Source organism: Anolis sagrei, chromosome 1, assembly GCF_037176765.1.
Source record: "Anolis sagrei isolate rAnoSag1 chromosome 1, rAnoSag1.mat, whole genome shotgun sequence".
Lineage (NCBI taxonomy): Eukaryota > Metazoa > Chordata > Lepidosauria > Squamata > Dactyloidae > Anolis > Anolis sagrei.
Window position 1 is genome coordinate 235,426,259 of NC_090021.1, and position 72,089 is coordinate 235,498,347.

A 72,089-nucleotide genomic window follows, 5' to 3' on the forward strand; every position below is an offset into this window, starting at 1 on the left:
CCTATTTTTCTGTGAAATACCCATCTGTGCAACCTGCGGATGTGACATATGCTGTCATGGTGATTTCACCAGCCTCCATCTACAGGGAAGAATATATTTCCCCCTATTATTCCATGGTGATGTGTGTTCCAGATTCTGCCTCTCTGCCAGCTGAGAAAGCCATTCTGTCAAGAGCAGAATTGGACTATTAGCAGGGTAGGTATGAACCCCCCTTCTGCATACCCAACTGACTCCCCAACATGCCTTCCCCATTTCTGCATCTTCTGCACCAACTCTGGCTGTGTTTGACGTCAGCAGTGGCAGAAGCCAATAAGAAGAGACCCCCCTTTTCTCTCCTTTTCCCTCAGAAGAGCGTGCCGCTGGAGCTGAGCAGTCAGGCCAGGCGAGCTGTCATCTATGCTCAGCCTGTGTGGCTGATGCAGTCGAGTGCGCTCAGTTGCTAGGGGACCCTGTAGGCTTGGGAGCAGCCGACACACCAGCTAGTTCCCATGCAGGGAATGGGGACCTTCCGGCTGGGGAGAAGGACTGTGATGTATACTGTGGAAACCATTCCTAAAGGGAAGAATCGAGTCCTGGGGGTGAGTGACACAACTGTGGGGGAGTGCGTGCAGTGGAGTGGAGAGGAATGAAGGAGGAAGAGAACTGTGGATGTGGGAGGATGGAAGACACCAAGAGCCCCCCCCCTCCTAAAAGCACTGGATCTCCTAATTTTGGGGATTATGCCATTCCAGATTTCTCCTGTGTGTCTTTTGTGTTGTGCGTGTGTGAGAAACAGAAAGAGATGGCAGGAGCAGGTAGCAATAGAAAGAGTGAGGGGAATTGATGTCAAGATGGATATTTGTAACAGCCCCCTGAAGTAACCATTTTCATGGCCCATTTTGAAGAACATTTTCCTGAGAGAGTAACTCATTCTAAGGATGCTTTTTTTCTGGTTTCGTGTGCATGTGTTCATTTTTGTGCTAAACATTTCCACTGATCAGTAATTAGTTTTGTAGCGAGCAAGAAACTAGCCCAAGGAAAGGTGCTCCTGACCCTCTGCTCTCTCTGGAGTGCCCAGTGCTCTGCGCTGTGAAGCGGAGGCACAGCAGACTTTAGTACTAATTTTAGGACAGTGGAGGGAAGGCTGAACATTGTCATCTCTATGCATAAGAGGAAAGGAGCAGCATCGCTCCAGGAATAGAGTGTTAAAATAGAAAGTCAGGCAGAACCGTAACAACACCTTTGAGCAATCTTTACAAGAATGACTTGTATCTAGTCGTGAGCTTCAGCAACTAAATGGAACCTCCATATGCCAGATACCGAGGACAGCCAACGACAGAGCAACAGCACATTTTTGCTTCATTGTAGAGGCATGGAAAAAAGAATACTATATTAACTGGGTCTTTGGCATGATCCTGCCATGTGTCCCGCCCTTAGGCTGATGATGCCACTGCACTGTTCAGAAACCTGATCACAAGCCACAGGCTTTTGTGCTGGCATCTGTGGCCTCTGTGCACAGGTCTGGGGGTGTTTTCTTCATTACTAATACACAATCCCCAATCAGAGTTCAGCCCAGCTATTAAAATGGTTTCCTGGGCTGTGCTGTGAGTGAAAAATAAGCCTTGTTACTGGTCCTGGAAGCAGTATGAGTTATATCTGACATAACATCTTCCACACATTAAAAAGCACAATGACAACAACTTTTTTACATTTTTTGCAAAGAATAATGAGTAGCATCAACCTCCCCCCCCCCCATACACTTTCCCAACACTCATATCCTTGTGGCTCTTCACAGACCCATGGGTGAATAGAAGAGGGGGTGTTAGATCTGCTCTTGAAGACTACATCACTGGGTGGATGTCCAATGGCATAAATGGATTCTGGTCCATGTCGTTTCTTATGTTATGGTGGTAAGCAGGCAAAATGTTCGTGACTACTTTTAAATTTAAAGCACAAGGGTTAGTCTATGCTCATTTGAGCATGTAAAGAAAATACGCATATGTGTGTATCAGTTTGGCTTAGGTTCAAAATAAAGCAGAGTCCTATAGAGGACATACCTACAAAGGTGGATTCCCATGGTTGAGTTCATGCTTTAGTACTAAAGAGAGAGCTTAGGAAAGGAATTCCCCTCCTTTGTGCTATAGAGAGGTGTGCTAGTATTCTGGGATTCACTAGCCCTTCAACATGTATGCTATTCAGAAAGACAGCATAGACCCCCAACTGGAATAAGGAGGCTATAGACTTCGTGAGGAATAGAGACTGCCAGGCATCAGATATCCTGTACAAGTGCTTTGAAAGAGCCTTGCTGTCAGAAGAAACAGCATCAATATGCATTGCCTTCTAGGTTTCTTTGGCTGAAAAGAACTATATTTACTTCCCAGTTCTACAACCAACACTACTACTAAAGTTGGCACATATGAAATTAATGCAGTATGTCTGATCTGATCTTTAAATACACAAATGCATTAAAGTCCATATTATATTTAGAAAAAAACCTTTTGCGGATAGATGCGATAGTCTATTACAGAATCCAAAATTGTCCACATGGCTGGCTGAGATAGTGATTGCTTTCTGAAGTTTCAGCATACACAAACTTTGAGTTATGCAAACTGATACTTTACTGAGTAGGAGCAAAATCATTAGACTGGCCAAATGGCTATTGCCTATGCCATGGATATTGATTTGTACTTATTAATTCATGTGTATAATTTTATCTTTTTATCTCTCTAAATATATATAGATAAATAATCACTGTGATTTAAATTTTAAAAATTTAAATCACATGTCATCATGATGGAATGAAGTGTACCTGGTGACAACGTGCCTGTCTAGTTTGCAGTTCAGTGGCTTTAGGACTGATGGAGAACTTCAGGGTCCCAGCAGTTAAAACGGGTTGCTTAACATTAAACCAATCTTGGACTGGACAGTACTTAAGATGGAGGAAATCTTCAAAAAAGGATTTTCCATAGACAGCCCTTCCAACTGGGGACTGTCCATTCTAAAGTTGGACTCACAGCTACCCCAGTACCATGTGGCCTGGCTTATTTATTCTTCATGTCTTGAGCTGACAGAGACATCAGAAAATACAACTGTGGTTCCTTCAGTCAAAAAACTAAGTAGGAAACACAAACTACAAGGAAAGAGATTCCATCTGAACATTAGTAAGAACATCCTGACTGTGAGAGCTATTCAGCAGTGGAACTCTCTGCCCCGGAGTGTGGTGGAGGCTCCTTCTTTGGAGGCTTTTGAACAGAGGCTAGATGGCCATCTGTCGGGGGTGCTTTGAATGCAATTTTTCAGCATTTTGGCAGGGGGTTGGACTGGATGGCCATGAGGTTTCTTCCAACTCTACAGTTCTATGATTCTATGATTCTATGTGTTTCCTACCTAGTGATTGCTTTATGTTGAGCTTTCCATGTGTTGCTATGTGGATAATTGGGATAAATCTCATTGCACCAATATTCTAATGTGCCCCTACCCTATAATGAAATGCTGAGTAGGTTAGTGCTTTTCTAAGACCGGCTATCCATTCATATACCTTTCCTTCTTTGGGTTTTGTAGAATTTTTTGGACTGAACCTTCAGCAGTTTGTCAGCTAGTACCAGGACTGGGGAAGAAACAGTCCAAACACAGCCCAACCCCAGGCATAAGCTTGCTTCTCAGAAATCCTTTCTAAATAGCAGCATCTCTCACATGTTGCCCTACCTGGTGTTTATATATGAAAAGTCAAACAACTTATGTTACTACACAGCTACAGTATTCACAGCTATAAAATGGTGGCAGAGTTACCCATTGCCTTCTCTCTGAAGTTGAGAAGATCAATATTGGTGTTGCAAAGGCAAATCTGAGTTGAGCATTGGATTCAAACAAACATCCTTTGAACCTCAAAATATCTAGAGAAAGAGTAAACCAGATGAAACAGGCCAAGCTTCAGCTAGTGTGGGAAGAAAGAGGAGGGGAAATAGAATGGATGATTTGATATCCTCCAGTGTAAAAACCATGGCGTTCTAGAGCTGGAAGGTGCCATGGGTCCAATGGCTATCTAGTAACTTGTTTCAGAATAGTCTTGCTCAACTTAAAGCCCATCTCAACATGATTTATAATATATACTGTATATATTCACCAGCCAGGTGCGTGACATCCCGCTTTTTGCTGTATCAGGCAAGTTTAACAAGCTGAAAGATTAGAGAGAGACCTTTGATAGACGACCATCAACAGTTGAACCACCTGAGTCCAGCTTAATGGATCACACTATATTCTACAGACTAGTTTTGTAACTTCCCATAAATTTTGGCTGGCCTGAGTTAACCTAAAAAGGAAATCTTAAATCAAAGAGACTTCATTGTGTGGTGTATGTCAAAGAAACAATCAGATCATCCAACAAAATTATCTGGGGTAATGTATCTACCAAACCCCTATCCCCTATTCCTAGGTCCAACTTGATCAACCTTACCCAGTTGTGGATTTTAATTTAGTGTCTTTCTGTCCTGCTAGTATCTGAACCACACAGAAGTGCTAATTGGAGCAGATGTACAAATGCCAGATTTAATTCAATTTGCAGATGATATTAACTATTCCTGTGAACATTTGGGAACATGATGTTCTTCTGTAATAAAAAAAATCAGAAAATGTGACATGCATTCTCCATGGAAAGATGCTTCGGAATGAACTGTGTACTAATTGCAACATTAAAAATTGCTTCATGATTTCAGCCTGTTCTCTGATCTTAACCTTCTGAAGTCAGTGTAGTTTTATTTATTGAATTTATATCTCACCTTTCTCTCAAAGTGAGACCCAAGGCTGAAGGAATGTGTGAGGGTGTGTGGCTTGAAGGAATGTGAGCAGCTAGCATGTGTCTGTGTGAACCTAATCTATCACGAGCCAAGTATTGTTCCTTTAATTGTTCCCACAGACCATCCAGATCATGACTGGCTTCATACATATCAGCTTTGGAATCATTCTCAGCACCTTGACCAGTGTATATACCTCATTCTTTGTGTCGGGAGAGATCCCCTTCTTGGGAGGAGCATCCGTGAGTATTACAAATTGGGCCGGACAAATCCCTGGGATGGATGGGAACCGAGATGGAAGAGCAGGCAGGCAAGATTGGAGAGGAAGATTAAAAGAGAGATGATAGATGAAGAAGGAGTGAGAAGGAGACAGAATGCTGCATGCAAGAAAGAGATAGGGATGGTATGGAAGAGGCATCAACAGTTTCAAGGAAATCAGAAAGCTTCTGGACAACTGTGATTTGCAGCACCATTCTGGAAATGCCTACATAGGATTGAACTCTATTGTATTTAGTAGAACCTAATTCCAGCTAAATGAGTACAAGCAATCCCCAAGTGTATGGAGATTTCAAGTCAGTGCTGTGAGTGAAACTTTCAGATGCCTCCTGGCTTCTAACAATAAGACAGATGATCTTTTTCATTTTTCAAAATCCATTTTGAATCTCATTTAGTCTGTTGTCTAAAAAATGGCCTGCATGTTCTAAAGTATGTTATGGTATTAGGATTCATTCCTTTCCCTTCTTTCCTTCTTTTTTTCTTTTCTTCCTTTGTGTCTAAAATTCAGTGTGTTTTAAAAAATGTATTCACATCTGTTTTTACTAAAAGTGAAAGCATGTTAAAAATCCCTATTTCCAATAAATTGCACTATATAGAGAGGTTATTTTTTAAAAGAAGAAAAATATGAATACACATGCAAAGTAGTGATATATTTTGAGTGACTTCCTTAGAACAAAAAGACAATTCATTTCTGAATTAGGGTTTTGGATCAGTTCCATACAAGATAAAGCAGGTACTGTCTAAATCAGTGATTCTCAACCTGTGGGTCCCCAGGTGTTTAGGCTTACGGTTCCCAGAAATTTATTTATTTATTTACTGTCCTTGTATACCGCCGTTTCTCAGCCTAACTGGCGACTCAACGTGGTTTACAACAAAATATACAGTGCACAGTATACAATTAAAACCATAAAAACATAATACACAATATTACACGTAAATCACAATCCAATACATCTCCTAACTAAAATCCTGGTCCAATTTCATCATCCATATTACCAATCCGTAATCAACACATTCATTGCACCGAATTAACCAAATGCCTGCTTGAACATCCAAGTTTTTAGTCTTCTTCGGAATACCATCAGCGAGGAGGCTGATCTTACCTCCATGGGAAGGGCGTTCCAGAGCCGAGGGGCCACCACAGAAAAGGCCCTGTCTCTCGTCCCCGCCAGCCGCACCTGTGAAGCAGGCGGGATAGAGAGCAAGGCCTCCCCAGAAGATCTTAGGGTCCTGGTGGGCTGATAGGCTGAGATACGTTCGGATAGGTAGGTTGGGCCAGAACCATTTAGGGCTTTAAAGGCCAACGCCAGCACTTTGAATTGAGCCCGGTAGCAAATCGGCAGCCAGTGGAGCTGGTGCAGCAGAGGAGTTGTGTGCTCCCTGCGCTCCGCTCTAGTTAGTATCATGGCTGCCGACCGTTGGACTAATTGGAGCTTCCGAGCCGTCTTCAAAGGCAACCCCATGTAGAGAGCGTTGCAGTAGTCTAAACGGGATGTAACCAGAGCGTGGACTACCGTGGCCAAGTCAGACTTCCCAAGGTACGGGCGCAGTTGGCGCACGAGTTTTAACTGTGCGAATGCTCCCCTGGTCACCGCCGAAACCTGGGGTTCCAGGCTCAGCGATGAGTCCAGGATCACACCCAAACTGCGAACCTGCGTCTTCAGGGGGAGTGCGACCCCATCCAACACAAATCCCAGCCAGTTTACCAGCTGTTAGGATTTCTCAGAGTTGAAAGCCAAAACATCTAGGGACCCACAGGTTGAGAACCACTGGTCTAAAATGTATACATTCTTCACTCTAGATGCACCTTCCGGAAAATCTTTATGCTAGGCAGTTTTTAAGCAGGAATATTACAAACTTCTCAAATTCTACCCTACAGAAAACAGTGTTTTGCAATATGTCACTTAAACAGGTCTTCCTTTGGTACAATTGTCATGTCTTTCTATGTAGAATTGTACAGACATGCATAAAAGAACAGGGCTAGCTTTATGAACACATGAAGTGCAGTTCAAAAGAAGAATTAATTGTCATGGTCCCATCCTATGCAATCTTGGGATTTTTAGTCTGTTGACCTGTCTGCTCCTCCCGAGATGCCATAAATTGGAATCCAAATAGCCTCAACCTACCTGAAATGTGAAATTATACAAAACAACTGTTCGTAATCCCATTCTTTTCCACATTAACAACTAGGCTTAAATATAGGAATTTGAAGACAGGTTAAATATGGGGCACATAAAACACTATATACAAGTTTACTCAGTACAGCAGTCATGTGGGTGCATCTATACTAGTGGTCCCCAGATGTTTTGGCCTTCAACTCCCAGAAATCCTACCATCTGATAAATTGGATGGGATTCTGGGAGTTGTAGGGCAAAGCATCTGGGAACCCATAGGTTGAGAACCACTGATCTATACTGTAGAACAGTGGTCTGCAAGAATGAAAATATGGTCCAAAGTCTCACCATGACTACACCATTGCTACAAAACCACTTGGCAACGAGAGCAACTGGTCTCGCGAAACCCTCTTATAGTGCTGAGGCAACAGGGATGTCAGAAGAGGAGTGGCTGACTACCCACAAAAGATTAATACTACGACATCAGCTCTAAATTATTAAATATGGTTTTCTGTGAGTGAGCAAATGGCAACTACTGGATGGCACATGTTCTGTATCAGAAACAAGAGCTGATGCAGTCTATCCAATGCAATTTTTCTGAATCAGTACCCCAAATAACCAAATTGAATCTGAAGTTGACCAAAAACCGATTCGTAACCCTTTTGGTACTAATGTTGTAGGGTGATCCCTAGTCAAAGTGGTCCCTCGTCAGGTGGTTCCTGGTCAAAAGAAAAGGTTGGAAACCACTAGTCTAGAGCCTAATCCAAGTCCAAATGATCTGTAAGGAATACAAAGGTGATTTACTCATTGGCAACAAAGACTGAAAACGTAAAACTACAGCTTCCATAATTCCATAGTGTTGAGCCATGTCAATTAAAGTTTTATAAAACTACATTTACTCTAAAGTATATAGATGTACCTTTTGTCTGAGGAAATGTACACCTGAATCTAGTCTAAATGTTTCTACTGGTTTCTGCCAATAGACTCTTTCAGTGTAATACTGATTATCAGGTGATGGGCAGCCTAATGCCCCTTTTACACTGCCATATAATCCAGATTATCAAAACAGATAATTATATGAGTCTACACTGCCATATAATCCAGTTCAAAGCAGATAATCTGGATTTTATATGGCAGTGTCGAAGGGCTCTGAATCATTGGTAACCTCAATTATAGGAGGGCCACTGAATAGAATAGACTTTTCTCATCACTAAGCATGTGATTCAGCAAGTCTGCTCTAGTTTGGATTGCCAGCAGGAGTCAGGACTATATATCCACTGCCGTATTCTAAGATAGAATTTAACAACCCCAGCATTTGTGCAGAAGTATAACTATAGAATAATAGAGCTGGAAAGGTGCTGATGGGCCATTGAACCTGCTTAATGTAGCAACTCCAGCTAGAGAATTCTTGTCAGCTAGAACATTCCCATCAGATAGCTGCCCAGCCTCTTTTTGAAGCTATACAGAGAAAGAGATCTCCACACCTCCCTAGATAATTGGTTCAACTGCCTAACTCCTCTTACCATCAAGAGTTCAATCGAAATCTACCCTCCTGTAACTTAAAACTATTAGACTTAATCGTACTCTCTGGGGTGGCAGAGAACAGACTTTTACTATCCTCTCTGTGACAGCCCTTTAGATATTTAAAGAGTACAATCATATCACTTCTCAGTTATTTAATGTTGTATTAGATATCCCAAAATATATACTACTATGTGGCAGGATTTTCACAAGTTATTTTTCAGAGTATTAACTCATAAGGAAATATGGGAAAAATTAAGATGGATTTGCTGCTTTTGCAATGTCTTTAAAATTACTAGCAGGATCTCTGGTAAAGCCTGCATCTCAAAAGGTGGCAAATAGGTGTTAGCCTTATGGATTCACTGGGTTTTGTGTACAACCAAAATTCATATAAATCTCACCCAGAACAACCTCTGCAATTGAGTGGCCAAACAGAGGAAATCACAAGATCTGAAGCACTTGTGTGGTCATGTCAGCTATTGCTTACTACACTTTAAAAGTTACAGTGATGTCAGACTTCAAGTGCAAATTCCCAGACGTTAGGAGGCCTCGGGTATATTATTTGCTAAGAGACAGTGTGGTATATGTAGTGGTTACAATACTGGATTTGGAAAATGTGGGTTTTAGTCCTCACTGGACTATGAAATTCACTGGGTGACCTTGACCCTTAACCTTGACTGGGTGACCCTCTCTTTCCACTTAACTACAAGGTTATGAAGGCTACAAGGTTATTTAATAAGTATGTGAGATTGGATAGAATGTACTGAACCGGTCCCTATTTTAATCTTCATTCTGCAGACAGCAACATCTAACCATAATCTTTGCACTCTTGATGGCAAAGACCTACTTTCACTGCTCACCATCCAATGTGGACAACAGATCATCCACTGTTCATGCAGTTCTACTAATTACAATTTAGGCTTAAGTTTAAGATAGTTGCAATGGGAAGAGGTGCAATGGGAAAGGAACATACAAAACAATACCCAAACACTTTTGGAGTGGAAAAGGCTACAGCTTTGTTTATTCCCGCTCTTAGATCTTTGGCAAAGTCTAGGATTCCAGATCTTATCATTTTTGCCAGTGAGATTATTTTCTCACTGCACCCCATCTGTTAGGTGAACTCACAGGATGACTGTAAATGGACACAAGATGCTGTTTGTTTTCCTTCTGGGAATGAGACAGCGATGAGAGCTCCTCGCCGTGAGATCCCTTAAAGAGACCCCCAAATATGGGGAAGTTCCACCTCTGCCAACCAACACAGCACAGGATGGACTGATTGGAGCAAAAGTGCTCCAAGGAACTCAGGATACCTGGTGAACAGCCAGGATTAAAATAGAAGCTCTCTCAGCTTCTTACAGCTGTGCTTATTCTAAAATTCTAAAAGTAAAGGTAATAAGAACTTGGAGATTAGACTTCTGCAGATTAATTGAGAATGAAAAAATATCCTAGCATTGATGGAGTTATCCTATATATTCATCTATAGGTCTAGAAATTGTAGTCAACAGATCAAAAAAAAGAAAAGAAAAGAAAACCCTGGTTGACTTATTCATAGATCAATGCGAGTAATATAGTTTAATCCCTGTCAAAAAAGGAAGCATCTCATTCTCTGAGTCGAGTGACAAAAGCTAACAGCATACACCATATTGGGGGAACCTAAAAGAAGCACCAACCCCATGTACTCTCTTTGCTGTGTCGTTTCTTTTTGGCTTATTGAATGCTTGGGCAGAGAAAATGCTGCAATGGACAGGAGTAGCTGGCCACCTGAGGTCGCATTGGTGCTTTTCCCTCTCTGTGGAATGATCCTCAGTTTATCTATGGGTCATATCAAAATTCACAGTCTTGGCCCCCAAACCCACCCCTAACATATACACTTGGTGGACTTACGCAAGCATATATGTGGCACTTACATATATTATATTCAGTGTCTCCGTTACCAGTTTTGAAGATATGATTGGGTACTTCCCTGCCATCTATGCACCAGGTATTGAGTTCTCTGTCCTTTGTATTGGAAATTCAGAGTCTGACAGAACCGAATAGAAAAGAGCTAAAACTGTGAAGTATTGTGATGGACATGGATTAAACTCAATGTGCAAAAGCCACAGGAGTAATATGGAAACAGAAATAGCAGTGTCACTGTTATTTTAAAAAAGGGTGATATTCTATACTTTTTTCATCTTAGTTCTGTCTGCTGGGTCTTTATGATAAAATGTTCATAGTACATGTCCAAGTGCACAAGTACACCTAAGACATATTATAATTTCACCCCACTAAACAGGTCAAGTGTTTGGAAGAGTGGCTTACCATTCAGCTTAGGCATACTCCGTTTTGAAATGAAACGGATGATCTTCCTACCTTCACCACACACTTTTCAATCTATCCGTTTTACTCAGGAGCCCTCCACTGATTTGTCATCACATAGTTGAGATTTGTCCCCGCCCACTGTCCCTCCCCCGTTTTCTTTATGGAAAAAAAAAACCTAAAGAAAATTGCTGACAGTCAATGATAGCTGCTATTATGGAAAGTTGTGTACCATTACAAATATTTAAAATCCATCAGTCCATAATATTGATCCATGGCAGCTGAAGTGGTGTCAAACTGCACACCACTTCAGCACACTTCCACAATCATTTGTAAGAAAGGACTAGAGCCATATGAATCAGAACCAGAATGACCAGCAGAACTGATCTCTTTTACCCAATGCAGCTGCTGGCAGATAAAGTGGATGTGAAGAAGGAAGAGATGGACCTAAAACTTTGAAACATTTTAAGAGTATAATTAAAGTTCAGTGTACTCCCCAAGTGCCCTTCTTGGGAAAGAGGGGCCTGCCTAGGAAAGGAACCTGCCCCTGCCCCCCAATCACTTCCAGTCTAGTGGAAGCTGTTCCGAGGAACTCTGTCCTCACTCAGTGAGGCAGGACCCCTCCGTGGCCTCCAAGACCTCCCTCTTTCCTTCTCCCATTAGACCTACATTGGCTCCATCACTGTTCTGAATTCAAATCCTTAAGCTCTTTTCAAACCTCAGCTCTTTCTCTGTATAGCAACCAAAGCTCACAGATGCAACACAATGACAATGGAAAGGCTCAAGTGAAGCAGTGTGTCTATATTTTAAAAGAAAGCACAAGAGAATGCCTGGAATGGCACTGTTGTGGGATCCAGCCAGGTCGAAGGATGTGAGAAGGGAACAAGGACGAAAGAAGGGATGGAGGAGGGAAAGAAGGGGTAGAAGGAAAAAGGGAAGGTATCTCTCACCTCAAGCAAAAGGTAATGGCAGAGCTTTATGTGGATAACTTACAAAAAAAGTCACTTGCCAACCAGCTGAGAAAATGTCTGAAAAGATAATCCTTTATAACACTTTAAATATGCCAAAATATCTCTATCCTATATTTGAAGCTTATGTCATGTGATGAATATAGTAGTTTGCTGTTTCTTAAGTAGTTCAGTAGAATTTAATGAATGTGATGAAGTGGTTAATTGTAGTTCAAATAAATGTGAAATGCTCAGCTACATCTTTGATTTTTCTTACAATAATCATTAGTATCAAGGTATGTGTGGTTTTTTGTGTGTATGTTATTTAGATTGTAGTGCTGAGAATACTTAAAAACCAAGATCCAAAGTGGTCCCCTCTCTATGAATAGGAATCTTAGTGAAAAGGTTGCCATCAATGTACTCCTTTGGATGTAGCTCCTAGCTACATAGAATGGGTAGATATCCAATCCGATCATGTTTGGAGAACATCCTGTGATGTGGTGAACAATTACATAATCCAGGCCTTTTTGACATCAGGAAAATTGGGTCAAGGTTAGGCAGAGATCTATCTGTAAAGCTGAACAGATTTTATACAGTGGCTTGCAGAATGGACTGCAAATTGGGCAGTTTCTGATTTGAATCTCACCTCTGCCATGAATGTAATATATGGCTTTAGGCAAACCAGTGGCTCTGTCCCCTCATTCACAATATTGTCTTATTTTCCAAGAGTGTAAAGATTACAGCTAGGTAATACATATGAACCATTTTGTGCTGCACATTGCCAGTCAGCGATATATTATGGCTTCCATGTCAAATACTTTGGTCTTTATTAACATAGACAAATTTCCATTCTGTTCATAGTCGAGTGAAATGTGAAACCTTTCGTTTTACCAAATGTTCACCTTTTGTTGAGATTTCATATCCAGAGATTTGCAGGATATTTGCTAACAAGCATTTTCATACACAGAAATCTTGACAAAACAAACTATTAGAAGATAAAGGGCTCTGCAATTGTGTGGTGTGAAAAGGTCCAAAGTAAATTGTAGTGACACACAAAACCCAGCGGGTGCTTAAGCTCATCGTGCAATTGCCATAACTTGAGAGAAAATAAGACATATCACCTTGAGTGCTAGTAACTCTGCTAGAACAACCCAGCACAGTATTTCAGACAGAAAGTTCCTCTGCTTGTAAACTATTTCAGTAGTGCAGAGATAAGATGCATCTACACTACCGAATTAATGCAGTTTGACAACACTTTAACTACCATGGTTCTATGCTATGGAATCCTAGGAATTTTAGTTTTACAAGGTCTTTAGCCTTCTATGCCAAATAATATTGGTGCTTCAACAAATTCCAACTCCCATAATTTTACAGCATTGAGTCATGACACTTAATGTAGTGTCAAATTACATTAATTCTACGGTGCAGATCCAGGCATAGAATGTTAATAATAATAATAATAATTTCTTTATACCCCGCTTCATCTCCCCCAGGGGGACTCGGTGCGGCTTACATGAGGCCATACCCATCGATACAGAACAAACAATATAACACAAAACAATAAAACGAGCAAAATACATAAAATGCAAAATCAAAATAATATACAACACAACAATATAAAATCAAACATTATAAACAGGGAATTTCACTAGGCAGGGCCATATGCATGGATAAAATTATATAAAAAAATAAAAACACTGGGAAATAGGAGGCTCCAAGAATGAGGAAGGATTTCATTGCACAACCCATAAAAAAAGTGCATCTAAGGACATTTTGTGCAAAGTGTGGTCAGGGAGAATCTTACATTCAATCACTGAAGGCACATTGGAATAACCAGGTTTTCAAGTTCCTCCTAAAGATTGCCAGTGTGGTGGCTTGTCTAATGTCTCTGGGGAGTGAGTTCCAGAGTTGGGGGGGCCACCACAGAGAAGGCCCTCTCTCTCGTCTTCGCAAGTCGCACCTGTGATGCAGGCGAGAGCGAAAGAAGAGCCTCTCCGGAGGATCGAAGGGATTGCGTGGGTTCGTAGATGGAAATACAGTCACGCAGGTAGGAGGGTCCCAAACTGTTCAGGGCTTTGTAGGTCAAGACCTGCACCTTGAATTGGGCCCGGCAGATAAACAGCAGCCAGTGGAGCTCCTTAAACAGGAGAGTTGACCGCTCTCTGTAATTTGCTCCAGTTAATAGTCTGGCTGCCACCTGTTGGACCAGTTGGAGTTTCCGGGCTGTCTTCAAGGGCAGCCCCACGTAGAGAGCATTGCAATAGTCCAATCTAGAGTAACAAAGGAGTGGACCACCATGGCCAAATTCGACTTCATGAGGTAGGGTCACAGGTGGCGCACTAGCTTCAATTGTGCGAATGCCCTCCCAGCCACCGCTGACGCCTGAGCTTCAAGCGTCAGCGCTGAATCCAGGAGGACACCCAAGTTGTGGACCTGCGATTTCAGGGGGAGTGCAACCCTGTCAAGCACAGGTTGCCATCCTATACCTCGATCCGGCCTACGATTGACCTGGAGGACCTCTGACCTTAGTTTGTTAAGGCCACTTTAGCAGAACTTTTGAAGTCTTACTGGAAGCTGATCTTGGTGACATCCATATTATTTTAATTAAAGGAACAGGTTTTATTAAAAATGGTGTATTATACAGTAAATCACTTTTCATGTATTGTACATCACTAATATTATTTCTACATTTTTGTTTAAAATTCCCAATACTGCTCCATTATTCAGACGGAGGCCAAAAAGGGGCCACTAGAGAGACAAGGATAGTCAATTGTATGGAGGAAGGGGGGTTTGAAGGAGCAAAACCATTTCCCTCTTTTCCTGTTATTTCCCCCACCAATGTTGCCGTTGTAGAAACAACCCTACTTTATGAAATGTGAAGAGGGGAAAAGGAATAACCAGTGAAAATGGGAAAAATTGTTTTTCTCCTTCAATTCCCCCCCCCCCCCATAAAAATGGACAATCCTTGTCTCTCTAGGGCCCCCTTTTAGCCTCCACCTAGATAATGGAACAGTACCAAATTCCCTCTCAATGTCTCCCTCTTCCCCACATCCTTAACTACAATGCACATTAAAAAATTAAAACCTATTAAAAGAGAAAACATCCTATTTTCTCTTTCAAAATCATATTAAATGCAAAGTTATAGAACGTTCCAATGTTAATCCTCAAGTATCGTTTCTTTCTTTTTGATATAAGGCATAAAAGGTCCCAATCAGTTAAAAAGTGTGCATTAAAAGTGTTCTCTTTTTATCAAAAAAGATAGCTTACCCATTTCTACTATTAGCTTAGCACTTTTATAGCATCTAGTGTATCGTATCACCTCATCACACTGGCAAAATTGCCTGTTCTATGACAATTTCACCTTGGTTCAGGGACGGAAATCACCACATCCCATCAGACAATGTAGGTCTACTTCTGACAGTGCTCTGTCCCTGAACTGAGGTGAAACTGTCATAAGCAGAAGCAGGGAGAATATGGGAGGCTTGAGAAGCACAGAAGGAAGCCAGGTGGCAATACTTCCCTTCATGGGAAAGGTAAGGGGCGATGAAGGTGATGCGGGGCAACAGGTTCCCCATGCACCACTCCAGATTCGCCATGATTTATGGCAAATCCCCCCCACTTTCATTCACAATTTTGACCTCAATGTGATGAGGTCCTTAGTTTGTCCCTCATCCCTTTCCTGAATTTAAAAAAGGTTACTTTTGGGACCACAACTCTCAGAAGCCCTGGGATTCTGGGAGTTCTAGTTTTCAAAAAGTAATGATATCAATTTCATGTTCTGTTCCATAGAAAACAAATGTTTCCAAAGAAGGGAACCTTTGCTTCTTATCCTAAGAAGTAATTGTTCACTGGGATTTGTGGACACCTTTTCTGAGATGCTAGTTGCCACATCAATAATTCATGATGAAGGGAAGTGTAAACATGGGATTAGCCAATGGTAGCATTTACCTGCATCACACACAGTGTGAGCAGAATCCATGCTGTGTTACCATCTGGTCTGGCCACTGCAGGACTGACTTCATGATGGTTTATGCCATATGTCCTCTCAGCGGCACATGTGATGGCCATGCCAACATATCACCACCACATGGCTCTGCCTTAGTTTTACCTATTAATATTAATAATAATAACAGTAACACTTTGTATATATCCCGCCCCCTGTCCCCAAGGGGACTTGGGGCACCTTACCTATTAGCTTGCTACTTTTAATGTAAATCCAACAATTGCAATTCTTTATTATGAGTTGAGAGCACTTTGTGCTGCAGCCTCAGTACTGCTCTAGTGAATCAAATTCTTGGTGTATATACAACCAAATGCAATTTGTTGTCTGAAATGATATTTGATTCCTGGTGAAATCAGTGATTTGAATACTGGTAACCAAAAACTGAAGATGACAAATGGTGGACTTAGCAAAAAATAATAATAAACATAAAGCAAACAAAATTTAATCTGTGCTCAAAAGTGAACACACAATAATTGTATGTTCTCTTCAGATTCCATTGAGTAGATTTTATTTTACAAAATGTGGGTTATTATCGCAAGATCCCCAGTGTTATAAAGTTACCAGAGCTATTGATCTTTGAGAATAACAGGATGGAAAAATAGGAATCCAGCAACACATTCCCATGCTAAGGCCAGTGATAACCCTTCTCAGCACACATCACTTTTCTTCTGAGAGCATCCCAGAAACTATGCAGACTTTCTTTTGAACTTTAAAACAAAAATTCTCATCAAGTTGTATTTTTCCCCTCAGATTCCATAGTAAATATTTTAGGAAAAGCATAGGAAGATTGGAGACTTCATACTTTTTGCCTACGCTTTCAGCTCTAGTGTGATACCGCAAGTCCTTTGCATATATTTATCACAAATAGGTCATTTTTTGATAGATGTCAACAGGATGCATGGTTACTGCCAGCTACATGGCTCTCTTCTCCTGTTCCAGCCTCAGTTCAAATCATGTCAAAGCTAGAAACACATGAAGTCATGTCATGTTACCCATTTTTCCATTTCTTGCAGATAACAGTTAACAGAAGGTCTGGTAGGAGAGTACTGAGTGAAGTAACACTGATTGTGGGGAGATGCAGGTTAAACCCATCAACATACTTGTCGCTTATTCTAGTTTGGCAGAGACAATCCCAAGTAATCTTCCATTCCACATTTCAGCAGTTTTTAAAATATCCCAATTCCTTTCTCTTCCTCCCACTTCTCCTTCTACATCAGATCACTTCAGTTGTTGCAAACTGAGCTCCAAGTGCAAACTGCTGCAGCCTCTCCCAGTTTGTGTGTCCTTCCTTATTAATAATGTTTGCTTACTTGACCACATTGTGATGTTGTTTTGTTATGTTCCAGTTTGTCAATGGTTATGTCAATTCATTTCCCGTAACCTCTGGTTGATCTTCTACCATTTTTAAAAGGCAATTGTTCATACCAGTCCTTGGTATGTTTCACTTTTGTTTCATTGCACATGTTTACCTGCCCCTCCTAGACTTGTGGGGCTCAGGATTTTCTTCCTTATTAACTCTTGATTAAGAAGACTGTAGTCTATTACACCTTAATAAATTGGAGGCAGGTGGAAGGGGTGACATTTAGAGAAGGATTGTAAAACAGTGCATTTTGCCAAGCAGATGGGCGAGCTTCTAATAAAAACAATAATTAGCTTAAGAATGATTAAAGCATCTCTGCAGAGGCTACCTAGATGCATAGGCTCAAACTTAGCAACTGAAATGAAGGAAACTGAGCCAACAATTGCGATGAAAAGTGTTGCATGGGGGTTAGAAAGCCATGGAAAGGAGAAAAAAAAACAGCATAAGAGTGGATAGCCTATTTGTAGAGAAAGTCTTTAATGTTGTTATGCAGTGTTTCTCAACTTGGGAGTCAGGACCCCTGGGGGGTTTGCAAGGGGGTGTCAGAGGGGTCGCCAAAGAACATCAGAAAACGCAATATTTTCCGTTGCTCATGAGGGTTCTGTGTGGGAAGTTTGGCTCAATTCTCTTGTTGGCAAGGTTCAGAATGCGCTTTGATTGTAGGTGAACTATAAATCCCAGCAACTACAACCCCCAAACGTCAAGGTCTATTTTCCCCAAACTCTACAAGTGTTCACATTTGGGCATTTTGAGTATTTGTGCCAAGTTTGGTCCAGATCTATCATTCAGTTTCAGTCCACAGTGGTCTCTGGATGTAGGTAAACTACATACAACTCCCAAACTGAAGGCCAATACCCACCAAACCCTTTCCAGTATTTTCTGTTGGTCATGGGAGTTCTGTGTGCCAAGGTTAGTTCAATTTCATTGTTAGTGGAGTTCAGAATGTTCTTTGATTGCAGGTTAACTATAAATCCCAGTAACTACAACTCCCAAATGACAACATCAATCCCCCTCCAACCCCACCAGTTTTCAAATTTGGGTGTATCAGGTATTTGTGCCAACTTTCATCTAGTGAATGAAAATACATCCTGCTTATCAGATATTTACATTACAATTCCTAACAGTAGCAAAATACAGTTATGAAGTAGCAACGAAAATAATATTATGGTTGGGGTCACCACAACATGAGGAACTGTATTAAGCAGTCACGGAATTAGGAAGATGGAGAACCACTGTTGTAATTAATACTCTGTATTCACAGCATTAAAAACAAACAAGCATGGAAGAGAACACTAAGTTGATAAAGGGCCCATCTACACTAATCATTTAATGCAGTTTCAAAACAGTATGGAAGAAAGTGTGCAGATGATTACATAGGAAATCCTGGAATCAATTTAAGGTCTAGATGGGGATTACAGAGCCCTGATACACATTAAGGATGTTCTTTTGCATGCTTTGGGCATGCATTTGTTGTTTGGCTGCCATAGTTTGAAGCTAGGTTCAAATAGCATTAAATGGCCAGTGTAGATGGGGCCATATATTACAGAATGTGGTCTAAGAAGTGTAATTTTTTTCTCATAACTTCCTGGGAAAATCATGCAAAAACCCTGGATGTGTCCTTATCTCACCGCATTCAGCAAATGCCCTTTGGGGATATATGGGCGAAGGTGATATTGTGCACTATCTGTGCTCATTCTTCTTACTGTCAAACTGTGGTCGTCTTTTCAGAGCAGCCATTTCTTCCTCTCCTGTATATGACTTCCTTTCTGCATCTGTGAAATACCACTTCTTGATCACTGATCACTAAATCCATGCTTTAATATGATTTTCATTAGTTTCCTACTGACATTCCCCTGTGTTGTCTCGCATTTTCATTAGTGAAGATCAAAGTGTTCTTGGTAAAACTGGCATGAATGCATGAATATAAAACCTCATCTGAGCAGAATAGAAGTCATGTTATAAAGGCCTTTCTTTTGCTTTCCCACAGTTAACCACAAGGTCAACTTGAACCCTTACACACTAGTCCGACACCTCTTATCCACAGACTCAATACCTACACTTTCCCTTACCTGCGCTGCAAAAATCATTTGTCCCCAGAAGTGCTCGTAAGCCTTTCTAGGTCCTCCAGTGCAGTTCTATAGTATGATTCTGGTCCAAAATATAGGGTTTTGCTCTGATCAATAGGGTCAGAAATCTGTGCACACATTGGAACATATCTTCCATGGATATACAATTTTAGCAATATTTTCCACTTAAAGTAATAACATCTAATGAAGTCCCGGGATTTGCCGTAAAAAAAAGGAACTCTTTGAATTCTCCGCCAGAGAGCTCTTCTGGTGCCTCTGACAAAAATGCAAACACTGGGAATCCACAAGATGGAACCATAATAGTCAAAGTGGAACCATAGTGCTGTAATTATGTAGTGTGAACAGCATTTAGATCTTCTGCAGGTGTCTTCCAATATATGTCACAGCCACTTTTAGACTTCCTTGACCTTTTACCTCATAGTCCATCCTAGAATTCCTGATGGCTCCAACCAAAGCTGAACATGTCCTTACATTTCCAGTCAATTGACTACATTGTTGTTTTTTGGTGGAACTGTACTCCGGATTTAAATTGAATATAGTACTCACAAGCTATCTAATTGTAAATGGGCTTCTTTGCACATCACTCCTTCATGAAAAAGTAAAAACTTTGTTTGACAGAGTCAGCATCTTGGTAATAAGCAACAATTTAAAGACTTGGTAGACTGTCAGCCAACAAGGTTCAAGAATTATTTAAGCCTCACAAGGGAAAGCTTCTTTAACTGATATCTGCAAAACAACTCTCTTAAGCTTCATTGGTTTCCTGATTATGGATGTGACAAGTGTTTCCCTTGAAACAATCACCATCAAATTACTGTTCAAAATACTCACCTCACTGAATCATTACAATGTTTCAATACCTTTGTGCTTTCTATCTTCAGACTCATTTGTCGTATTATCATTTCATCTGATTTGTTCCTGCTTGCAAGCTCATCTTCACATTAGATCTTTGCTTCATGACACCATTTATGAATAACTTGGATGGCACCCATAGCTATTTCTAGTCTGGGTAAATAAGAACTAGGAGTGGAAAACCACAAAAAGCAAGGATAATGACACAAGGCATTGAAAGATATGTGAACCTGTTCACCACAGAAATGGAAGGCTTGGGGGTAGGACTGGACCTTACAAAACCGAATACGGTACAAGGCAGGATGTTTGTCTCAGCCTTGCAAACCATCCAGATCAAGCATACTGAACACCCTGGAAGAAAATGCATTGTATAGCTGAGACCAGTTCCTTTTTGTGGTAGATCAACATAGTTTCAGAGCAAGGCAAAGGTTTCACTCATTCTACGCTTCCGTTTCCTTTTGCTGCCTCATAACTATTTCCTTCAAAGAGAAAGTATAGAAGCAGTCTTAGATCTGAGGCCCAGAATAGAAATCTGAAATAGAAGATTGAGGTGTTAATAAGTGAGATCTGAGAAAAAGAACTGTGCCAATGAGTAAAAGGTGTCTTATGTGCAGAAGTCTGACATCTTAGCTAGCTACTGAGGCACCTTGCTGAAAGGGGCAAAACACATCATTTTTTTAAAAAAAGCACCACCCGGGTTGTTCTAATCTCTATCTTCATTTTTGTCATAGATTTTTAAGGTGGGTCCAGTGATGGTGGAAAGGGAGAAATTATCTATAATATGATTTATCAATTGCATCTGTGTTTCCTTCCTTCTGAATAGTTCATTGTTTCGGGATGCCTCTCCATTGGTGCTGAGAAGAGCCCGACAGAGTGTGCCGTGAGTCAGCCTGATGTTGTTTTCTCTTCTAATTGCACTTTTAACTTGAATTACAGGAAACCTAAAATGTGCAGCAAAGATTTTACATGTATGGGATGACATATTTAGGAGGGACAGTTCTGATTAATCCCCGTTGTCCCACTTTTCAGGTTGCTTCTAAATGTCCTAGTTCCTCTCTCCTACTCCCACTTCCCCCATTTGCCCTTGGTTACTCCAACGGATGCAAACTGAGGTTGTGTTTATATGGGCCAAATAACATGAACTCTTGGGTGGCAGCCTACACATCACAGAGCTGGAGTCACAGCAGAGGTGCTGCGTCCAGCCATTAATCTGGTTTAAGGGGAAGTGGAGTTTATTCTGGACCTTTCAGGAAACTCAAGCATTTTGAAGGTGTGGACACCTGGATTGGGCTGCATTTGGCCTGATCCAGTGGCTACATGCCCAACAGACCCATCACTGCATTACAGATCATAGGCATTTCCCTTGGAGAGGCTTGCTGGTGATGTCGCTTCTGGTGAGGTCACAACTGTACCCAGACATGTAACCAGGGCGTTGCCAGCAAGCCTCATGTCAACTCCATGAGATTGGTTATAGCAGGCCTCTGAGCATTCCCAGATTTATTCCAGCATCCAGACAGCTGGCCAAACCAGACATATGAATCAGCCCATGTTTACACTTACCCAATTAACATAGGGAAAACTGCTCTAGGGCTTCCCCCATGCTGCCCAAGAATTTCCTGAGAACCTCTTTGGAGGCCAGATGGGTTCAGGGTGCTTTGAAGACCCTACTACTGCTGCTGTGTTGCTGGCTACAAGCAGCTCCCTTGCCGAGACTTGCTGTTGACTTCATTTCTGATGATATCACAACAGGGCACCCAGCCATTTGATCAGAACAACCAGCAAGACTCTGTGAGGGAGGTGCTTGTGGCTGATATGATAGCCATGTATAAATATGTGAGAGGAAGCCACAGGGAGGAGGGAGCAAGCTTGTTTTCTGCTTCCTTGGAGACTAGGACACGGAACAATGGCTTCAAACTACAAGAGAGGAGATTCCATCTGAACATGAGGAAGAACTTCCTGACTGTGAGAGCCGTTCAGCAGTGGAACTCTCTGCCCCGGAGTGTGGTGGAGGCTCCTTCTTTGGAAGCTTTTAAGCAGAGGCTGGATGGCCATTTGTCAGGGGTGATTTGAATGCAATATTCCTGCTTCTTGGCAGGGGGTTGGACTGGATGGCCCATGAGGTCTCTTCCAACTCTTTGATTCTATGATTCTATGATGATACAGCAGCAGTGGCATCAGCCCCTGCTGCCCTCAACCCATCTGGACTCCAAAAGGGCTCTGGGGATATTTATTTATTACTTATTTACTGTATTTCTATACTGCTCTCTCTCTCACCCTGGGGGGGGGGATTTAGAGTGATGTACAACATGACAAAATTCAATGCCACCAATATACATGTATACTGTAAGCAATATATAACATTAATTAAAATCAATAACATATAAATATGAATTAAGCCATTAAAACACTATACATAAAACATCATAAGATAAAACACAAAGTATATTACTATTGCACCAGTTCCACAATAATCATTTAGTTATCGTGATAGGTATTATACTGCAATACTCCTGGGCAGCATGGGGGAAGCTGCAGAGCAGTTTCCCCCAGGTTAGTTGGAAACATGGCCTGATTCAGAAATGCAAAAGCAGTTTGAGCTCATAGCAGAGAGAACAGGATGTGGTGGGTCTTTCCCTGTATGTGTAGGAAAAAAGCAGATTGATGAAGCCTTTCCTAATTTGTTTCTTTCTCATTAATAACATTTGCCTTCTTGACGACACTGTGGTGTTGCTTGGCTGCATTGTTATTGTTTCACCTGTAAAATGTTAGAACGTATGGACTAGCACACTTGAGCATTTATCCACTTTAATCCACTTAATAATAATGATATTATAATAACTTTATTTTTATACCAGACTTCCATCTCACAGAAGGGACTTGGGGTGGCTTACATGGGGACGAGCCTGGACAAACATAGATTAAAACACGATGCAATAAAATAAGATAAAATAAACCCAATTTTCCTAGTTCCAACAGACCTCATAACCTCTGAGGATGCTTGCCATAGATGCAGGAGAGAATGCCTCTAGAACATAGCCATATAGCCTGAAAAAAACCCCTAAAAACCCATAAAATAAACACATAATAATAACATAACACAACATCATAAAGCAATCAATAGCCTGAATAGTAATAAATACTGAATTCGGAGGGCTATGAGTTTGTGAAATAGTTTCAGGATAGGGGCTGGTGGAAAAGTGCAAAAGCTGATAATAGATAGGGCTGGAGGGTAATGCTGTGACTGCCTTCTGCAGAATTCTGGGGTTTGTAGTTTAGGGAGGCCCAGGACTTATCTTGATGAGCAGTTTAAAGGATCCTCCCTAAACTGCAAATCCCAGAATTCTGCAGGAGGTAGTCACAGCATTTAAAGTGAATTACAGTGGATAAATGCTCGAGTGTGATGAGGCATGCCACTTTGACTTAGCTGATAGTATGGCAGATATGGCTTAGGACTGTGAGACCCAAGTTCAACAACATTCACCTACAAAATTCATTCGGTAACGTTGGGTTAGTCACTATTTTCTCAGTATAACTTACCTCACAGAATAAATTGGGGGCAGAAGGTGATCTGTGTATGTCTCCTTGGAAGAAATATATGATGAAAATATATTGAATCGATAGTGGGGTGATTGTTTTAAACACTCTTCCTTAGAACCACCCCATATATAGCCTGGTGCAGATATGATAAATGTGGCTCCTGTTTGTCATCCAGTAAGCCAATGGCATCCCAGTCTGCCCTGTGAATTATTGTAAGTGTCAAGCGGTTGGTCTGCTAGATTAACGTAGAAGTTCTATCCCTCCTCCATAAGACTCACTCATTTGGAATCCATCAAGGTGGGGATGCAAGCTTTAGTTCATCTAATGTCTGAGCTTTTGCGAGGTCTCCTCTCTTATGCGCCTTGGTATCTCTGGGATCACAGCTAATTCTGCAATAAGGTGGGTATGGTTTTGAACCTGAGGAACATTGTTAGTTTATTGATAGAGTTTGAAAAAGTCAAATTTTGAAACTACAGTTCCAGAGTCCTCCAGTCAGTATGGTCAATGGATAAGAGAATTCCAAGAATTGCAGTCCAGTTCTTTTCCTGGATTATCAAAGGCAGGAGACAGATAATTGGGAGGTTTTTTTTTTTCAGAGAAAAGAAGGTTGTGAAACACTAATGTTTTGCTTGTTGCTGACATGTTCACATCACTGTTGTTTCTGTTTATAGAATTTGCAGCTATGAAGGCAGTTTCAACAGATACCTGTTTTAGCTATCTAGGTAGAGATACTAGTGAAAAATAGAAAGGAAAGTGTATACTACATACAATGATTTCTCTACAGTACTATTGTCAGTTCTCTCAAAAGGTGTCATCTGTCTTCTTCCTAACCAGCTTCTGTGGCTGACAGTATCAGTCTGAGTGCTTCACAAGAAAGCATTCTCACTTGACATTTGAACTGAAGCACAGAGAGACAGCATCCTCCGAAACCACAGAAATAGAATGAAGCATTATGCAGACCCTCATTCACTAGCACTGAAGCAAGGCAGCTCTTTTCACCTCTAGCATTCCCAAGTATCCTTTATTATAAGGGATGTCCCTTATCTGAAGACCAGAAAGCTTGTTCCTTACAGGGCTGACAAGGATCCCATATTATAAGGGATGCCCCTTTTCTGAGGGTTGGATATATATATATATATATATATATATATATATATATATATATATATAGTGGAAGACTGAGTGCAATCCCTTCTCCCTTAGATTTGGAGTGTGGGTCCTTCATAAAGACAGAAATTCGTGCATCAGGTAATTTACGGATGCAGGTGATATGTTGATTTTACAGAGAACCACATGGCAACGCTACCTGAAATAAAAACCCTCATTGGTTATCTAAGAACACAAACTTGTTGATATTTGCTTCCTGACTGTCGACTCTATATGTCATAACTTTTGATGGCTCCTTATTGTTATTTTAAAAACTTGACAAGATTTCCTCCTCCTCTCAGCAATTACCTGCATGCTGTTCCTGTGTTTTTCAGGTGAAGGGCTCTCAAGCCATGAACATTATCAGTGCCATATTTGCATTACTTGGAATACTGGCTTTTATAGTAGATCTGAGCATAAATGGGCCATTTCATTCTGATGACAGTCATCAGTATTCCCTAGTGATGGTAAGTAATTATGCCTTAACAACATCATAAGTCTTGTGACCTCATCACATGGGCGGACACTTTCACCTCACTTCAGGACGGAGCCCACCAGATCCCATCATACGACGTACATCTACTTCTGGGGGGCTCCATTCCTGAACTGAGATAAAAATATTGTAAGAGGGAGCAAAGGGAACATGGGAGGCTTCCTGTGTTCCCATTGAGAAGAACAGGGAGAAGCTGGGTGGCGACACTTCACCTTGTGGGACAGATAAGGGTTAGTGTGGAGTGCAGGGCAATGGGTTCCCCATGCTGCCCACAGGATTCATCATGAGGCATGTTGAATCCTCCCACTATTTCCTTTCATGTGGACCTCAATGTGATGAGGTCCTTGGTTGTATTGTCCTCAGAGGAATTGGAAGAGAAAATGCACTTTCATGGAGTTTGCAAGATGCTTACAATAGTGGAGTGAAGTGTGGGGGAATTGTCAACTGTATGTATTCAGTATACATAACAAAGCTATTTGCTGGCTAATGCATGGATCCTAGTTGATAGTCCACATCCCAGCTGTGGGCACTTTCAGACAGCACCAAAACATGGGATTAATAGACGGGATAAACAGACCCGAGACCTCAAAGCAGGTCCCCACAAAGACCTGCTGGTCCTGGGCTTCCTTCCCCCTTCATCCTCACAGCCCTTCTGTGCCTCGGGATACAATGTAGGGCAGACAGGTGACATCCACTGGAAGTTTTTTTTTTAAATCACTCAATTATGATCTGATGCTTATATGCACACATGTAAATATTCTAATACAAATATAGCAATATTCCTATGAGCACATATACACATCAGCGCATAACGGCAGAATTTTTTTAAAAATGTCTCTGGATTTCCCTTTCCCCAATTGCTTATTTAATATTATAAAGTCTAAAATAAACACTTTCAGAGATCTCTAATAGTTCTCTGCTTCTCATCTCTTGAAACCAGTTGGAAATCAGCTGTGTCTCTGTGGGAGCCTGAACAGCTGATCAGTTGTTTTGGGCTTTCAAAAACTGGCACGGGTGGGAAGCAGTCTCCACTGTGGGTAAAGAGGGTAATCCCAAACTTTACATGACCGCAAGGCCACATGGTCATGGGAAAACCCACTTTTTTGCCCAGAACTGGGATAAAGGAGGACTTTTTGCATCAGGTTTTCACTCTGTTGCTGCAATTGAGTGCGTATTTAAAACAAACGTCATTTGGCCACCCCCTTTTTTAACCTGTTCTTTCCTGAATTATAGGCAGGCCCGTAGCGAAGGTTAGGAGTTCAACCCCCCCCCCCCGAAATGTTTCAGATTTTTTTAAAAACCTGGTTTACTCATGAATTTTAACTGGTTAACCAAATCCCCCTGCTAAGTCTATGAGATGCAAAAAATTAAGAGTCCCTCCAGAACTGCAAGCACTATCTCAGGCAAATATTGACAATTTCTTCACACTGTCATTACTTGCAAAAATAGCTGATGTAGTGAAGCAACCAAGTTGGGGGTGTGTGTGTTGAATGTTCTCATTAAGGAGGCCAGACTTGGTGGAGGTGGTTGACAGGGGCGGAGCTGCAGGCTATGGAAGGCTGCTCTGCCCTCTGCTGTGCTCTTTGCTTCAGCGTGAGCTAGGAGGCAGGTTTCAACCCCCCCCCGGCCAAAAATTTCAACCCCCCCCCCCCCGAAAATTTCAACCCCTCCCGAAATTTTTTTCTGGCTATGGCCTTGATTATAGGTACTGTGTGGAAATATCCTGTGATAGTTCAGACCCAAAGAACTGCTGCTGTGCAACTGTACTTTCAACATCTCTAGGCTATCAAACATTGTTTTCATAGTTTGACACTTGCCATATTCTTGGGTTGGTGCTCCAGTGTAAAATCTGTTAAGACCAAACTGCCTGGAGGGCTAATATTTATGTTTCCAGTATCTTTGTTGTGTCAAAGATGACGGAGGGAGAGTAAATCACAGACGTAGACACCTCCCTTCTTCCAATATCCAGCAGAAATTCCTGTTGATTTTTCCTTTGTCTTCCTTAGCAATATTTAGGTGTTATTTCAACACTATGAGCCACAGTGAAGACTAGTAGCCATGTTTCCCTTTTCATTCGAGGTTGCTAATTTGCTTCACATGCTGATTTCAAATCCTAGTTAAAAGGGAACCTAAGATAACTGATGTGACACTGCTTATTAATTATGTATCTTAACAAGTTCCAGCTGATAGGAACCAATATGTCTCTGTTTGAGATATTTTCATCATTCTTATTCTCTCCCATCTCTTTCTTACATGCACAAAAATACATCTCTTCAAGGACCTTGCAGAATAATACAAAGAAGGGTGTTTTGTCATGATAGTTTAAGGGACTAGCCAACTTTCTGTGTATTGGGAAGTGAAACTCACAGTGCTCAGTGTATCCTACTAAGTACCTCACATAGGATAACAATCTTACATCCAGAAGATTATTTCCTATTAGTAGCTGGATACCAAAACTATATTTGAATTAAAACATATTTACACCAGATTTAAAACATATTTACACCAGATCCCTAGAGCTGCACCTTTTTCAATTATACTGCCTGTGATTGCAAGAACAAAGCTTTATGGCTTCAAATGTGTTCTTTGTAATGTGCACACCCAAAACAGGCTAAAATGTAATGATTGTATGGATATGGAAGATAAAGCAATAGATTTTAATTTGGTCAGCTTGTAATATTGTATTTGTTTTCTTTGGGGAGAAGACTGGCAACAGAATCGCCATAGTATTGTTGACATTCACCGTGGTGGAATTTTGCATCGCATCTGCCACTGCCTATTTTTGGTGCCGGGCGACCCGCTCTGACTCCAATGAGGTGACTGCATAATTCTTATCAGGGTTGTAATTGCATCTGTGTCTGGGAAATAGAGTGCAGTGTGGTTGCTTTTGATGTAACTCATCAGGTTGATTGAAGCGCATAGATAAGTGGATATGCAAGAAACAATAGTAAAGAAGATGGCCAGGATCAGGTGGGAAGATAATTAGAGAGAAGGATATTTCTGTGGACAGGAAAAGGCTTTGTTTGGATAGTGATGACGAAGGGATGTAACAATAATGGGGTCAAGACCTGATCTATCCAATCATGTTATGACATCAAATGGGAAATGAATCTGTATATCCGAGTACACAGCCTCATGCATTTCTGTAGGTCCCTCAAGACCCCTGTGGACCATCTGCAGATGTCCTAAAAGAAGCACCATTTACTTTTAAGAGCCAAATTTTAACCTTTAATTCTGGGATATTTCTGTGGACAGGAAAGGGAAAATGGGAAATGAATCTGTATATCCATGTACGCAGCCCTTGGGCTGCCTCGTGCATTTCTGTAGGTCTCTCAAGACCCTGTGGACCATCTGCAGATGTCCTAAAAGAAGCACCATTTACTTTTAAGAGCCAAATTTTAACCTTTAATTCTGGGAAGCATGTGCCTTGCTATCTCAATTGCAAGAAGATTATGTTTTCTAAGGTAGCAAATCTGCACACTTTCCAGATTCATGGGAAAACTGTACATTCATTAAAGTAAGCAGCATTTTTTCCACAGTTTCCACTGTGGCAGTAGAAGAGAGAGGAGGAGGAAGTTGTCAAGGGGGCTGTGGAAACAGCATATGGGGTCCCTGATGAATTTGAGAGAAGATAGTGTAGCTTCCCTGATCCCTAGAGCTACACCGTCTTACCATAGAAGAATGTTGGAATGCACGCCTAATGTTTTCTGTTTTCTAGGCCATATTGATTGAACCAAATGCCATCAGGACAGATACGGAGACTCCTTCTGTAGCAGAATCATCAAGAAGCTATCCACCAAATTCCACCAATGATGTGAATTATGATCCAAAAGTTGAGACTGTGTAGGAGACTCAAGAAGGGGAATCTGTATGGAGAAATCACACTGGCTGCACCTCTTTTGAGGTGTAAGCGCTGGCCCTTTCCTGCATGACAGAGTTCCTTCAGTTACTGCCAGTATTCTAAATGCCAGGCCAATGAGGTCAAAGGGACTATCTCTCTTCTTTCTCCAATACAGTCTTGGTTTCAGGCTGGGACTAAGAAGAATGTGGCTTGATCTGCTCTGCCTTGGACTAAGAGGTAACGAATGGACTCCATTTCGCATAGGCTGTGTATGGCACTAGCTGTGTGCCTGACACGTGGACTATGAAAAGTGTCAAATGTGTTTGATGATGATTTTGGTCTAGTGTTGGGGGTGGTCATAGAAAATCCGGGGACCGAAAAGAGAACACAGAATGGAAGCACACCCAAGTATTGGCAAATCAATACTGCTGCTTTTCTGCCTTTGGCAGGCTTTATGGCTGATCGTGAGACGAGAGGTAAAATAAATCAATCTGTGAGGTTGATATGAATGATTAATGCCCAATGCTACAACTGGTTTGTAAAGAGTTTTGATTGAGCTGGAGTCTCATGAGAGTTAGCCAACATAAGGAACTGCCTTGGCCCCAATACTTGTAGTTGTCCCCCTTGTGCTTCCATATGGGAGCATGATTTTGATGCAGAAAGCTGCATTTGGCATTCATTTGAAATGCACAGCAAAGCTGATTGGTTTTACAAAGCTTATCAGCAATGCTGCATGATCTTAAGCACTGTTGACTACTACTCTTACTATGACTATTTCTATTTCAATTAACTGTACATATATATCCATTCAGACTATTTCATCCAATCACTCTTGCCCTGGGAAATGTCCTGCCACTTTGTTCTCTGGAAGGGTCATCTCTTTTTAATAGGTATATACCTTGCAGGTATGGTGAGCTAAAAATAGTACTTTGTACCTCTACTTTTCATTAGTCTTGCTGGGCTATAAGTAGGCACCCTCCTTGAGGGGGAAAAAGAGAGAGAATACCCATTTTACATTCCACATCACGGAAGTCTATTCCAACTCTAGTCATTCTGGAGTTATGCACTGCCATCTAATACTCAGAGATCTTGCAAGAAATCTTTTTTAAAAATTGATAACAGAACACTGTTGGTGACAGAACTAATTGGTTCCTTTGACGGACCTTTCATGTTTCCTTGCACCATTCAAATTCAGCAATGACACTGAAGCAGGCTCAGGAATAAGAGTTGGCACAAGCCTTCATATGACAGATCTCTGCTTCATGAAGCAGAAGTCTGAAGGGGAACTAGGAGGGGCTGGACCCTGATGGTTTAAAGCAGCCGTTTTCCCACCCAGGTCACTCCAGGTGTTCCAGGCTTCAGTCCCATCAACCTCAGCCAGTAAGAGCACTGATCAGGAATGGTGGGAATTTGTAGTCTAATAAGATAAGGAAGTGTTGTAGTTGGAGAAGACTGGTTTACAAGAAAGTGAATTTTCCAACCCAAAACTGTTTTCTGGAAGTAGGAAGGCATTAAGTGGTATCTGTTAGGTGAGAGTCCTACTCAGCTAAATACAGTATCAGCAGGTGCTTAACCAAATGAAGGAACGAGCACAGTCCAGTCCTTCTGCTCAATGGCCAGTGAATTGAATGGGCGCTGTGCTACAACATGTAGTGCTGCTCATGGGTAGGTTTCGTTCATTTCAATGAGGCTTAGGACAGAGATAATGACCTGGTGGATCATGCCCTTGGTCTCCAAAAAGGTTTGGATGATTTTTCTATCTTTTTGCCTGCATATCATGTAATTAGAAGTTGGCATTTTTGAGATTTTCTATTATTGTTAAATAATTGGGAATGGCTGGATTGGAATCAATTCCCCTGGCTTCTGAGCATCTTGGTTAATCTCTCTTCAGAGCATGTTTTCATGAGAAATTTCTACTATTTAATGCCTGTTTGTAAAACAGGAAGTCCTATTCTTAAGTGATCTCACAGAGGTCTGGTTCTAGCAGTTATTTATTTCATCCTAGACAAGTTAAGGTTTTAGATTCTGAAGCGGATTCACTCTTTCTAGGTTTGATCTTGCTATTCATGGGTATGATTTTTTAAAAATGAAATGAAATGAAACATGTATTTGAAGCAACACATGTCTGTCTTTTCATTGTTCCCTTTCATCTAACAGAACAACACACTCGCTGGCAGTTACTTTTGTTGGATAGATTTAATCCAAAATGGAATGGATACTGGAGAACCAACTCACTGTATGGAGTCTTGTATAAATCTAGAAATTTTGATCAAAATGTTAACCTCCAAAACCTGGGTTGACTTACCTATAAGTCAATGTAACTACAAATAATTGGAAAAAAGGAGCCATCCCCTTCTCTGAGTAGAGTGGGGGAAAGCCTTGGATAAGAAAATGGTGGCAGGAGCAGCCAGGAGTGGCTGCCCCCCTGAGGCACTCTACAAAATGACCTTTGCAATCTGCAGCTCATATCAAGACCCATAATTTTGGCCCCAACACCTTCCTTTGACTAATACATGAGATCAACTTATAAATAAGTATACAGGATACCATCTCATTAGCCCTCTTCAGTGCAGTCGGTCCCTTGGAGGCAATTCCCAGACACTGGGGTGAGGGAGGAGGGTATTTTATTAAGCATGTTTTACATTTCTGCTGAAAGCCTTAATTGGATTAAAGTGAAAAAGACAGATAAAAAAAGCCAAATGCATCACACTTATACAGAACTCCTGCTAAACTGATAACAAAGAAGCAAAGATGGCTACGCTGATTATAAGAAACAATTTGAAATCCATATTAGGATATGACCTCTATTTGGACCAACAGAGTCTCAAAATCTCAAAATAGTGTGCAAGCTTTTGAGTTCTGCAGAATGACAAACACCGAGTAGTCTGAGTAATAGTAAGATTTTCTATTTTCAAACAGAGGGCGCCTATCATGGTTGTTTGTTCATTGTTGCAGCCTTCTGTACAGTTCCAATCTACCTCAGTAACCTAACTTGATCTGATCTGATCTGCATTCTCTCTTTCCACATCCCACATTATGTGGGATGTGGGAGGCTCAAACTCAATGGTTTGAACACCAGCAATTCCTCCTGCTTTCCTTTGCTTTGTTGGCCACCTTGCCCGATGTGTAGTCTGGGCAACCCAAACATCTCCACACTATTTTTTTATCTTTAGTTTATTTATTTATTTATGATATTTCTACCCCACCTTTCTCAAATCTGAAGGTGACTCAAGGTGGCTTTACAACATAGGCCGCTATTTGATGCCATTAAAACAATGTAAAAATTATAATAAACACTTAAACAGAATTATAAAATACATAAATTAAAACATTTAAAACATATAAAACCACTACCTTCACTAATAAAGGCATTATTCTAATATGGTCATGGCAACAGAGTCACAATCATAAACAAGTAACATCTTCTGGTCTGACCTTCAGCCATGCTCTGATTGCTGGCAGAATCTACCACTTTCTCCCCTTGCAATGGGTGCTCTACTGCAAGGTAGTAATGATCATGGCAATAGAATCACAGAACCTTTATCATGATTGTCAATATAAAAAGTTATGGGCTTCTGCTTTATTAATAGTTGACAGAGACTATTGGTGTTTAACTGAAGAAATTGCTTGCAGCCATGTTACACAAAGTGATGGTCCATGAACCAATGTCAGTTCACAAATCATCATCTGGTAGTCCAAGGAAAAAGAAAGAATAAAAAAGAAAGAGAGAGAGAGTGGAGTAATGGCTAATGTTAGGTGAAAAAATTGGTCCCCCACATCAGATAAGTTTAGGGAATACTAGAAGATTGTTAAAGTGATTAATGCACCAAAAGAGCTTGCCAGAAACAGGTGGATTACAGGCTAGAACAATATGGAGTTGAAGCAGCAGTGGTTGGAGAGATGAGAAGGATTTATTTTTCACACCGGATATGATGGTTCTCAGGTTACTGCAAGAAACACAATGGAATACATAGGCATCACAGAAGCTTCAGTAAATAGTAGTGCAGTGTGTGTGTTTCCTTTGAGCTGGTTGCTAAAGCAGGAGGAAGCTGCTCTTGTGCAATTCAGTCAATAAGTTCATACAGTGCTCAAATGAGACAAGCAACAAAGGAGTTTCTGAGGCAACATTACATAACAAGCAGATATAGGGCAATTCAGTACATACAATGTAGTTCCAATGAAATCCTCTCCGGGATTTTTTGTATTGTATAATTTACTGGAGTTCAAGACAGCACAACACTTTAGGAATCTGTCTGGGGCATCTAATGGAGTGCTCTCTCTTAGCAAATGAATCAGGATTGTACAATCTGTTCCTTAGTCTGCCCACTCAATAAGCCTGAAAGGTTTGAAAAAAATATATTTTCATCTTTAAAGTGATGGTAATAAGGCATGTCTTCTGAATGAGTGAAAGAGCTGAGCATGGAATCTAATATTCTTTTTATTCTTCGGAAACCCGAAGCAGAGTTGCCAGAGTCAGGCTGCTTTGCCATTAACAGCAGAAGTATTAGAAGATGGAGCTCTCCAGCACCTTGAGATGAAGTGATAGAAATGGGTTTTGTTAGCTTTATTAATTTTATTTGTGTGTTGCCCATTTTCCTTCCTTGAGTTGAATCCAAAATATTGGCTGAAATCAAAATGCCCCAAAGCTTTCAAAATGTCCCAAAAGAAAAGAAAAGGAGGGTGAGAAAGGGGAACAAAAAGAAAGATGAGCAGTGTTGTGGGTCACAGCGATAGTGTCCAGAAGTCTACTAATATGGGTGCTTTCATGTGTTCAACAGAGTAGAAGTGTGGGCTGCAATCAATTTAAAAAGCAAATTGTTACTCCTTGGTGCTTTCAGAAATTCATTTTGTTATGTCAAGGAAGAGCACTTCAAAGAATTTGACTACAACATTTGCCCACCCTATCTTATCCAATCTACCTGCTATTGATGGTGTCGAGAAAGGGACTATAGAAATGGTAAAAACATGGTCAAAATCCTAGATCAGCAAGACACAGCCAAATTTTGCCATGTTATTTCTCCTATCAAATGACACCTTTTATGTGCTGTGGCTACTGCCCCCCCCCCCCCACACACACACATTTGGACAGTGTGTATCAGAAGAAGAGATGTAGTACATTTCTAGAGGACGGCATCAATGCCACAGGAACATAGCAGGACATTCTCCTCTGGCTATGTTGTGCAGGGGGATGATGCAGATAAAATGTGAGTTTCGGTGCAGATTTCAGTTGTTGTGTAATGTCAGTAGAAAATCCTGACCACGAAATGACTTATGCATATACAAATGGGCTTTACATACATGTAAATTCACAGACATACAATATTTTGGCAATGTTAGTCACTTGCTCCTTATAACCATCTGCTCCTTGCTTCAAACTGCTGTGGCTATACTACATATACTTACAAAGTGCACTGCAGCATACTTTTAAGGCAGGGGTGTCCAAACATTTAAAGCGGAGGGCCAGTTTGCAATCCCTCAGCCAGTTGAGGAGCCAGACTCTAGGTTTGTTTTTGGGTTTGTTTTTTTTTTTGTTTTTGTTTTTAAAAACCATGAACTCATTCCTATGGACACTGCATATGTCGTATTTGTAGTGCAAAAAAGCCATGAAAGAATAATACAATATATAAAATGAAGAACAATTTTAACCAACATAAACAACCCAATCTTTCAATGGGAAGCATGGGCCTGCTTTTGGCTAAGGAGAGAGTCAAGTTAATTAGGATTGTTGTTGTGTGCCTCCAAGTCGTTTTGGACAGTGGCATATACTGCCTCAGAGACTGGTGGAGTCTCTTTCTCTGAGGTTTTTCAGTAGAGGTGGCATGGCCATCTGTCTAGAGGGCTTTTATTTTGGCAGGGGGGCTTATAGTTGCCACCTGGCTCACCCCTTTACTTCCCATGCAAGGGGCCACAGAAAAGGGTGGCCTTTTTGGAAAACATGGGGCAGTGACACAGGACAAAGGTGGGGAGGAGAAGGGAGGGAGGGAGAGAAGCCAGGCAGGTGCATAGCTTCCTGGGTCTGCCCTTCCCAACCATACAGTAGCAGTGGTGGTGGCAGCGGTAACAGAAAACACCTGGGGCAAGTAGGGCAATTGGGGGGGGGGCATTCCTTTGCAAATAAATAAAGAAAAGTAGTGGGGGAAGTGAGAGAGAGAGACAAGGGGCCACTGGGATGGGATGCCCGAGTCTGGAGCCACCCAAGGAGAAGGTGACGCTTAATCATGGTGAAGGGATGCAATAAGCCAGCATCTCTCTTTCTCTCCTCCCAAGGAGATCTGCTTTTTCTGGGTCCCTGATCCCCAAGATGGAAGGGCGGAACAAACAAGGAGAGGAAGGAAGTCGAGGGAGAGAGGGAGGGAGACCTGGAGAGAAAGAGCTGATGGAAATTTGAGCAAGGGCTACATTTGACCCCTGGGCTGGAGTTTGGACATGCCTGCTTTAAAGAGTTTAAATCGAAAGTCTAAAATAAACCCCTGAATGCATTGCAATGGGCAGCAATGTAAGCCACACTGTATGGTGAAATCAACTACACAGAATGCAACACACATTGTGGATATTCAACACACTGATGCATGGTGTGAACTTCAGAACAAATGGAGGCTGACAAAAATGTCTATGGGCATGGCTGGGCCACAGGTGGTCAGTTGACTCCCTGGGATAGGTAATCAAATGCCCCCACTCTTACTTTGTATTTCTTTGTTTCACTTTGTGTCTCCAGAGTACATATGTGTGTCTCTCCAGGAAAAGAAAAATTCACATTCTCCATAGCTGTCAAACTAAAAATACTACGGATTCTAGAACCGGTTCAAGGCCACCTTCCGGGGTAAATGCAGTCACCACCCTGGCTTCTAACCTGTTCCAGAAATTGCAGTCTAATCATCCACACAGCAACACCAATATCTGTGCTAGGTCGTCCGTAAAGATGATTCCCTTGTCAAGCTTTGCTTTATTTATTTATTTAGACAATTTGCAGAAATGTTTTTTATATTTTAATAAATAAATCCAAGGCAGCTTCTCATGTAATACTAAAATAAAACCAGAATGTGAAAAATAACAATGCTGTTGCTGAGTACATTCAACTCATTTTTGACCTTTTCTGACTCTGTGTTGAACTTTAAAAAAAAAAGACATACACAAGGCACAGGTGTGGAATTATGTGGGTGAAACATGACTCTCCACCTGCTTGAGGAAGGATCTCACCACAGTTTTCTTCTACTACCCACTCTCTAAACAAGTAATATGAAAAATATGTTATATAAATAAGGAAATGAGTAAGGCAAACAGTGAGCTCATTTTTGGAAGGGAATTGAAGCTAGATGTGTATCAGAAGAGCAGGATAGAGGAAACAGAAAAGTGAAGACAAAGTACAAGTTATTTTCCCTGGACTGGATCATGAATTCACTTGTCTAGAAGGATGAAGGCACTGCTTGTGAAAAGTATCACTGGGCAACCAAAGCCAGAGGTGTGTAAAAAATGCGCTCCTGACTCAGAAAAGCTCCAGACAAAGTTGGCAAAGTTTCATGCAAGTTTATTGAAAGTTATAATTTTGCAAAATTGGGTACAACTAATAGCCAGTTCTACCATTATTAAAGAGATAGTAATAGATGTTACCAATCCCTTCCATTTTCCATACCATGATTCCAGCCATCCCATAAGGAAATTGTCTATTCCTGAGTTTCCTCCTAATACCTTGTATAAGGCTATCCGGTTTTACCATGCTGTTTTACTGGTTGCATCAAAGTGTTTGTCTTTCTTCTACAGTACAATCAACTGTCTGCTTCGGCTACCCACATCTCCAGTATTTTTCCCCTCCAGCAACATTCAAAATGTCGGGGCATGTTGCAATACTTCTACTAGCCTCATAAACTCTTCAGCCTGCCTAGAAAAGCAAGATGAGTGATTCCCAGCTACCGAAAAGACTATAAGAAGCACTCTAATGTCCTTAGACTTCAAAACTGGAAACAGCAGGGATAAAGACTTGAAGCTCTCGTTTCCCTATGCTCTTTCTTCTCAAAATAAAGCCAGTATACACTACAATCCTGTGTAGTCTGTGTCCCATCCCAACAAAAAGGGCACAACTTGAAATAATAGTATTCCTCAGGCATGTACATGGACATCTTTCTTATTTAAATTTCTTACTTTTCACCTATTCCATTCACACATTTGATTCCCATGCCTAGTCTCTATCTCAAAAGCTTAAAAGTTCTGTATTTCTATTAATTTCAATGTTTTAGAATTGTTACCTGGTGTAAGAATCTTTATGTTTGACATCAATGTGGATGTTGATCCCTCCTCTTCTTCTATGGTTGGTGTCCCAACCATAATTCAAAGGGAACAAGTCACAGGATGTTTCCACTTAGTGAGACCTCCATTCCAAAGGAAGTATCATGTATGTCTGCATGCTGGGTCTGCCAACCTACCTCTTCTCTCCATGAGGTTGGGTTAACTGCCATTGAAGTCAAGCATGTCCCCCCCTCCCCAATAAGGGATGGTAACTTAAAGGGCAAGGGTACTAGACTGCACAATAGGGGTTAAGTCTTGGTCAATTTGCCAAGACACTAACAACAACAAGGACCCCATGAGGCTTTCAGGGAGCAGATTGGTCCCTGGGCTCCAGCCCTTGGAAAGAGTTACAGTTACCTTTTTGTTTCCCTTTCAAAAACATACTTCTATATGGACCTTTTCTGTTATGAATTATAAGCATATGGTTCCTGAAACATCAACCCTATATATATTTTCCTTTGTGCTAGTGGCCTTGACCTTTTTCATTCCCTTCCAAGGACATACAAATTTATGAATTTCCCCCATATGAACTATGGACACATGTTTTTCTGAAATTACTATTTTAATCAATTTCTCTGGCGGGTGGGGGGAAGGGGATGCTTGATATGAATTTCTTGTGATTCCTATATTTCCCTATGTATTTTTCCTTCATTTTTGCCCTGGCTCCAAGCCCTTTGCCCCCTTGCCCTCCCTTCGGGGAAAATCATCAAGGAAACTGCCAGCTGTTCTGAAAGGACAATCAGCAATCACAAAAGAACCCTTATCTTGATACTTGTGCATGGAACCATAAACTTGAGAGCCTTTGTTTGGTCTCGGAGTTGGGTTGCCAGACAAAGAATTTCGCTTGGCAAACTTTTGATCACTTCCCATTGGGGACAAAAGACCCTTGAACAGTCTTTTCCCCCGAAACTGTCTTCTGCTTTCAAAACTCGTCACAACGGACATTCACCCCAGTCTCTCCATTGTGTCATATCTGATGGCGACAGATAACTCAGATAAAGCAATCATCGCTTATCACAGACCCATCAAAAGACAATAGACTTGGCATCTTTCGCAGGCTGGACTCGGACTCAAGACCCCCAAGGCATGAAATCCTATAATCCACTCATAAATCCATTGTTTCTTCTTCATCCCGCCTCCCCTCTTCCTGATTCGCCAGAGCACTGAGGCGGTAGGAGCTTTCTGATTGGCTCCTGTGCAGCGGAAGAGCTCTGTGATTGGCTGTGGCACAGGGAGTGCGGCCGCGCCTCCTCCCAGCTGTTATCGCGTCAGCCAATCCCCTTCGAGCCGGGACGAGGGTGGGGATTTTGAAACTTCTAAGCCTGTATTTCCTATAAAAATGCCTCTGATCTCTGTAACCACATGCTTTGTCGGTGAATGATTGCTACATTGCATCCTTTTCAGCTGAATCGCTAATAAAAACACCTCGGTGCCGCTTCTTCAACTTTGGTGAAATTTCTTTTGGATTTTTTAAGAAAATAAAATTGCTGAAATCAGGCTTCTCTGAGCTCGCCAAAGTAGCGATCCCTCTTTGGTGGGGTCCCAGGGTCTCTCCTCCTGGGGCAGACTCTCCTAAAGTTCCTATCGACTTCACCATGATAGTATTGGATTACACTTTTCCTTTTTACATGCTGGATTGAAAAGCTCCCTTAAATATGCGAATCATTTTTTTATTTTCTCTCTGGCATAAGCTATCCATCTCACAGTTTTTGTGGTCCACTACACACTATTCCAATCAGGACAACAGTTGTTCTTGTACATATATTTATCAGGATTATCCAACTGTCTTTGGTACTCTAAATCATCAATAACACTATTCAACACGATTTTTGTTCCTAAATATAAATGTAATTTCTTAATTGGTTCTATCATAAAAACATGGAAATGTTTCGTTAAACTGCAAAAACCTTGTTTCTGCAGGACATCCTGCAACACATTTTGTTATAGTATTTGAATGAAAATCTCAGAGTGTCAACCAATTTGACATAGTTTGTGGCAGCCACAAAAACAAAGTTTCTGGAGCATAACAACTACTTTCAAAGTAAGTACTGTACAATTAAACAGGAAATAACACTTTCAAACCAGAAACAGATTTTTTTCAAATTTTGTAACATAGTGTAATTATTAAGCTACAGATATCAAATTGAATCACCTGTGGGTTTGTGCTTTCACTTATCCAGCTTGTGAGTCTTGCCTCTTTCCAGGTTTCAATGGACTGGGTGTCATGGAATCTGCTTCTTCATCTTCAAACAAACTGAAGAAGAGGCCACGCCAACAAAGATGGCTGTAAATAAAAGTAGTGTAGAGGTGTTAAGTACCCTGGCTGAGAAGAGGGAGTAGTTTTCCTTTTGTTATAGGACTAGCCTGCTGGCCTGGTAGGGACATAAACATCTCTGAGTTACCATGGACTTTAAAGGCGATCAGAAGTATATTGGGGGAATTCACTGAATGGGAGGTAGAACTGGCTTTACTGAGCCTCTTCCACACAACTGAGTAAAATCCCACACTATCTGCTTTGAACTGGGATATATGGCAATGTGGAGTCAGATAACGCAGTGTAAGGTGGATATTGTGGGTTATTTTGCCTTGATATTCTGGGTTATATGACACTCCATGCAGTCATGCTGGCCACATGACCAGGAGGTGTCTATGGACAACGCAGGCTCATCGGCTTGGAAATGGAGATGAGCACCTCCCCCAGAGCTGGAGATGAGCACCGCCTCTGGAGCTGGAAATGAAAGGAGAAGCCTTTGCCTTTTTCTGTGTCTTTGGACCCTTCCACACAGCCATATAACCCAGAATATCAAGGCAGGGAATCTCCAAATATCTGCTTTGAACTGGGTTACCTGAGTTCACACTGCCATATATTCCAGTTCAAAGCAGATAACGTGGGATTTTCTCCCTTGATATTCTGGATATAGGGCTGTGTTGGATTTAGACTGTTTCAAAGTTTTTGCTTGTGTTGTTAGGCCAAGGTCATCAACATATATAAAGCTCTTTGTGAGTGGTGGCTGTGGCTGATTGCTAGTAAATATTTTTTTCGTTCTTTCGTTTCAGGAGCGACTTGAGTAACTGCAAGTCGCTTCTGGTGTGGGAGAATGGCCCGTCTGCAAGGACGTTGCCAAGGGGATGCCTAGATGTTTTGATGTTTTACCATCCTTGTGGGAGGCTTCTCTCATGTCCCCGCATGGAGAGTCGAAGCTGAAAGAGGAAGCTCATCCACACTCTCCCTGGATTTGAACCTGCAACCTGTTGGTCTTCAGTCCTGCCGGCACAAGGGTTTGACCTAAGGACGTTGCCCAGGGGATACCCAGATGTTTTGATGTTAGTAAAGATGTTAAACAAGGTCGGTGCAAGAATGCTGCCTTGAGGTAAACCATTCTTTTGCTTCCTCCATCTACTAAGGAAACCCCATAAGTTGGAAATGATTTAGAGATACAAAACGGCAACAAATTTCTAAATTATCTCTCCTCTGAGCATGCACATAGTGCAAATATCAAATACTTTTCAGAGAAAAGGCCTCTGAGTGTAATGTATATATATAGCCCCCCTCATGCAGGCATCTGTCCAGGAGAACAGAGGGGCTCCCTGGTTCTCCCCTGAACCCCACTTCTCTCACCCAGCTCATTCCCTTTAAAAACAGCTCTGGAGCAACCAGTGCTCTCTACAACCTTATTGGCTGTCTCCTGCGTTTTACTTTTGGAGAAAGAGACAGGATGTCAATAAAGAACTGGGCGCAATGCAATAGAATCCTGGGAGTTGTAGTTTTGTAAGATACCTGGCCCTCTTTGTCCAAAAGTGCTGCTACTCTAAACATCCAAAATGGTTCTCTCTTGTCCTCTCCTGAAGCCAGAATTTACATGGATTTCTTTTAGCAAAAAGTTTTGTGGTGTCTCTAAAAATAATTTCTGTTCTCAGCTAAATCTGTCTGCTGCGTTTGTCTTTTTTAAAAGTTATTTTGAGTATTCCTCCCCTCCCTCTTCTTTCTGCGTTTGTCTTAAGACTAATTTTCCTGTATTGAAAAAAGTTGGAGGTGTTGTTAGTTGCCTTCCCCTCTCAACTAGGCTTGTGGTTCTATTGCTACATGAAAAATCTTTGCAGGCTGCCTGGAGGCTGAGTTTGATTCTCCTAGATCTTCTCAAACTTTTTCTTTTGAGGCTTTGTTCCTCCTTTCTTCCTGAAGGGTTTCCTCTTGCCCCTCTTCCGCAGCTCAGCCTGCAAGGGAGGCTAAACCTCCCTGACTATTTTTTAAATTATTATTTTATGCGGTGGTGGTATTAAAAATCTCTCTCCATTGTCTTCCAGGGACAGCTAATCTCTGATCTTCTTTAGGTATTTTTTTAAAAACAAGTAGGTCCTGACTTCCTTTTCCTCCCAGATTTTTCGTTTTCTCTTCCCCTCTGTTCCTGTCCTCAATTTTTCCTCCTTATTGCCTTGTTCCCCCGAGACCTAATCTTAGAAGGTTGATCATTCCTTCCAAGGGTCAATATGGACAGTAGTCAATAATTGTTTGCCTTTCTCTTAAAAAACCAGTTATCCTGTCTTTGCCTTTACCACCACTATCACTTGTCTTAAATCCAAATTGCAGAACTTTCCTGGTCTTGACATTTTTGAAAAGAACCTCCAAAACCCAAGCCATGCACTAGATCAGTGGTTATCAACCTGTGGGTCCCGAGGTGTTTTGGCCTACAACTCCCAGAAATCCCAGCCAGTTTACCAGCTGTTAGGATTTCTGGGAGCAGAAGGCCAAAACATCTGGGGATCCACAGGTTGAGAACCTCTGCACTAGATGGTCCTCTTGTCTTTCATTATTACTATTGCCTCACCAGAATTTATATATTTTTTCAGAACTTGTTGAATCCATGCTCCTTTTCCATATTTTTGCCCAAACAACTTTTAATTATTATGGTATAACTTAACCTCTGGCCATCAGACTGTATGCTAGCATGTTTTGGAGTGGGAACTGACCATAGAGTTATGTTGGTAGGATTTAGAGTGAGTTTATTAATAAAATCCATGATTAATCAAACTCGCCAGAGTTAATCCTGCCAATGTGGAGGGCTGACTGAACAAGCAGGAGAGTAATGCCAGCTTTCATTTCACAATCTACTGTGATATCCAAGGTCTCCCTAACTGGACAATAGAAGGAATTTGGTAGTCACCTTGTTTCAGAGAGTGCCTTCAAACAACATACAAATTTACTTATTGCTTCAAATGGACACTAGTGTGAAGAAGGAGAATGAGACAGATGTATGTGTGGCATTTCTATGTATTTATGCATTATTAAAAGTGAGAAATGCATCAGTAAATGGAAAATAGGTCACAGAGAAGGCTGGTGCCTCCCTTATTGGTGTGTTTATGTGTGAATCCAGATCTTAATAACTTTCAGGACTTTAGATAACTACTTTAAAGCTACCCAAAACTTGACATGTATTTACTGGTCTCTTCCACACAGCTGAATAAAATCCCACATTATCTGCTTTCAACTGGAATATACAGCAGTGTGGACTCAAAATAACCCAGGGCCCTTCCAGATAGGTCCTATATTCCAGGATCTGATCCCAAGTTTTCTGTTTATCCCAGCTTTTATGGCAGTGCAGACTCATATATTCTGAGTTATATGACTATGTGACAGGGCCCACTGTCTTACTGAAAGAAGAAATAGCAGCTGCCATTGCAAATAATATTTTTGTAAATTTAGTATAGGTTGATTCACCCATAGTGATACAATTCAGGTATAGTTACCATAATTTTAACATACACAGCAAAGAGGCAACAATACAACCAAAAGTGTTTGTTCAATCTGCTGTCCCCCTTCTTATTGTTTTTTCCCCCTTTCAACTGGACTTTCTTAAAAATGATAGTGAAAACATTTGGGAGTTACAACAAGGGGTTCAGCTGTGTTCTCCTAAGCAAGCTTGGTAGCCTCCAGGGCAAAGTGGATCATAAAGCATGATTAGTTTTGCCTACCTGTTAGCTTTTGTATCCTGTGTGGTCACATACACAGCCCCCGGTGGCACAACGGGTTAAACCCCTGTGCCAGCAGGACTGAAGACCAACATGTTGAATCCGGGGATAGCGCAGATTAGCTCCCTCTGTCAGTTCCGCCCCCCCCCCCATGGGGGGACATCATCATCATCATCATCATCATCATCATCATCACTTTATTTCTTAATTAGTCGCTCTCCACAAGGTGCTCCGAGCGACTTACAATTTAAAACAGTTTATACACAATATAAAACATTCAATATAAAAACATTCAACATAAAACATTCAACATAAAAACATTCAGCAGTGACTATGGCAAAATTTGATCTGTCAAAATTACACATGAGAGAAGCCGCCCACAAGCATGGTAAAACATCAAAACATCCGGGCGTCCCCTGGGCAACATCCTTGCAAACAGCTAATTCTCTCACACAAGAAGCAATTTGCAGTTTCTCAAGTCGCTCCTCACACACACACACACACACACACACAAATCCCAAACAAACATACACATAATGCTATATTCTCACTTGTCTTGCCAGATCTGAACAGGACATCCTGACTTCTTTTTCAAGAGACTGCAAGCCACAAAAGAACATGAAGGGCTGTTTTGTTTTGGAATCTTAAACCCATAATGTAAGTTCAGGAAATTCACCTGACCTCAACGTAGTCTGATCGTCACCTCTACTGACAACACATTATTTTAAAAAGTTGACATTCACCAAGAACTCTTGAGTTTTCTTCTGGAAAGCTTGGAAAAACAGGGGTGGGGTGTGGGGTTTGACTACTATATCCAGACTTCTTAGCCAGAAACACAGTGATTTTATTCTGATGGATGTAATCATTGAGTGATAAGACACTGAAAAATACATTAAAAATTATAGCTTACAATATGTGAGTCAGACCTTAATTTATTCACAATATGGTGGATATTATATTATGGCTAGTTGCCACAATGTTTAAATTTGGGACTTGGGCATGGCACCAGATGCCAGTTATCTGAGATAAAAATTCAGCAGCATGAGAAATGGGCACCTGTTCTTTCTCAAATTATGACACACAATGCATTAGGCATCTCTGTTACATGTCAGTGCCATAGGCCCTAGCAGACAGGTGTGAGAATCATGTGGCACCGCAGATGCTCCAGATGTTGAACAGCAACTCCCAAACTTCCACTAATGGCTACACTGTTTGGGGCTGCTAGGACAGGCAGCCATCTGGAAGGCTGCACAATTCTCACTCTGGGCTTTGAAGGGAGAGTACTTTGGTCTGAGAACATACTATATCTGATGAATTTGGTATGTTATTGGCTCGCTGTTAATAGCCCAGATGATTCAAATGCACTTCAAAAGCTCTATTGCCTGATGAATGAAAATTATTTCCTGATGTTTAGTCCACTACAATATTCACCAGTTGACTGGTGTTTATGTGCCTATGCAGCTCAGAAGTCATGAAAAGGTAATGTTTAAAGGAAGTCTAACTGATGGCTCATCACCTGGGTGGAAGAGAAACACAGGCCCCATCTACATTGCCATATAAAATCCAGGTTATCTTCTTTGAACTGAATTATATGGCAGTGTAGACTCATATAATCCAATTCAAAGCAGATAATCTGGATCATCCACTTTGATAATCTTTAGTGTACCTCCAGCCACAGTCTGAACCAGTCTCAATAAAGGAAATGGTCTGAAATGCGTCACTTACAGTGTGATTTGTTTTTGTTTTGGAATGAATGCTTTGCATTTGGTAATTAATGACTTTAATGTGAGGTGCTGGGAAGAAAGAAAGAAAGAAAGAAAGAAAGGACATGTTGACTTTTCAAAAGAGCTTTTCACATAAATATGTGTGCACTTCCTGGTAAGGCAATAGAATTGGGCTTGCAAGGAACATAGAAGGACATATCAAGAGAGTTCAGGTTTGTGCAAAATAGTACATTTATTTGTATTTTTCTTATATTTTAAAGATCACAACAAGGGAAACATAAGGTATTCATTTGCTGTTGTTTGATTGTTGGTTGTGAGGGCTCAGAAAGAGCCTAAATGGGTAGGGTTTAAATGCAGACAAAATTAGAAAGGTCAGATATTAGGGCCACTCTCCGTTTTTCAATGGCAATGCTATGCTATAGACCAATACAGTAATTTTAAAATGAATGTCCATAATTGAACTGAAGGATGCTATGAACACAAAGATGTAATGCTCTTTCTGCTTGAGGTTATGATAAATGCTTTACATGAGAGAACTTCCAATTTTTTGGCTCAGTAATAACAGTTTTTTTCTCTCTCCAGGGTTTGGTGTGAGGTTTCAAAAGGCGATTTTCTACTATTGCAGAATAGGAAAATATAGAGATTTGATTCAAGATATTCTTTTTGGGGCTCCACTTGTTTCTTTAGCTTTTCTCTTACGCTTCTTGTGCTATTCAGGAATTCTTCTTCATCTTTGTGATGCAAAACATTTAGCCCTTTGTTCCTCTTTCACCTTCTGCTACAACTGTCAATTGTCAGCAAATCTTTATTGACTTTGTTAAATTATGCTCCATGTCTTTAGGCAATCTACATTGGCCTCTAAATCCTCAGTGAGTCTGGAGCATAATTGTTCTGGACTGACCTTGAAGGTAGCCACATGCACATGACATAGCCCACTGCGATGCCACATTGGTGTACCATATGGTCTAGCTGAGCTCATATTGCCCTTGCTGGACCATCACTTCACCTTCCATGTTGCTGCTGCTGCTCCTACCTTCATGTGAGCCCATGGCCATTGATGTCAGAATGGCAGGGTGCAACAGCAACATGGGCATGGTATATCCGCTTTCCCTTCTCTAATGAATGATGATGCCACCAGTGTCACATCTGGACAGCAAAATGGTTGGAACTGGATCTGTCAGAATGTGTAAATTACTCAGCATTTCTTTAAGTGCTAACAGAATCAATGTCTCAGGATTAACCACATGTGTCACTGTAATTGGGGTGTGGTAGCAGAGTGCTGAGACTGTTGCATATGTATGTAGTAACTTGATAAGATTTGATGAGGGCTGGAGGCCGGTGTGTACTGTAAATACTGTGTTAGTATTTGTACTAGTTGTACTATTGCTGCAATTTAAGAAAGAAAAGCCTTTTGGTTGAAACGAACAGCTTTTTGTCCTGAGGAGACCACATTGCTGCAAGAAGATATTTAGTTTACTTCTTGGAAGGAGAGCAATGACCAATTGTGATAATATAGTGAAAAGTAGAGACATCACACTGGCAACGAAGATTCGCATAGTTAAAGCAATGGTATTCCCTGTAGATGTGAGAGTTGGACCATAAGGAAGGCTGAGTGAAGGAAGATAGATGCTTTTGAACTGTGGTGCTGGAGGAAAGTTCTGAGAGTGCCTTGGACTGTGAGAAAATCAAAACAGTCCATACTTCAGGAAATGCAGCCTGACCACTCATTGGAGGGAAGGATATTAGAGGCAAAGATGAAGTACTTTAGCTACATAATGAGAAGACAGGAAAGCTTAGAGAAGACATGATGCTGGGGAAAATGGAAGGAAAAAGGAAGAGAGACTGACCAAGAGCAAGATGAATGGATGGTATCCTTGAAGCAACTAGCTTGACTCTGAAGGAGCTGGGGGTGGTGACAGCCGAAAGGGAGCTCTGGTGTGAGCTGGCCCATGAGGTCATGAAGAGTTGGAAACGACTAAATGAATAAACAACAACAAACAGGAATGAAGAGTCCCTTCTGCTATACAACAGGGAATTTCATGCTGATTCGAACCCCTGACAGGATCTAATCCCATTATCCAGACTGCTTTGAAGCCATGGGATATTCTGGAGTTACCAATAATCTTTGAAATATTCCCTGTCTTTACCTAAAGCAAGACAAAACTGCTTTAACTCTGTAAAATCTGCAATACTTACTGGAAGCCAGTGAATGTCATGAGAATAGCCAGAAGTGACTTTGAGGTGTGTCCTAGTTTTCTCTTCCTTTTTCTGCCTGTATGGACTTGTCTTTTATTGTACTTGGCTTGAGCCTTACTAATACTTCCGCAATCCAAGACCTAGTCAGCTTTGGGACTCTTGTGACACACAAGAAATGGGAACTTAGCAACAGTGCTCCTGGCTGGCCTTGAACTCCAATTCCCAAGTGGCCTCATGACAAAGTACATTATGAACCAATTTAGAACTTTTGAGGAAAAAATATGTTTGCAAAGGAAGCTTGTGATTAGTGGCCTAGATAGAATGGGAACAGATATGTTGGCAGTGGCAGTGGGTGCGGACATATTTGTTTATTGGCTGCCCCAGGAGTATTGAGAGACTTCTCCATGCTGAAAGAAGTTCTATCCTCGTGTTTCTAGCCTGCTAAAGATGGAAGGTGTCCTTTGAGGACTAGAATTTCACACATTTAAACACTGGCCAGCAGGGGAATGGGACAGAGAAAGAAGAGGCTTCTTCTTTGACTTCCCAAACTGATATGCCTGAATCAGTGCATTTACTGATATGGTGCATAGTACCAGAACAGCTTCATCTGTATGGATTTGGGCAAGTATAGCACATGTGCCTTCACATAACTAGTGGCTTGCATTCCACATAACATGCGGCCCGCTCTCTGTCATTATGTTTGGTTTCTATGTTTTGTGTATATTGTTTATACGCTTTGATGTTTTATACTTTATTGTTATGTTGTTTATTTTATTGCAATTTGTATTTTCGTATTTTAATTTGTTGTTCGGGCTTGGCCCCATGTAAGCTGCTCCGAGTCCCCGTTGGGGGAGATGGTGGCAGGGTATAAATAAAGATTATTATTATTATTATTATTATTATTATTATTATTATTATGGCTGCATTCAGACATTTTTGTGTGCCTTATTGTATAAATCATAGAGTCATAGAATCATAGAGTTGGAAGATAGCACAAGGGCCATCCTGTCTAACCGACTGCCATGACGGAATGCCCAATAAAAGCACTCCAGACGAATGACCATTGAGGTTCTATGTAAAATATTCCAGAGAAGGAGATTTCACCACATTTTAATGTAGCATATTTCACAGTGGAACAGCTCTTACCCTCAGGAGATCTTTTCTAATTTTTCCCCTGTAACTTGAATTTATTAATTATTTATTAACGATATTTCTACCCCGCCTTTCTCGAACCTAAAGGTGACTCAAGGTGGCTTACAACCAGGCAGCCATTTGAAGCCATTGCTTCATGTCCTAGAGTGGTTCTGCATTGGACACAGTCTCCCAGACCAGACCCAGTATCAAACTTGAGATTGACCCCAGGATGGTTCTTATTGCATGTCTCTGGGCCACTGGGGAGGCAGGAAAATGTCCTCTGCCTGAAGACGCCAAAGTTGGTTCAGTGCTGATGGATGGTTCCCTTACTGCCCCGCTCTTTTTTGTTGTATTAGTAACCACCCGGTGTGAAATGGACAGTCGCTGTCATTCATCACCTGGCGTGATGTCAGCCAGGGCACCAGAGCGAAATGAGGGAAGAGAAGAAGGAACAGAAGAATAGCCCACCACTTTCCCTTCCCTTCCCTTCTCTGATGGTTATCCAGGTGACAAGTGATGCATGCTGACCACTAGTCATTTCACGGCTGGTGGTCACTGCTACTATGAGAACAAAAATGGTCACTAAGTGCCATCCTGTGTCCCGAGGTAAAGGTAAAGGTTTTCCCCTGACATTAGGTCTAGTCATGTCCGACTCTGGGGTGTGGTTCTCATCTCAATTTCTAAGCCGAAGAGCTGGCATTGTCCGTAGACACCTCCAAGGTCATGTGGCCGGCATGACTGCATGGAGTGCCATTACCTTCCCACTGGAGCAGTACCTTTTGATCTACTCACATTTGCATGTTTTCAAACTGCTAGGTTGGCAGAAGCTGGGGCTGATAGCGGAAGATCATGCCTTTCCCCAGATTCGAACTTGTGACCTTTCGGTCAACAAGCTCAGTAGCTCAGCGCTTTAATCCACTGCACCATCAGGGACTCCCCTGTGTCCCTAGTCTACCTTATACTGCGCATATGGAATGTCCATGTAAACAGTTACAGCCAGTTTCATTTAGGAACCAGCTGAACTGATTATATGGGCCCGAAGTAACAATTTGCTCTGAATGCTCAGGAAAACTCTGGAACAACTTACAACTGTTGTTAACACAGTTCAAGGCCACATTAACATGAATCAGCTTCCACAGAGCTGATTCTCCTCAACTTCAGGATTCAGTGTCCATGTAGGTGTGCCCCTAGTCTCTGGAGGTGCAGAGAACAAGCTTGTTCCCTCCTCCTCCTATTTATTTATACCTTGCTTTATTCTCTGAATTGAGATGCAAAGTGACTGACAACATTAAAAAGAACAATGCTATTAAAAAATCGCAACATCTAAACATCAAAATGGAAGTAAACATACAACTGAAATCTTACTAATTTTTTCTCCATGTTTTCACATTCACTTTCTTTTAGCTGTTTAATTTCAATATGACATTTCAAATATATAAACATGACTATCATGTCACCCTAACCTCATCCAAGCTAAACATACTCATCTCCTTAAGCCTCGTCTCAAAGGGCTTGCCTTTGGATTATTTACCATTTTGGGTGTACATCTCTGGGCATGTTCCAGCTTGTCAGTATACTTTAGATGATGATGTTTATTTATACCTTGCTTTTCCGCTTCACAAGGAGACTCAGATTCATAAAGGCGTGGTCTTAAAATCTTTTACTTTTGGCTCAGCTTTTCATGCTGGGGTATGTTTTAACTAACCGTCCTGAGTCCCTTTGGGGAGACAGGATGGTATATAAATCAAGCATTATTATTATTATTATTATTATTATTATTATTATTATTAACTGAGATTTTTGCAGAGGGAGCTCCAAATCTGTGGCATATATATCTGCTGCAGAAAGGAGCCATCACACCACTATTTAGAACAGCTTTTATTTATTTATTTGCGGTATTTGCATACCACCCTTCTCAGCCCCAAAGGAGACTCAGGGTGGTTCACAGTGTTGGCAACAATTCAATGCCATCAATAAAAAAAGTATAAAACATCAAAATTGACTCTCCTCTGATAAAGTATTATTAAATAAATCACATAAAATAACATCATATATCACACAAGACACTTGTTTGTGAAGTTAAGCTCTGAGGCAATCCTATGGAGTAGGTATGATTTTTTTAAAGTGAGTGATATGGTTTTGTATATGTTCTGTCACTAGGGTTTACTGGGGCAATCTCGATGGTCCTGAGATGATTACTACTGCGCTGTTAATGGCTTCATAGCATGGCTTTGTCTACCCCGGATCATCCCCAAGGCTCTTTGCCAGGATCTCTTATCGGAACGCAGCTGCTGTGCTCTCTATACAGGCCTGCTTCTTCTCAATAACAAGGTGTGAATGCTGACTTTGCTGACACAGGTGAATGTAGCAAAGCAGATGGAAGCTTCAAAGTACAGCCAGGGAACATAATCCCTTATCTCACTGGCAGTTTAGAGGGGCTGAAATGTGACCTCTAAGGATGACAAGGTGTGAATGGAAGGAAAGACAAGCCATGGGACAGGTACTAAAGATAGGTTGTGCACAAAAAATGGTTTCAGACACTAATTTAAATTGTGTATATGTGTGTATAAATGGGATCAGCTATCATGTCACTGAATATATAGGATCAGACATGAATTTGCTTGATATATTTCATTAGGATTGCATGTTAATGATGGTACTACGAAACTAGGACATGTGTAGTGCTTCATAGCTTTTAGCTGAAGCGCCTTAGTTTTTGTTCTCTGGTCAAATCCATAATATCGTGATGCATAATGCAGAGGCTTTTGCTTGTCCCATTCTGTCTTGAAATTGCATCTGTCTTCCAATAACAAAAACATTGTAAGGTGATAGTTTTCATTATGCCAGCTTCAGCTGGTAAATATACACAAGGTTTTCAGATATGTAGTGTTCATTACTGGGCTTCTAGGCATTTAAGTTTTTACAGCTGTGCTCCATTCATTATTGGGCCTCTATGGTTGACTGTTCTTACCCTGACTGTTAAAATGTACTGTTGCTATCATCTATTGTACTTTTATCCATTTTGCAAAAAACAAACAAACAAACATAATACAAAAATACACAAAACATTTTCAATATATTTTAAGTCCAAAAATAACAATAAAACAAATGGCTAAATTAAGGGTCTGCCACACACCCCTATATCCCAGAATATCAAAGCAGCAAATCCCACATTAGCTGAGTGTGGAATCAGATAACCCAGTTCAAATCAGATATTGTGGCATTTTCTGCCTTTATATTCTGGGATATAGAGCTGTGTGGAAGGGCCCATAATCTTCACTAGTTTCAGTGGGCTTGCTTTAGTTGGGACTGCTACTGAAATTAGCTAAAATCATGCAATTTATGGTCCCTGAAAGAGCAACCTATTTATTATTCTTCTCTTGAAATAAAATAATATTTATTAATATTATGGGAACCAGCATGATGCCCTGGTTTGAGCATTGGACTAGGACTCTGGAGATTAGGCTTTGAATCCCCTCTTGACCATGGAAATCCCGGCCCCTTCTACACTGCCATATAAAATCCCGATTATCTGCTTTGAACTGGATTATATGGCAGTGTAGACTTGGGCACCTTCTACTTCTACACTGCCATATAAAATCCTGATTATCTGCTTTGAACTGGATTATATGGCAGTGTTGACTTGGGCCCATTCTACACTGCTATATAATCCAGATTACCAAATCAGATAATCCATATTATCTGTGTTGACCTGGATTATATGAGTCTACACTGCCATTAATAGATAGTGAGTAATATTAATAAAACAATTTAACTACACTTCCAGTCTTGTAATATCACCTTGTTCATCAACTCAATATATCCCCCAATTTCATCCCTTTTAATTTAAATAGATTTTTCTATACTGCATTTCAAAAATTTGTTTCTATACAGTATTTTTAATGTATTCTCTCTTCAGTCTCAATATTCTTTCACCAATCAACTTCAAAGTTTCAACTTCATTTTTATCTTAGCTTTGTGGTCATTGAGAAGTGTCATGCAATAAAGCATTTTGAAACTCCCCAACAGTCAAAAAGAGCAGTGATTTCCAAAATTCAAAAAAGGAGGGGTTTGTCATTAGCTAAAAACCTTGCTCACAAATTTTCTCAGAGTTCAGAAATAAAAAGACTTGCCTTTAAATTGCGGAGGTTCCCAATCTTTACTCTTCTTTTGATTTATAGCATATCAGATCTGTAGGTTGGTTTATTTAAACCTAGTATAAAATCAGAAAGAACAGAACCAAAACCCTTAATTACATTGCTATCTTGCGTGGAGGTTGCTAAGACGGCTGAGCAATGACCCCTCACAAACTAATACCCATGCCAACATAAAGGCAGATTAGATAGCACACCAACTCTTGAAGAACAGGAAACCCAACCTTGCCACCAAAGTAAGAAAGAAACCAATAGCCAGACAACAAGACCTTGAGAACAACAACCTTCATGAACCCTTTACATCTACTGAATTGGACATGGCTCTCAATAAATGTAAGAATGGCAAAGCAGTTGGCTTGGATAATCTATGGATGGAACAAATCAAGAACTTTGGCCCAAAAGCGAAGTGCTGGCTACTGGAGCTGATGAACAACTGCACTGCATCCTGTCAGATCCCCAAAAACTGGAGGAAAGCAAGAGTCATCACCATCTTGAAGCCAGGCAAAGACCGTAATGATCCAAAAAGCTACAGACCAATCTCCCTGCTGTGCCACTTCTACAAAGTTCTGGAGAGACTTATTCTGCACAGAATTATGGAAAAAATAGACCCATGTCTGATTCCACAGCAAGCTGGCTTCAGGAAAGGCAAAAGCTGCACATTGCAAGTGCTGAACCTGACTCAGCACATAGAAGATGGCTTTGAAAAGCAGCAGATCACAGGAGCTGTCTTCATAGACCTGTCAGCGGCTTATGATACTGTGAACCACCGCCTCCTCCTGAGAAAAATGTATAATATCACAAAGGACTACCATCTCACCCGTCTCATAGGAAACCTGCTACAAAACAGGAGCTTTTTTGTTGAGTTCTAGGGCCAGAGAAGCAGATGGCGGAAACAGAAGAATGGCCTGCCTCAGGGGAGCGTGCTTGCTCCATCCATGTTCAACATCTACACAAATGACCAGCCACTGCCAGAAGGGACAGAGAGTTTCATCTATGCTGATGATCGTGCCATTACCGCTCAAGCAGGGAGCTTTGAGATGGTTGAACAGAAGCTCTCCGAAGCTCTAGGTGCTCTCACTGCCTATTACAGGGAAAACCAACTGATCCGTAATCCATCTAAAACACAGACATGTGCCTTTCACTTTAAGAACAGACAAGCACCCCGAGCTCTGAGGATTACCTGGGAAGGAATCCCACTGGAGCATTGCAACACACCCAAATACCTGGGAGTCACTCTGAACCGTTCTCTGACCTACAAGAAGCACTGCCTGAACATCAAACAAAAAGTGGGTGCTAGAAACAATATTATACGAAAACTGACTGGCACAATCTGGGGATCACAACCAGACACAGTGAAGACATCTGCCCTTGCGCTATGCTACTCTGCTGCTGAGTACGCATGCCCAGTGTGGAACACATCTCACCACACTAAAACAGTGGATGTGGCTCTTAATGAGACATGCCGCATTATCACGGGGTGTCTGCGCCCTACACCACTGGAGAAATTACACTGTCTAGCCAGTATTGCACCACCTGACATCCGCCGGGCAGTGGCAGCCAATAGTGAAAGGACCAAGGCAGAGACATCTCCAGCTCATCCCCTGTTTGGGTATCAGCCAGCACGTCAACGACTTAAATCAAGACATAGTTTTCTTAGATCTACAGAGACACTCGCTGGAACACCTCAGCAAGCGAGAGTTCAAAAGTGGCAGGCTCAAACCCAGCACCTCAATCCGTGGGTGATACCAGATGAGAGACTCCCCCCTGGGCACACAGAAGACTGGGTGACTTGGAAGGCGCTGAACAGACTGCGCTCTGGCACCACGAGATGCAGAGCCAGTCTTAAGAAATGGGGCTACAGGGTGGAATCCATGGCATGCGAGTGTGGAGAAGAGCAAACCACTGACCACCTGCTGCAATGCAACCTGAGCCCTGCCACATGCACGATGGAGGACCTTCTTGCAGCAACACCAGAGGCACTCCAAGTGGCCAGATACTGGTCAAAGGACATTTAATCCACTACCAAGTTTGCAAAATCTGTGTTTTTTTATCTGTTTGTTTTGTTCTGTTAGAAATGTAATACAATGTTCTGGTTGCGGATGACACGATAAATAAATAAATATGCATGACAACCGTAAGGCAAACCTGTCATGGGGTTTTCTTAGCAGAATGTGTTGATAGGGGCTTCACTCTTGTTTTCCTTTGAGATTGAGAGAGTATGTCTTGCCCCAAATCACCCATTGGGTCTGCATGGCTGAGTGGGGTTTGAATGCTGACTTCCGGAGTCATCGTTCAATGCTTAAGCCACTATGCCATTCTCAGTCACACTGAAAATAGAATTTATTTATATATGTTTTCCTTCTTTTCATTTCCTTTTAATACAGTTTTTTAAACTAATCCTTACCTAGTTCAGCTATGACAACAGAGACGATCCTTCCCCCAAACAATACACCCCAGGCAGGCCAGGAGGCACCTGGTAGTATTTTCATCCAACCACCAGGGACAGTACAATATATATCATATGAAGGTTATCATCTTGGAAACCCTGGCAACCCAGTTCAGCAGCAAGGCAACCCAATTCAGCAGCAACGCAACCCACTAGAGAAACTTCTCAAAGTGGAGACTAAGACTCTGGGGGTGAGTGTGTTTGAGATCTGTATGTATCCCTGCCTTTGGCTCAAAGCATTCTGCAAAGGATCATTAAGATGTATTGTCGAAGGCTTTCATGGCCGGAATCACTCAGTTCTTGTGGGTTTTTTCGGGCTATATGGCCATGTTCTAGAGGCATTTCTCCTGACGTTTCGCCTGCATCTATGGCAAGCTTCCTCAGAGGGTGAGGTCTGCTGGTCCAGCAGACCTCACCCTCTGAGGAAGCTTGCCATAGATGCAGGCGAAACGTCAGGAGAAATGCCTCTAGAACATGGCCATATAGCCCGAAAAAACCCACAAGAACTGAGATCATTAAGATCATTCTTTGATCTTATGTGGTTGTGTTCCAAAAAATAGTTGTTTTACTCTGCTTTAAAAGTGCATAAAGGAATTGAGTAGAACTTTTGGGACTAAATTATTCATGGACTCCAGTCACTCCATCTGATTTCATGTAGTTGCTACCACATCCTTTTCTTGTTCCCATTCTTACATTTTAACAGCTTACATATTTAAATGTCATTGGTTCTGCTTGATTGATTATACCATCCAACCAAATGATGAGTGACAAAGGGTGTCTACACTGTAGAATTCATGCAGTTTGACACCACTTTAACTCCCATGGCTCAATGCTATGGAACCATGAGAGCTGTACTTTTATAGGGTCTTTAGTCTTCTGTGCCAAAGAGTGCTGCTGCCTCACAACCCTACAACTCCCATAATTCCATAGCATTGAGACAAAGTGATATCAAACTGGATATATTGCATAGTGTAGATGTATTCATACTCATGAGGACAGTGATATTACAAGGGAAATGTCTGCTGAAACATTTAGTAGTTTCAAATAGCCTAGTTATTAGAACAGTGGCAATGGAGTCAGATACCAGCCAAAAATGCCCTCCCAAGGAAAACAAAACCAAAAATAAACAAAACTACAAATGAATGGAAGGCTGCATCTGGTTTGGAGAAATCCTTTTAAAAAATTAAAAGTAGTAGGCTAGATTCTTCTCTCCAGAAGAAGCATTACTCTATGGAGGTGAGGAGAGCATTCCTACAATTATTACAGGTACTTGGCTTCTGGGTTTCTGGAAGGTCTGTTGTATTCCAACTGGAACAAGTGGAATTTATTTCACAGGTGGGCATTTTGTCAAGACAGCTGGCAGCACTCAAACCCCACCAGAAAATCCCTTTTCTGTATTGGCTGTAGCAGTCAAGGAAGCAGAAAGAAAGAATACTATTTGGGATTTCCACCTGAAGCAATGACCTCTCCTTCCCAGGAGTAGCCAAAAGCTCTCCCACAAGCAGAACTGCTCACAGACTAATCTTTTGCATTTTAGCTGGGAGAAATTCCCATGGATTTTAAGCACATGCATGGAGCAATTCAATTGTTTGCCAAGATTCCAGATGAACATCTTCTGGTCCAGCCAGGAAATATGTTCTTCTGTTGATAGGGGTAGAACATACTAAGATTTCCACCCCCCTCCTTCCAGGGATCTTTGGTGCAACAGTCAAGCAAGATTTCTGTTATGATTCCTCTTCGCACTGATGATCATTGTCAGGAAAGGGTAGAATTGTTAGTATGTTGTATCATGATTGATAGCAGAGCAGACCTCCATAGTTTGAAACAACTGCTGCCTGGTAGAGTAGGATGGGGGATTTTTTACAATCATGACAATAGTGCCACAGTCATGAATATATAACAGGCATAGGCAAACTTTGGCCCTCCAGATGCTGTTAGGAATTGTGAGAGTTGAAATCCAAAATACCTGGAGGGCCAAAGTTTGTCCATGCCTGTGATATATGGACCATGAATATGAATTGATTATAGATGTGTGATTAGGTACACAGGGAGAACAAAACTTGTGGCAAGCATTATAATGCACTAACAGCATATCATGATGTAGGCCTGACAGTGTGTCATGCAGCTATTGACCAATGATAGGACTGGAGAACTTTGGTGTGGATGACTTATATTGACTGTGGTCAAACACATTGGAGACCACATGATTCCCCCTTCTTTTCCTCTCCTATAGCCCATTTCTGGGGAAGGAATGATGAACTGAAGGGAGAATAAGGAGAAAGGTTGGATGTTGTGGCCTTCCATACTGAATCTGATCATCAGACCATGGATTCCCAACCCTTGGCAAAGATGAATGGGCTAAATTAGCTTTCCAGGTTTTCAGTAATATTTCCAGACAAGTCAGAAAATCTCACTTCTTTTCAGAACTCAAGGGATTGTTTGCCTTCCTCTGTTTTCTTTACACAGGCCATCCAAATCATGATTGGACTGATGCACATTGGCCTGGGATGTATCGCAATATTAACATTATTGTCAGGATTTCATTATATTCCTTTCGGTGCAACATCAGGCTATCCATTCTGGGGTGGACTATTTGTAAGTAATTTGTTATTTAAAGAACATTTGTGTTTATTCTTATGGTTGAGAATTTAGATCTTGAAAGGGAAAATCTATGGTCAAGTTCCTTTTCTTCACACTCCAGCTTTCACAACTATACAGAGAAATTGGAAATTCAATCCCATGGACTATCTTGACTTTAGGATTCAATAATATATCTTTATACTTTGGAATCTTGTCCATTCCTTTCATAACTGCCCTTCCAAGTTATAGTCTTCTTCTGATTTCTTGATTGCAGTCTCCATTGATGACTGAGCCAAGGTATGAGAAATCTCAAACTATTTCGGAATCTTGCCCTTAAAGGGAGAAATGCCAGGGTCATAATCCAGTTTTTCAGAGTTAGATTTTCCTCTCTCTGACTTTCAATGTAAACTACATGCAAATGATTTTTCTTCTTTTTTTGCATAGTTTATTAGTACGGGATCCCTTGCTGTGAGCTCCGAGAAATACCTAAATGGTTCTTTGGTAAGATATCTTACATATTCTCCTCTTCTGACATGCTATTTTAGGCTTCATTTGCTATACAGCACATTGTTTGTATGACTGGGGTGCAGAAAAATACAACCAACTTGGAACAGGGGGCAGTTGTAATTACATTCAGTCCCTACCCTGATTCCCAGCATTCACCAGCACATAGCAAGCTTTGCCTTAAATCAAACACTTCAAAGAAGACAGAAGAAATTGGAGCAGCTTTGAGGATGCCAACTATATAGTGGTGGCTGGTGTCAGGGAAGAGGCAAAACTCCAAGTTTTAGTCTCAACTCTAAAAGTGCTATCCAAGGTGCTGAAGCCTATCCATCAAATACTGCATTTCTTCAATTCTAAGACACACTTTCCCCTATTTTAATATTTCTAAAAATGGGTTGCATCTTAGAATTGCAGGTAAATCTTATGTATTTTTGTTGTTGGTGTTGGCACTGAAATTAGGGTGCATCGTACAATTGATGGCATCTTAGAATTGAAAAAAATATGACAGGTGTATATCTTACAATTGATGTCATCTTAGAATTGAAAAAATATCACAGGTTTCAAACCCCTGATAGCTCCTTTAAAGTCCAGACTAAATTGAATAGGTTCATCCTCTGCAACATCAATATGTGCCATTGCAATTCTTTTTTCATCCTATAGATAAGTGGTTAGTGGTTGCTCATTTGGCTTTTTGGAGGATCGAGGATGTCCTGCAGTACACTGTCTGTATTATGTCAGAAACCATACTTTGTATAGGAAGTTCCCAGAATGTAGCTTCCTATACCAGTTATACCTTTCCTAGAAAGAAACTCCAACAAAGTTCAGATATTGGCTAAGGGACCTAGCTATGACCTTTGTGATGTGGGCAGGAATTATACTGCAGGGAATTCTGTGCTGTGAATTTTATGAATATGAGGTTAGAAGGTGATTTCCACTGGATCCACAACAGGGTATTCAAGAAGGATGGACACCCAGCAATGAATGTGCAAATTAAGTTAAGATTCATGTGATGAGCTCAGTATCTCTCCATGCTTGAAAAGAGGCTGAAGGGTCCTACGACTGGGAAAGGATGAACACCCAGCAATCAAGTTAAGATTCATAGACATGTAATAGGACTGGAGTGCTTGGAATATGGTCAGGCTTTGCGCCCTCATAAGGATTTCCTTCTTAGGAGATTTTCACACATGTCTGTAAGCCACATAGGACATTGTGTAAGCCCTAGACATAAATAAAAACACTTGCTACAAGTTATGTTAAACTTTTATTCAAGGAAAACATTTTGCCCTTATCTTTGATCATCTTTTGGCTTCTGAACTTATTTTCACAGAGGCTTAGGAAGCGGCTTCCACAGCGTGATAAGGGAAAGTTTGGGGAGCTGTAATGTCCAAAGTGGGCTGCTTTCTTGCCTGCAAAACAAAAACTTAATCCTTTCTCTCCCTGATCATGCCAATTGTTTCCTTTTAAAAATGAAATTAAGGAACTATGGAGATTTATGGCTGCACTGTCTTTAATATGAATTCCCTCTATTAATTGAATATTTCCTTTTCTTGCAACATTTTGCAAAGCTTCCCACTCATGCATACTTTTGCCTCACTACAAAAGGTAAAAAAGTTCAAAGCACACCTTCCGCTTGCCCAATAAACATAAAATAAACAGTAATTAAATTGGAAAGAGATTTTAATAAATATTTTAAGTTGTGCATAACTGGTGCTTTAGTATTATGAAAATATAGAAGTTCAGGAATGTGCAGCTTCAAACATTTGAACTTTTGAAGTTACACAGTTCTTATATCTTCTCTCAAAGCACATTCAAAAATGCTTTAAGCAGCAGGAAGAAGGGCTATAGTAGGCATGCTCTTGTCTAAGGCAAAATGGGTCTATTATGGCATAAGCTATTTTAGGTGATGCATATCATAACGTCCTTAGTGTTGGCTGACTGCAAAGATGGTCTGAACATGTAAATGGAATCTGCAAGGTTGTGTCTCCAAGGTAATGGATGGGGGAGTTACAACATCTATTGGTCACACACACATAAATAAGTCAGAGTAGAAAAATACTCTACACAGTTTGGTTTATTGTTATCAACACTGAAAGTAATTCTTCCTTATGGTGCTTAGGCTTAGATTTGGTTTTGACATTTCAATGGTTCCATTTTGTACGTTTATTCTTATTTGCTCTTAATTTCATTTAGTCAGTAGCCCAGCAGTTTCTTCTTACACTATTTGATTTTATGGGAAAATCCACATGTAAGTATCTGTAAATTAGGGACCTGGGGAGAATTTACTCCACCCAAACTTTGCCTCCTGAAATTGAACACTGATGTGGAAATCATTTGCAGCAGGGAATCTGCGTATTTCCAGGTTTGTGGTGTGTTCTATGGTGAAGTAAAGAGAAGATCTTTCTCTGAAGTATTTGTGGTTAAGAAGATCCATGCCCATTTCGCATTTCTTGCTGCTCTGACTGTTGAACTATCTTTTTTCAGGTGAGATGCAGTGTAGGAATGAATATCATGAGTGCTGTAATAGCATTAACTGGAATCATGCTTTATATAGCAGAACTCGTTGTAACTACTGCATATCCTTATTATTACAATCCTTACGATTCTGATTCTTATTATTTCTCATGGGTAAGTAGAAAAATTGCTTGCAAACTTTTTTACTTTGTGTGGCAAGATCTAAATGAATGTATTTATCACCCCATCTATTGATCTATCTTATAGGCTGGACCTGTTGCTATTGAAGTCCTATTCCTCTTGTTTAGCTTGCTGGAGTTCTGCATCAATGTATCAACAGCACATTTTGGGTGCCAGGCAGCCTGTTGCACTAGTGAATCAGTAAGCAATTACTCTTTTATCAGAGGTTTAGCACATCGTGTTGAAAAACCACATGAGAAATTGGCCTGAGAGAATGTTTAACTTATATACAAGGGAAAATGGGTTAAAATGACTTCTGTATGCTACCATAAGTGTTTTGCAATTCTCTTGGATAGCAAGTCTAATTGGTCCTTGAAAAAGTTACTTTTTGGGACCATAGCTCCATTCTCTCTGTGCCAACACTGGAGTTAGCCACACAGATTGCAACATTCTGAGAGCTAGAGTCTGTAAATTTAAGTTTTCCAATATCTGAGTTTGAAGCAGTCAGTAAATTCCACTTCTACTGAAATATACACATTTTATCTATGCAATGACAGAGATTTGAGCATTGTTGGAATGGGAGGCTACGGAAATACAGAGTGGTTCCACACAGACACTATAATCTGGTTTGGAAGTGGGTTGAAACAAACTGGTCTCTAGGTTCTTGTGGGTTTTTTCGGGCTATAGAGCCATGTTCTAGAGGCATTTCTCCTGACGTTTCGCCTGCATCTATGGCAAGCATCCTCAGAGGTAGTGAGGTTAAAGGACATTTTAGAGTCAGACATCATATCCACAGGCCTTATATCTAAAGCCACTCTTCTGACTAAGCAGAAGTGAAGCCTTCTGGATGTTAAAGTATCACAACACCCATCAACCCATGACATCTAAAGATCAGGCATTCAGGAGTTGTAGTCCAGCATCTGGAGGAGGGCCACATAAAATGACATGATGGGCTGGATTTGGCCTGCGGGGCTAGCGTTTGATACATGTGTCTTACGTTGTCATGATGAGCTCTTTCTTCTAAAACTGGCTAGACCAGACACAAAGCCTGCCTGGTTTGTTTAGATCTCATTGTAGACTTATATCTGTGGAAAATGAACTGAGTATTTCTGTAACATTCATCATATCCAGTAAGGGGCTGCTCTTATGTTACTATGTAGGGGAGCTGGCAAAAGTGATGAATGCACCAATTACAGAGTGTCCATATGCATCAGTAGAGCTGAATTCACATCAGGATACACTTGCTAGTGTCCCATTATGTATTTTTCACAATTCGTGAACAGGGTTTCTTGGTGCTTCTGATATGTAGCTATTAAGGATACATAACATTGCATACCACAGAAATCTCATTCAGGCTATTGTGTCCTCCACTCTTCCTGTGAAGAAACTCCCATAAAAAGATCTCTTGCATACCTTTAGGAGCAATGACTTAGTTGAAACCCATCCCAACCTCTTCCCATGAGTCACAAAGTCCCAGAAGGCACAGGTGGAAGTCGTGGTTTTTAGCCAATTTTCAACCCCCAAAAGGTGCAGCCTTCAGTGGATATCATGCCCCATGCGGGGACATGCGAGAAGCCTCCCACAGGATGGTAAAATATCTGGGTGTCCCCTGGGGAATGTCCTTGCAGACAGTCAATTCTCTCACACCAGAAGTGATTTGCAGTTTCTCAAGTTGCTTCTGACACAAAAAAATCACTAATGAAATAACACCTATCTTAACACTGTTCGCTTAAGTGATTTACTAAGTTGATGTTTAAAGCTGTAAATGGTGTTTACATTTATTTCTCCCTCTTAATTTTAGGTTACGGTTTTGGTGCCTTATGCTGCCAACTTTCCAAGAGTGGCTCCTTCTGAAAGCAATCCGATGCCTCCAAACTATCATGACATAGCTCATCCTCCCAAGATAGAGACACAGTGATGAAGACCTCAAGAGACATTGTAGATTGTTATCTACACTATAGACATAATGCAGTATGTCACCAATTTATCTGCCATGGCTCAATGCTATGGAATCCTGGGAGATACAGTTTGGTGAGACACCAGCACACTTTGGCAGAAATGGCTGAAGATCTTAATAAAATTATAACTCCCATGATTCCATAGCATCAAGTCATGGCAGTTAAAGTGGTATCAAACTGCATTAATTCTACAATATAGATGCATCCTTTTGGGTGGAATGGAGTGCGAGGGTCATCTAGTATGTGAGTTACACAAGAATTTTTGCTGAAAAGAAACTAGGATGTCCAAAAATAGAATGCAACCTTGAGAATTAGTCTAGACAGAAGATGAACTGCTGCTTAACTAGATAATGCTTTGAATGCTTATGCACATGCTTACGAAGCTAATGAATATTCACTTTTATGCCTAAATGGGGTTTGGTAGCCATTTTCTGTATATGGGTCTTATGTGTGTGGGGGGACACAAAAGGGGGATCATACAAAGGTGTATCGGAAAAATGGGACTTCAGAATACCTTACCAATGGGGAAATGAGAGAGGGATCTTGTGGCCGAGAATCTATATAAATAAAAATGTAATGTTCGTTTGTGGGATTACCATAACTCAAAAACCACTGGATGAATTGACACCAAATTTGGACTCAAGACACCTATAAGGCCAACAAGTGGTGACCATCACTCAAAAAAAAAAACCCTGATTTTGTCATTTGGGAGTTGTAGTTGCTGGGATTTATAGTTAACCTACAATCAAAAAGCATTCTGAACTCCACCAATGATGGAATAGAACCAAACATGGCACACAGGACTCCCATGACCAACAGAAAATACTGGAAGGGTTTGGTGGGCATTGACCTTGAGTTTGGGAGTTGTAGTTCACCTACATCCAAAGAGCACTGTAAAATCAAGCAATGATGGATATGGACCAAACTTGGCACAAATATTCCATATGCCCAAATATGATCACAGTTGGAATTTGTGGGAAATAGATCTTGACATTTGGGAGTTGTATTTACTGGGATTTACAGTTCACCTACAATCAAAGAGCATTCTGAACCCCACCAATGACAGAATTGGGGCAAACTTCCCACACAGAACCCCCATGACCAACAGAAAATACTTAAGGCTAACTCCCTTCACCAGGGCAAGAAAACATAATCAAAGCCCTCCTCACAAAGAGCCATCCGGTCATAGATATAGATAGATAGATATGATTCACACACACACACACACACACACACATGTATATGACAGATATATATTATCATAGATTTGAAAGGGACCCCTAAAGAAGGACAATTATATGTTGCATGTTCCAGAGTAAGCAAGCCAGACAATCTCTACATCAACACTGACAAAGAACAATACTCTTTACCCACAAGCATAACGATATTACATATATTAGAAACCAACACTTTCTCATTACTTTATTTTCCAGATCACCAGACTGGGCCACAGCAATGCATGGCAGGGGACAGCTAGTAGGGAATAAATATCTTTGATGTAGAATTATATGATGTGCCTTTATATTGGGCACTCAGTTTAGCTGACTTACAAAGTAAAGTGCTTGCTCCAATGACTTTGTTTTCTGGTGGTTATTTAGCATATTGGATGCTTATTTCCCCCTGCATCGTGGGAAGGGCTCCATCATACGTTATCTCTCTGTGTTCAAAGTGTTTAGAAAGGGGCACAAGCAGCATGCCATAATGTTCTAGATATCACGCCATGCCTTAGATTTGAGGCAGAGGTTGCCTTGGCTTATTTTCTGAAGCCTTGGGTAATTTCACTTGTTTCAGGGTCCTGGATGCTCTGGCCTGTGAGCTAGATAATCTGCAGGTTATTCCCAATTGATGTTCTAACTGACTGTGGCTAGTGGTAACCTTTCCTTCTAATTTCATCATTATCATCAGCAATCACTTGTGTCCGAGTATGATTGCCTTCCAAGTGTAGGGTCTTGGTGGTGGGTCCATAGGTGACTATAGAGAACTACTCTTAATCCGCATGTTCTTTCACAATGAAGACATTAATTTCCAGGTGGAAGGTGGTCCCAGTGAGTGTTGGCTTGCCACACTCTTTACATGTTTCTCTTTACATGTTTCTCTTCCTCTTTACATGTTTCTCCCTTTCACCCTCCATTCATACCTCTTTGAATTCCACAGCATTGTTGGTAACAGTTGACTTCCAGCTAGAGCACTCAAGGGCCAGGGATTTCCAGTTCTTGGTGTCTATGTCAAGGTTTTTAAGGCCAGTTTTAAGCTCATCTTTAAATATCTTTTCCTGTCCACCAACATTCCATATTCCATTCTTAAGTTGAGAGTAAAGGAACTGCTTTGGGAGATGGTGGTCAACTTCATGTGGTCAAGTGAAGTTGCTTCAGTGCTGGTAGTCTTTGATTCTTACAGCATGCTGACATTTGTCTGCCTGTCTTCCCAAGAGATTTGCAGGATTTTTCCGGAGGCAACGCTGATGGAATCATTCCAGAAGTTGAGTGTGGCATCTGTAGACGGTCCACATTTTGCAGGTGTATAACAGGGTTGAGAGGACAATGGCTTTATAAACAAATACTTTGGTATCCCTACAAATGTCCCGAAGCTCAAACACTGTCTGCTTCATTTGGAAAAATGCTGCACTTGCAAAGCTTAGACGGTGTTGTATTTCAATGTCCATGTTGACTTTTGTGGAGAGGTGGCTGCCAATGTAGTAGAAATTGCCAGCCTTTTCTAATGTTACACAATTAAGCTGTATTTCTGGCATTGCAGAAGGATTGACTGGTGCCTGCTAAAAGAGCACTTTGGTTTTCTCGATGTTCAATGAGAGGCTAAGCTTTTCATATGCTTCTGCAAAGGTAGTTTTCTTCTGAATGAGCACAGACTATATTATCATCAGCATATTGGTGTTCTTTAACAGATGTTGTTGGGACCTTGGCTTTCAGTCTGCTTGAGGTTAAATAGCTAGTTTAATCTACAGAGCAAAATCAGCTGCATAGTGGTCATGATATGAAACTAAAGGTTAATGGTCCAGTCACACTTTCTCTTTTCTCATGGAGTCTTCTTCATAGAAGGAACTATTGTGAGAACCCTTTTGGTAAAATAGCTCCTATAGCCATTCATGGTTATAATGGAAGATTTCAGTTGTCATTCCCCATTTTAGTCTGTCTTCTCCTCATTTCTGCTTTTATGTCTAGGATGCCTTATGACACATTTCTCATGGACTCTGATACCCTGAACAGATTCATCCTGACATTTATCATGCATCAACTGGTTTTGCTGGTAGGAGAGAAAAGAAATCTTGACTGGTAATCTTTCCTCAGGAACAGACATTTTCATCATGACAGCATAGCCACTAGCTGGGAAAAAGCATCATTCTTCCCATGACCATCCAAAAGACGCAAATTACTGATATTCTACTATGCTGGCTCTATCAGAGTCTCCCTACAAATGGAGGCTTATCTATGACCAACAGAAAGTATTAGAGGGGTTTGGGGTGATTGACCCAGCATGATAAGAATTGCAGTACCCACACACCCAGAAAGCTCTGTGACACCAACAATGGATCTGGACCAAACTTGGCACACATACCCATCATGACCAATTTTAAATGCTGACACAGTTTGTGGGATGGTGACAAGATGATGGAAGACATAGTTCATTCAAAACCAAAGAGCACTATTAACCCTACTGGAAATAGATCTGGACAAAACATGACACATATACCCATCATGACCAACTTTAAATACTTCTGGGGCTTGGGGGACAATGACAGAAGATGACAGGAGTTGCAGTTCACTGACATCTAAAACGGTGGTGGGTGTGTGCAGTGGTGGCATGTGGTCCACAGGGATGGCTGTTGTGCAGGCCTGTTCTAACCCCACACACAGCAGTAGGTTGAGGAAGATTGTTCTATTCGTATAAATTGATATTGGCACTTGCATTTCTATCAATCTGTGAGGAGATGTGGGTAATAAAATTTAATATTATTGTTATTATCATTATTATTATTAACTTTCACACATACTAGCCAAGATACTGAAACTTATTAGCATCTTTTACAGGTGCTAGCCAACATGCTAATAAGTTTCAGTACCTTGCCTAGCACCTGTAAAAAGGTTTAGGGACTTGTATAATGTCTTTAAAGCTATATCTGAAATCAGGAGTGCATTCCCCACCCCACTGACATTTAAGCCTCTAGCGGCTAGTACACTCTTGAAAATAATCTCTGATATAGATCTTAGTATGAAGGCACAATTCTACAGGCAAATGTGGTCTGCTTCCTGGCTTTTAAGCTCCCTTATTATTAAGTCTAAAAAAAGATACTGGTGAACCTGTTCAACTAATTCAAGGCTTGAGAGATACATTTTTTTTTTACATTTTCTGTCCTCTACCACAATCCAGTAAGCTGCATTTTAGTTACATCTTATAGTTTATCTAGCTGTAACTATATATATGCTCTGTTTGTTTTGAGTGGCATCATAACTCAAAAACCGCTGGACTAATTTCCACCAAATTTAGCCACAAGACATCTACTAACCCAAGGATTGACCATAACTCAAAAAATTGATTTTGTCATTTGGGAGTTGTAGTTGCTGGGATTTATAGTTAGATCAGCCAGGGTTCCAACTCACAGATTTTTTCCTTGCCAGTATCATGCTTCCAATTTATTCTCCTTTATCTATCACAGCAATAAACCAAGAAATATGCTCAGACTAATTCAACCAGAGAAGTCAGCCATAGCAGAGCACCTGATGAACAAAGCTGGACACAGCATATTATTTGAGAACATAGAAATGCTGGACCACTCTAACAACCACCATGTCAGACTACACAGAGAAGTCATTGAAATCAACAAGCATGTGGACAATTTCAATAGAAAGGAGGAAACCTTGAAAATGAACAAAATCTGGCTACCAGTATAAAAAAAAACTAAAACTTGAACAGTAAATAAGGGACAACACTAAAAAAAAAAAGGGAATTCCAGACAGGAAACAATCAAGGCCAGCTAACACCTCCCAACAAAGGATTCCTCCAGGCAGAAAGCAGACAGTCTTTGAAGTTGCTAGGCTATTCAATGCTAATCAAGTTGGCCAACTGCAATATTCACACTTGCCTCAATCAGACAAAACTTCTTTCTCTCACCCTGGACCTTCCACAGAGATATAAACCTCACTTGCCTAGTTTCCAACAGACCTCACAACCTCTGAGGATGCCTGCCATAAATGTCGGAAAACATCAGGAGAGAATGCTTCTGGAACATGGACATACAGACCGGAAAACTCACAGCAACCCAACATGCTCAATATTTCTACAGCCTCCCTGGGATAATTTACCAGAGAACAGAGAGAGCAAACACTAGGAATCATTAACATTTGATGACAGTAAAGCCTATGTTGGAATATTTGGTATCTATATCAAGCAGAATGTAAAGTACTCGATGCAAAAGATAATAGTACAAAAATACTCAGAATGCTGTTATGATGTTTCAAAAAAAATTAAAGTCACATTTACTATTTTAGGAAGTCCATCTGTGCCAAAAGAGACAGACAAATATTACCTGTATTTTAGCAGACAAGTTATTAAACCTGTCTATCAAGTGTGAGTGTAAGTCATCTTGAGGCAGGAAGAAGGGAGAACGAACCTCTGCAGATAGGGAAAAATTTAAAAAAGACTTGCATAAACAGATGAAAGAAAGCGACAGAGAGGTAAAACAAAAAGAGCAACCATGTTCAGTATAACTCACGCCATAGAAATGTTGATGTCTCTTTGTTTCTAGCAACCTAGACCTCCAGATGAATTCTCCCAAGAGCTTTATAGAGTTGTTGATATCCCGTAGTAAACCAAAGATTCTGGGATTGAGCACTGATCACCCAGTACTATCTTCTGAAACCTACTAGGTGGACACAATGAAAAAGGACATTTTTGGTCAATGATAGTGAATGCTTCTTGGACATCTTGCAAATTCAAGAGTGTTGTACTTCCATCAGCCCACCCCCAACATCAGTAATCCATCCACCAGCGTGACCAAAGCTGTTTCTTTCTAGAGCCCTAACTAGAACCCAGACTGGATTAGTTTTAGAGTAGTGAGCCATTTTGGTCAGTCCAAGTATCAATGTCCTCCTTTAAGATTTATACACACACACACAAACACACAAACGCATGGTCTGTCAAAAATATTACCTCCCAATTAAAAATCAAAGATCTGGAAGTGGGTTGAAAATAATGACATTTTTAAATATTAAAAATTCAAGGAGGCCATACAAGCTCTCAAACACACAAATTTCTGCTTTAGGAGGCATCCAAAAGTAGCAGTGTGTTCAGTTTGGGAGCTGAAAAGTGCACCTTAGAGATGTCTCAGTTGATGGAGCTGCAAGCCATTTTTGAAGGCTGAATGAAGTCCAAGACCATATTTTGCCTATCTTGCATTCTAGACCACTGTTTCTCAACCTTCCTAATGCCGTGATCCCTTAATACAGTTCCTCTTGTTATGGCGACTCCCAACCATAAAATTATTTTTGTTGCTACTTCATAACTGTAATTTTGCTACTGTTATGAATTGTATTGTAAATATCTGATATGCAGGATGTATTTTAATTCACTGGACCAAATTTGGCACAAATACCTGATATGCCCAAATTTGAATACTGGTGGGGTTGGGTTAGGGGATTGATTTTGTCATTTGGGAGTTGCAGTTCCTGGGATTTATAGTTAACCTCCGAGCAATGAGCATTCTGAACTCAACCAATGATGGAATTGAACCAAACTTGGCACACAGAACTCCCATGATCAACAGAAAATACTAGAAGGGTTTGGTGGGCATTGACCTTGAGTTTCGGAGTTGTAGTTCACCTATATCCAGAGAGCACTGTGGATTCAAACAATGATAGATCTGGACCAAACTTGGTACGAATCCTCAATATGCCCAAATGTGAACACTGATAGAGTTTGGGGAAAATAAACCTTGACATTTGGGAGTTATAGTTGCTGGGATTTATAGTTCACCTACAATCAAAGAACCCCACCAATGATAGAATTGGGCCTAACTTTCCAAACTGAACCCCCCTGCTTTGAAGCAGGCATGTAGCCGGGGGGGGGGGGGCTTGAGGGGCTTCAGCCCCCCCCCCCCCCCCCGAAATTCTCATGGTGGTTCGCGAAAAGGCCTTACTGGTGCATTATTTAAACTGTTATGTTTATTCATATCATGATCTGATCACCATACTCAATATATCCCATATGCATGGGGGTATTGGGGTAATGATACAAAAGGTTTGCTAAGCTAGACCCTCTTTCACTCAGACTCAGCCCCCCCGAAACTCAGCCCCCCCGAACCCCCCCCCCCCAAATTCAGCCCCCCTCCCCCCGAAATGAAATCCTGGCTACGGGTCTGCTTTGAAGGGACTCACTGGCGTTAGCCTCCCTCACCCGCTCATATGCACCACACTGCCATGTGCCGAGCATGCCTGCTCTCCCCTCCTTGCTTGGAGTCTCAGAAACAGCCCTCCCCTTGGCTGAGAAGCCAGCCAATCACAGTGGAGGAGGGCTTTTTGTAAGAGAATTCACTGTTTCCTAAAAGGAATAGAAGGACAGGCAGAGAGATCTTCAGCTTTCTCTGCCAAAAGGGTTCCTAAGACTATCAGAAATATATGTTTTTGATGGTCTTTGGTGACCCCTCTGACACCCCCTTGTGACTCCCCCAGGGGTTCCGACCCCAAGGTTGAAAAACACTGTTCTAGCCAATCAGTTTCTTCCACTTGAAGCTCAGAGCTCATCCCCGAAAAGAAAAAGTTAGAGACCATAAATTGTAGTCAGGGAGCATACTTCCCCCTTATTGCGCTAACTCCACTGGCTGCCAGTTTGCTACCGGGCCCAATTCAAAGTGCCGGCTTTGGCCTATAAAGCCCTAAATGGCTCTGGCCCAACTTACCTGTCTGAACGTATCTCCTCTTACGAACAACTGAGGACTTTAAGATCATCTGGGGAGGCCCTGCTCTCGGTCCCGCCTTTGTCACAAGCACGTTTGGCGGGGACGAGAGACAGGGCCTTCTCAGTGGTGGCCCCTCGGCTATGGAATGCCCTCCCTAGGGAAATTAGATCTGCTCCCTCCCTCTTGACATTTCGGAGGCAAGTTAAAACGTGGCTATTCGAGCAAGCGTTTAGAAATACAGAGTAGCTAATATAGGAAATCGAATGACCTGACAATGTAATTGGAGAATAATTGAGACGCTGATGATGTTGCTTTTATTGCTTTTGTGATGTCTTATAATGTTTAATGTTTTTTATCTATTATGTTTTATGTGTACTGATTTGTTGGAAACTGGCTTGAGTCGCCAATTGGCTGAGAAAGGCAGTATACAAATAAAGTAAGTAAGTAAGTAAATAAATAGTCCAAATTCTGTGATTTTTAACCCGATAGCTTTAGTGATGATCAGAACTCTTTCTTCAAGGAAAACAGGAAGCATGCCCTATCTCAAGAGATACTTGTTACTTCTGAAACTCAGGTTTTAAAAGCCAGCAACACAGCCAGAAGTCTATGGCAGCAATCCAACAAGCATCCAGGCAGAGTCCAAATTTCTGTCTGTATTCTTACATTGTCATGGAAGGCATACATGTGGCTATTCTTTCTTCTTCACTTCCTTTCTAGAAGTATAGCAATAGTTTGGGGCTCACAGGTACAGTTCCAAAGCACAGACTTGTAAAAGATTAGGTCTATGTTTGTCACCCAGATGAATCTAACCCAAAGCCAGGCTGTGATGCACTCACACATCAATTCTAATTTCAGGCTTCAGTTCCATAACTGAAATTAAAGAGCTTGCAGACAAGAACTTTGACATCTATATATGGTTACATCTAAAGTTAGAACCAAAAGATTTGTATTAATCACGAAGTACAATGTTCACAGAAGTTTATTTTTATATGCACAATAGCTTATCAAATGTTAGAAAACTAAAATTAAAATGCAGTGGGTGACACTTTCCAAAAGCAGTCTGGGTGAATCAGTGTTAGGCCTGGATGTCAGCCTCCCCCTTCCCACCTTTGTGTTTATTACTACTGAAATATTCAGCGTTTTAGTTTTTGAAAAGCTACCCTTCCCAAAAAGCTATCATCCAGCCCATTTGGTGGGTGACATTTTTAGATCATTTTATCCCGATTCTTCTTATATTTAGCTCTTCACTGTCTCAGTTCTTTGAGGGGAAAAAATCTATATTGTCCATGCCCAAATTGTGGACTTGCCTGATGTTGGTGAAAGACTTGCAACCCATATTTTGCAAACTGGGACAGTGACGTATGA

At 41.0% G+C, this 72,089-nt stretch overlaps 2 protein-coding genes across 2 annotated transcripts; both read left to right on the forward strand.

The window, feature by feature from the left end:
- Positions 1 to 347: 347 nt before the first annotated feature.
- On the forward strand, positions 348 to 31,359 carry LOC132772429 (membrane-spanning 4-domains subfamily A member 12-like). Its single transcript, XM_060771401.2, has 6 exons — positions 348 to 578; positions 4,892 to 5,011; positions 21,048 to 21,104; positions 25,243 to 25,374; positions 28,106 to 28,216; positions 29,119 to 31,359. Exons 1-6 carry the CDS (start codon positions 489 to 491, stop codon positions 29,245 to 29,247), a joined length of 639 nt encoding a protein of 212 aa, XP_060627384.1. The 5' UTR covers positions 348 to 488; the 3' UTR covers positions 29,248 to 31,359.
- A 23,692-nt stretch (positions 31,360 to 55,051) lies between these two features.
- Positions 55,052 to 64,378, forward strand: LOC132763389 (membrane-spanning 4-domains subfamily A member 8-like). The gene is made up of 6 exons (XM_060756865.2): positions 55,052 to 55,333; positions 57,609 to 57,737; positions 58,167 to 58,223; positions 60,708 to 60,851; positions 60,945 to 61,058; positions 62,659 to 64,378. Exons 1-6 carry the CDS (start codon positions 55,112 to 55,114, stop codon positions 62,773 to 62,775), a joined length of 783 nt encoding a protein of 260 aa, XP_060612848.2. The 5' UTR covers positions 55,052 to 55,111; the 3' UTR covers positions 62,776 to 64,378.
- Positions 64,379 to 72,089: the final 7,711 nt, after the last annotated feature.

Excerpts from the sequence above, each read along its gene's own strand:
- LOC132772429 (XM_060771401.2), top strand. The coding sequence starts at position 489 with ATGCAGGGAATGGGGACCTTCCGGCTGGGGAGAAGGACTGTGATGTAT. Across the intron at positions 5,012-21,047 it reads CCTTCTTGGGAGGAGCATCC|TTCATTGTTTCGGGATGCCT; the intron begins GTGAGTATTACA and ends CCTTCTGAATAG. Across the intron at positions 28,217-29,118 it reads CCCGCTCTGACTCCAATGAG|GCCATATTGATTGAACCAAA; the intron begins GTGACTGCATAA and ends TCTGTTTTCTAG.
- LOC132763389 (XM_060756865.2), top strand. The coding sequence starts at position 55,112 with ATGACAACAGAGACGATCCTTCCCCCAAACAATACACCCCAGGCAGGC. Across the intron at positions 55,334-57,608 it reads TGGAGACTAAGACTCTGGGG|GCCATCCAAATCATGATTGG; the intron begins GTGAGTGTGTTT and ends TTCTTTACACAG. Across the intron at positions 60,852-60,944 it reads ATTCTTATTATTTCTCATGG|GCTGGACCTGTTGCTATTGA; the intron begins GTAAGTAGAAAA and ends TCTATCTTATAG.